At 34.5% G+C, this 72,089-nt stretch overlaps 2 protein-coding genes, 1 long non-coding RNA gene, 1 other non-coding gene and 1 pseudogene across 6 annotated transcripts; 4 read left to right on the top strand and 1 right to left on the bottom strand.

Annotated features, from left to right (window-relative positions):
* Nucleotides 1-12,909: 12,909 nt before the first annotated feature.
* LOC112777431 (heterogeneous nuclear ribonucleoprotein 1) lies at nucleotides 12,910-16,282 on the top strand. Its single transcript, XM_025821810.3, has 3 exons — nucleotides 12,910-12,938; nucleotides 13,042-13,562; nucleotides 14,711-16,282. Exons 2-3 carry the CDS (start codon nucleotides 13,341-13,343, stop codon nucleotides 15,893-15,895), a joined length of 1,407 nt encoding a protein of 468 aa, XP_025677595.1. The 5' UTR covers nucleotides 12,910-12,938; nucleotides 13,042-13,340; the 3' UTR covers nucleotides 15,896-16,282.
* A 1,530-nt stretch (nucleotides 16,283-17,812) lies between these two features.
* On the bottom strand, nucleotides 17,813-39,575 carry LOC112777430 (uncharacterized). 3 transcript variants are annotated; one of them, XM_025821807.3, is made up of 24 exons: nucleotides 39,138-39,575; nucleotides 24,936-25,153; nucleotides 24,639-24,744; nucleotides 24,420-24,521; nucleotides 24,237-24,296; nucleotides 24,028-24,106; nucleotides 23,752-23,899; nucleotides 23,320-23,446; nucleotides 23,034-23,214; nucleotides 22,769-22,797; nucleotides 22,408-22,556; nucleotides 22,148-22,250; nucleotides 21,952-22,047; nucleotides 21,765-21,817; nucleotides 21,561-21,684; nucleotides 20,962-21,024; nucleotides 19,902-19,961; nucleotides 19,657-19,818; nucleotides 19,426-19,499; nucleotides 19,244-19,337; nucleotides 18,948-19,084; nucleotides 18,771-18,851; nucleotides 18,531-18,636; nucleotides 17,813-18,090 (listed from the first exon to the last, which is right to left on the bottom strand). In XM_025821807.3, exons 1-24 carry the CDS (start codon nucleotides 39,309-39,311, stop codon nucleotides 18,019-18,021), a joined length of 2,598 nt encoding a protein of 865 aa, XP_025677592.1. In that variant the 5' UTR covers nucleotides 39,312-39,575; the 3' UTR covers nucleotides 17,813-18,018. The 3 variants fall into 3 exon arrangements, with proteins under 3 accessions (XP_025677592.1, XP_072083491.1, XP_072083492.1); XM_072227390.1 differs by lacking the exon at nucleotides 21,561-21,684 and having other exon boundaries at nucleotides 20,922-21,024; XM_072227391.1 differs by lacking the exons at nucleotides 23,034-23,214; nucleotides 24,936-25,153; nucleotides 39,138-39,575.
* On the top strand, nucleotides 39,575-45,064 carry LOC112777088 (uncharacterized). The gene is made up of 5 exons (XR_003190303.3): nucleotides 39,575-41,586; nucleotides 41,661-41,730; nucleotides 41,934-42,102; nucleotides 43,645-44,454; nucleotides 44,583-45,064. It is a non-coding gene; the product is annotated as an uncharacterized lncRNA (long non-coding RNA).
* Nucleotides 45,065-57,344: 12,280 nt separating this feature from the next.
* LOC112778768 (protein NLP7-like) lies at nucleotides 57,345-69,868 on the top strand (annotated as a pseudogene).
* Nucleotides 69,869-71,301: 1,433 nt separating this feature from the next.
* Nucleotides 71,302-71,404, top strand: LOC112781934 (U6 spliceosomal RNA). The gene has a single exon (XR_003192680.1). It is a non-coding gene; the product is annotated as a U6 spliceosomal RNA (small nuclear RNA).
* Nucleotides 71,405-72,089: the final 685 nt, after the last annotated feature.

Below are 72,089 nucleotides of genomic sequence, written 5' to 3'. Positions count from 1 at the left end.
GAATAAGGAAGTTGTTAGAAGCTTCCAAGGCAAGACCTTGTCGCAATTATCAACCTCTATACATTCAGATGTCCTTCTTGTTGCCGACATGGTAAACAAAATTTTTTCGATTCACATGCTGCCCATTCTTCACGTGGACATAATTCGTCAATGTAATTGGGTTGGACATGTGCTCAACTTCCTAATAAAAGGCATTAAAGAGCACATATTAGAAAAAAAATCTGTTAATGGCTGCCTCTATGACCTAATGATTGTATATTTTCACGAATCGACATATAAATATAGCTCGGTGGATGAAATTCCTGGACCACCGTGGGTCCAACACTATACCAAGGAGTTGCTGGTACAAAGAATAAAAGCTGAAATTAAAGATGAGATGGTAACTTAATTACAAAATTTCTTCTTATTTTTTGTGTATTTCTTATAAATATATTGTGTTAGGGAATCGTGAAAATGGCACAGCTGAAAAAATAACTAAAGAAAGTGAAAAAGAAGGGAAAAAAGAAGGAAGGAAAGAAGGAAAAGAAGGAAAAGAAGAAGAAGACTATTTCTTAAGAAAGTGAAAGTCTTGCTAATTTCGAGTCTGATTCTGAAGATGACTTGGAGGAGACACCAAAAAAAAAAGAAAGCAACCTAAAAGAACGGCAAAGAAGTAAGTATTTTTTCGGTGTATTTTTGAACATTTTATTATGTTTTCTTGCCTAATGATTGTTTCCTTTTCCAGGATGGAGTCCAGGAAAAGAAAGCACCTTACTGAGGATTCATCTTCCGAAAATGAAAGTGAATGGGTAAAATTTAGAAACTATAATTGAAAATACTGTGTTTTACTTTTTCGTCAAAAGTTTATTTATTAACAGAATTTTTTGAATGTATTGTCAAAAGTGAAGAAAGTGAGAAATTAAGAAAACAAAGATTTAAGAGAAAAAAATCACAAGCCTGCAAAAAAGTAAGTATTATTTTTTGGTTATTTTATCAATTTTATTATGTTTATTTGCCTAATAATTATTTGTTTTTTCAGGATGCAATTCCAAAAACAAGAAACAGATTATTGAGGATTCATCTTCTGAAAAAGAAAGTAAATCTGAGAATGAGTAAGATTCCAAAACTATCATTGTAATGCTATCTTTATTGTGTTCATTTGCCTGAGGATTGTTCGCTTTTATAGAACTAAATCAAAAAAAGAAAACAAGTTGTTGAGGACTCATCCTCACAAAAAGAAACTGATTCTGATAATGAATAAGATTCAAAAACTATCATTGTAAAATGCTACGCTTGCCAATTTTTGGTGTATTTTGGCAATTTTACTGTGTTTTTTTGCCTGATGATTGATTGCTTTTTCAAAATATAGCAAAAAACCACTGATATTCCAGAAACTGGGATTCACTCCATGGAAGCTCGCTATGATCCTTCACCAACGTAAGATTCATTGTCTGAAATTCTTTCTTTGCTAAATTTTCCTTAAACCTGATGTAATTACTCTAGTTTAACTGAATAAAATTTATTTTGTCCGTAGAATGCCACATGTAAATTTGGCAAGTGAAAATGATGCTATGTTTCTAACACAGACAAGCAATCAGAGCAGTGTAAATTAACCAATTGATAAAATATAATTGGGTTTTCTTGTCTCTTACTATTTCTTTCATTCTTGTGCTACCTTATTCTACTTCTAACTTCATATATTTTTTTTAGAAAAAAAGCCCTTTAAGATTTTATGCAAGAAATAAAAGGCAATAAATAAAAAGAAAAAACTACAACTATGTAAGTTCTCATGCAACAGAAGTTGTGTTTTTATTCAATGCTTGTGGTGTAGTTGTGATGTAATTTCGGTGTATTTCAGGTTCACAGAACAGGAAGAATCATTGAAGGAACTAGCTCCTGTGCAAGAAGCAATAATAAATGATAATCCTAAAAGACAAATCATTGTTCTTCCAAAACAAACTCATTCTGAATTAGAACCACTGGATATGTGAGTTTTCCAACTCACTTTCAATGTTCTATTTCATTGAGTAAACAATTTGCACCTAAATGTTTATGCCATATTAACTTTTTCACTTTTCTTTTCCTTAGAGTCCTATTTCAAGTATTTGCTCCTGCTTCAAGCCCCCAAACTCAACCAACTGCTGCAACTTCATTCGGAGAAGAAGATATAGAAGAAAGAAATACTAATGTGTAAGTATTATTTGAATTCTTTTTGTAATAGTTTTGGTTTATTTGGTTTGTATTTTAGTATATTTCTTATTAATTGAGGTGCAATTAGTGTTGTCCTCTTTTTGTTGTAACTAAGAAAAAGAATATTAATTTTGTCCATTTTGACGGACTTAGTTGATGCATTTGTGGTAACTAGCCCATAGAAATTTGTTGTAGTGCTTCTGCTGTCATTTTGTGCTTATTTTATTGAGTTGCATATCTTTTTAAATTTTAGTGTATTTGCTTTGTATTTCTGTGTATTTCATGTGAATTGAGTGTATTTCAAGTAAGGAGGCTACACTTTCTAAAGAGGATGAACCACAAGCTATCAAGGGAAAATCTTAAGATCAGCCCAATATTGGTGGAAGATTTGGAAGAGTTTGTGGAAGCTGTCATAGATACTGGGGTTACAACAGCTTTAAATTTTTCTAGAGAGAAAAGTCCCTCTCTAGAAAAAGTGCAGCCTACAATGAGTTTCCTCGACAAATTCAAAACTCCCGTGAAGCAGATGCAAATATCAGATGAAGTTAAAGAGAAATGCTTTCATTAGGTGACAAATATCAAGACTTAAGAAGATGAAAGCACTAATGAGTGGGAGACAATTTTTATACTGAAACATGAAAAACAATTGGAAATAAGAAAAATGCACTTTGAATCCTTAAAAGCTAAAACAGATGTCAAAAATCTGGTAATCCTAGAATAATGTTAATGACTTATCAGTCGTTATGCCATATATGTATTAAGTTTCGGTTTTTGGTATTCGTAGGTTGTCTCTGCAATGTGCTAAATTCTGAACACCAGAAAAATTGAAAGATTTCAGAAACTCATATATTGTCTACCCCCTGATATTATTGTAAGTTGTAATACATTAAAATTTTAGTGTATTTTTAAAATGTATTGTTTGCTGTAACTAATTCTTTCGGCGTTATACAAATTTTGCAGAATTATGCATTGTCGAGTCATGAGGGCAACTTTCTTCATCCAAAAACTAAGAAGCCCTTCCGGGTTGAAGACTATCAAGACCACTGATGAGCGGATATTTTATACGCTTTTTGATATCATTTTCATATAGTTTTTTGTTTTATTTAGGTTTTATTATGTTTTTATAGGTTTTAGTGTAAAATTCAAATTTTTGGATTCTACTATAAGTTGTTGTATTTTATGGTAATTTCAGGTATTTTCTGGCTGAAATCTGAGAGTTTTAACAAAGTCTGATTCAGAGGCAAGGAAAGCGTAGCAGATGCTGTCAGGATCGAACCTCCGTGCATTCAGGCAAACATTTCTGGATCTACAGATATCCAAATGGAGCGTTCTCAATGGCTATGGAAAGCCAACATCCAAGACTTTTCAGTAATATATAATATAGTCCATACTTGTCTTTGGAGATGAAGGCCCAAAACTGGCGTTCAATGCCAGCCATCTACCCCCTTCCTAGCATTGGACGCCCAAAAGGGAGCAGCTGGCGTCCAACGCCCAAAGGGGAGTCCAAAGTGGGCATTCAACACCCAAGAGCCCTACTAGCACGTGGAGACAGCCTTAGCTCAGCCCAAACACTCACCAAGTGGGCTTCAAAAGTGGATTTTCGCTCTACAAGCCTAAGCCTATCATATTTCTATAATCCCTAGTTATTAGATTAGTATATATAGACAAGAGTTCACCCATATTAAGGACTTTTGATCTTCGCCAACTTTATTCCATATTTTCGAATTGTATTGTTCTTATGTACAGTATGAGTCTCTAAATTTTCTAGGTTAAGGTAAGGAGCTCTGCTGAGTTTTATGGATTAATAAAGCACTACTGTTCTATTTCAATTCTTGTTTGATTCTATTCTAAGATGTATCTCCGTTCTTCAACCCTATGAATGAGTTGAACCATCACAAGTTATCTCTATTCTACATGGGTTTAGTGAGCGTCTTTCATCGGATATTACTGAACCACTAGCTTGATTATACATCTCTTAGACAGCTAATCCACAACTTCGTTGGAGACTTCTCGAGATATCAGTTCAGCCGAGGTATGGGGAGATTAGAGTCTTTGTGGTAGATGCTAGAACCAAGGCGCAAAATTCTCTGATCCAGAAGAATCGACCTTGTGTGTGACATTTTGAGTAGGATCATTAAAGGGATGAACTTCAAGAGCTTCACCCTCATTCAGACTGGATGCGCACTAAACCTGGTGTTCAGCCTAGAGGAAGATTAGCGGCCTCTCAACCAGCGTTGATCACATAAGGTGTGCTATAGAAGAAATCATTCACAGTTGAAGTAGATAGTAAGAAAGGATTGATCCAGTAGAATAAAGCACCTCCGAAGCCTTAACCATCTTCTTATCATTGAATCCACAATTACTGAGTAACGTTATCTTTATTTTACTTTTATGCGCTTAAACAACCAAACAACTTTTCTATCCTCCTGACTAAGATTTACAAGGTGTCCATAGATTGATTCAAGCCAACAATCCTCGTGAGATCGACCCTGACTCACCTCAGGTATTACTTGGACGACCCAGTGCACTTGCTGGTTCAGTTGTGCGAAGTTAAATTCCGCGCACCAACCACCTCTCAATTTTGGATAAGAAAAATCTTGCATCCCATCCGTTTGTAAGCTTTCATTTATAAAGTTTCTTAAATAATTAGGTGACAATTAAGCTAAAAAATTGTTCTCTCTGCCAAAACTTCAGATATTTGCTCCGATTTGCTATGTGGGGTATTGGTGATTATGGATAGCGGATATTCAAAAGAATAAATTTTATGTCCTCAACCCAATAAACAAAAAAGCTCCTACAAAAGAGAGAACAACAATTAATAAATTTGTAAGTTGTTTATTTGATACAAATTTCTATTCCCTCTATAAATTCTTTTGTTTCTGTCTGTTTGAAATAAGGTGCACTTGTAGTTCTATGAAAAAAGAAGAATAAATACTATAATACACCGAATTGCTTTTCGAATACACCGAAAAATATTCAAATAAAGATCAAAATTATACGTGCCTTGTTTTGGTTTTTAGGGCTTCATTGTTTCAAAAATGAGGGTGTTTGCTGGAGGAGAAGCTTTGGTAGACAAGGATGAGGGTGTCGAAGTATACATCAACATCAGTGGGCAGCAGACAAGGTATCAAATCTTTCTATTTAATAAATTTTATTGTGTTTTCTCTTACTCTATTATTTTATTGTGTTAATTTATTCTTGTATTTTGCTACTATTGTGCAATATATGTTATGAAATGACTGTAATTAATTGATCCAAAAAAGATCAAAAAAGAAAAATATTTGTGGAAGAATTGAAAATAGGTAATTATCTTTAAAAATAAATAACTCTCTATTACTAAATTAACGGACTTTAATAAAGAAATTTCTTTAAACTGTAGGATGAAGTTGATCATTTCAGAGTGGAATATGCTTCAACCATTCTATTTGACGAAATAAATTGACTCAGAGATAAAGTCATTGAAAAATGTGAAGCAACCAAACTATCTAAGCCATCTGCTTCACTACTGAGTCCTTACTATACATTGAAATCATCAGATACTGATAGTAGATAGTTTGATATTCTAAAGTGTATCTTTGTAATAATACTACATAATTTTCTTTGCAAAATTAAACTTCTATGAATCTGCTTGTATTGTATTGTAATGCTGTTAATCTGAATGAATCCAGGTTAAAAAATGCAGAAAAAGAAGAATAAATTCTGTACTATGCCGAATTGCTTTTCGAATACACAAAAAATCATTCAGATAAACACCAAATTCTCTAGGTTGAATTTCTATACTACTTAAGTATTGAATAGTCTGTGTACTGTATATTTAAAATAAATAAATCCCATCAAGTAATTGGAAAAACTAATTTCAAAACATTGTAAAAAATAACAAAACAAGAAAATTTAAACACTAAACCTCATTTTCATAAAAAAAAAAAAAAGAACATTACGCAAGTTAGACCGAAATTATGTCGGATAACATCGAAATATATTCATAAAAACACCGAAAATCTATCTTATTCTCTTGAATCTCTAAAGTTATAAAAAAGGTTCAACTGCAAAAAGTATATCATATATTAGCAAAACTATTAACATGCACAAACTCAATTCCCACTGTTTAAAGAACATGAGTTTTACCTCAGTTATAACCTTCTTTTTCTTTTTCTTTGCAACATTTGCAATTTGTTTTTCAGTGTTCGATCACAATCTATTTTTCAGACGTCCTCTTGTTTTCACCTGTGGAGGGCTTTGAACCTTGTTAATATCTTCCAACAAAGCATTTTTGTGAGCTAACAAACATTTTCCTTTGCTTTTGGCTTTGTATTCTTGCATCTCAACCATAGCATTGTCATATGTGCGGTGCAGAATTGTAGTCAACTCCTCATATTCTGATGTAAATTCACAAATATTTTGTGACCGAAATACCAAATCATCAAATATCCTACTTCTTGGCTCCAAAAGAGGCTCATCATGGCTGCTCTTGATATGTGTGTGCCTCCTCTTTACGTTCTTACTCCATCGTTCTGATATATATCTTAGTGACACCTTATCTACTTGCTCAAAGCTTAACGCGCTCAGAGAATGATGGCACAATATCCCTCTTGACTCGAATAATAAGCATTGGCATTTAACTTGAGATGACATCGTGTCGTACGTAACTGCAAACTTGTAGTATAGCCTAGAGCGGAATACGTTGATCTTATGATGCAATTCACCTTTCCTCTAAATTGTGCTTGGACTTTTTTGATTTTTTCGTGAGTATACACATGCTGAAATTGAGCTTCTATTGAGAATTTTGTTGCATAAGGTATGACGGTATGAAAATTTGCAGCATCCGATTTTCTCTCTCTCTGCTTTCTACTTCCTAGGCAACTATCGTACTATTTCACAATTTGGATAAGTAAATTGCGCGTAATAAACTTCTTAAAAAAAGCATGCATGCTCTCGCTCCTTTATATACTTCTTATCTTGGCCCAGAAGTGGTGATCGAGACAACCGGAATCCATAAATGATGATCTTTGAAAAGCTCTGAAAAAATTAGAAAAATATTAATTAGAACCGAAATACACCGAAAGACGTACAGTTTGATACCTCTACTGTAGAAGAAAAACATATAAATATCCACACACTAAAAGTAACATCACTTAATCCTAATAAAGACATCATTACCTGAAAGCCATTTGTTGTCCCCAATAGCATACTTTATCAAAAAATCATTCTAATTCCTATCAAATGATTCTTTTGTAAAAGAGTTCCAAACAACATGACTCATCTCGTGTTCAATTTCTTTGTGTCGCTTATAGTCATTTAATTTACTTGGAATCTTCTTCATGATATGCCAAATACACCATCGGTAAATTGTTGTGGGCATACAGGCCTCAATAGCCCTGTGCATCAATGCACATTGATCGGTAAGAATGCCTTTTGGAGCATTTCCTCCCATGCAACGAAGCCAATATTGAAATAACCATTTGAATGATTGAATATCCTCATTTTTCATCAAAGTATAACACAGAAGTGTTGGCTGACCGTGGTGATTCACCCCAATAAAAGAACCAAAAACCAGATTATACCTAAACACAACGACACAAACAAAATCATATATACACCAAAAACCTGTCTAAGTACACCGAAAGTAATATCAAAATACACATAAACCAGAACAGCATATTACCTGTTTGTATTGTAAGTGGTATCGAATGAAATAATATCTCCAAAATACTTACAAGCACCCTTGCTTCTTGCGTCGACCAAAAAAGCAATCTTAATTGATTGATCAACTTTAAGTTCAAGCTCAAAAAAAGAAATTATGTTTCTTCTCTTTCATTCTTAATAAGTATTTCCCAAAGTCTTTTTATCCTCTAGTTCTGAAATATTCTGCACTTCTCTCGTGATGTAATTTCTCACATCTTTTTCAACAAAACTTAATTCACAATGACCCCCTGTTGCTACGACAAACGATTGGTAAGTTTTGCTTGGTCTGATTCCAGCCTCGTCATTATTCTCTATTGTACGTCGTACAAACATGCTTAATTGTCTGTGTTGTTTAAGCATCTTTACTTGATTTGGATAGTACGGATATGAATGATACAACACAACCTTCGAAATGATCCAAACACCAATATCCTTCAATATATGCATATAAATTCTTACAGGACAATTAAATCCAGCTGAGGGATTGGTCTTCTTAGTTGGAGATATGTCTGATTTCCGTTTTCCCTCTCTGATACATTTAATCAATTGGATCTTAATTTCATTTTCCTTCTCATTTGTGCTCTGAATTTTCGTATAAAAACCTGCAAGTTTAGAGTAATCTTTATAGAATTTTCCAACTTCTTCCAGCATGTTAAAATTCATCTCGATCTTTGGAACAAGTTGCTCATCAACATCGCACAAAAACTGAAAATATACCGAAAATCGTGCAAAATAAACCATATTAAAAACTAAAATACACTGAAACGGGAGGAAACATATTCATCAAAATAATAGAATCAAGTTCAGAACTGGTACGTTACAATCAAACAAAAACAAAATGATTCAACTTCAGAATCATAAACTACTAACAAACTACATTAACTAGATTCAAACCACACCTTACTACTTGATTCGATTCAAAACAATAATACAATTCGCCCTGGTTCAATTGAAAGTCTGAACCTACAAATACAAAGAAAGATTTTCAAAACACACCGAAAGAGTTCCAAAATACATCAATTTATAATCAAAATACATCGAAACGAGGAAAAAAAATAAATTCATCAAAATAATAGAATCAGATTAAGAATTGGTATGTTACATTAAATTCAAACAATCAAACATGAACAACAATTTTCACAAAGAAAAACATCATTATTCACCTACACAACCATAAACTAGTAACGCAAACATTAAACTAGAATCGAACCATACCTCAGCCGTTTCATTCAATTCAAAACAATAATCCACTTTGCTCTAATTCAATTGACAGTCTGAGCTTGAATCATTCATATTTTTGACAACGAAATAAATGTTCAAACCTGATTTCACAGTTTGATTTCAAAAACTTGAACGAAGAGCATTGAACTTGAATGAAGAGAACGAAGAGAACATAGAGAAGGAGGAGAAACGCAGAGAATGTAGAGATGGAACGGAATGTAGAGACACAGAAAATGTTGAGAAAATTTAAAAAAGAAAACGAAATCCGCATGAAAAAGGAAGTTATATATTGGCACAATGGATGAAAATATTGTTAGAGAAAGTGGCGCATGAGTTAAATTAGGTCAAACCAACTTATTTGGACTTGTTTGTTTAAATCAGGGCAATTTAGACAAATAAAATTATTGAAGAAAACTTTTACGCAAATACAACATTGGCAATTTACAGAAGCAAATGCAACAACGCAACTGTATATAATCTGCTACACCCTGTAGCGGAACTCAATTGCATGTAATCCACTACAGGGTATCGCGAATTACATTGAGGGCTGCATTATTCATAAACCGCTACACCCTGTAGTGGTTTATGATCAAATGGCGTTTGTGCGTAATCCGCTACACCCTGTAGCGAATTATGAGTATAGTGGTGATTATATATACCGCGTGAGGCTGTAGCGAAAATCATTTGAAGTATTTTGGAAAGAAAGTTAGAGAGAGAAAGTAGAGAGAAGGGAGAGAAAATTCATATTCTTGAGTAGTTTTGAAAGAATGGAGGATGAACGGCGGTTGTACCAGCTCGACGGCGTTGCTCACGTAGCCGAAACCATCGATGAAGAGGTAAGTGTCTCTATTTCCATTCAATATTTTAATAAATGTATATTTTATTCATTAATTAGATAGATAGAGACTTAGTCTAGCTTTTGGTTTGAAAATGAAATTTTGAAATTTAAACTTTGACATTTAACATTTAATAGTCAAGGTAGAGAGGTAAACTTTGAAATTTTGAAATTTTGATTGGCATCAAGTAGACAGGGTCTTCCCACAGCTAGGGGGCGTATAGCATTTGCCTGAGCCAACGCTCAACATAGAGTATCTTCATAGTAAGGCGGGCAGGGGTGGAGATAGATGGTTCCCCACTTACTATAGGACATGGCATCAGCATTGGGACGAGCGAGTTCGCTCTGTGTTGAGTGTCCAGAGAGTTCCTGATCCTGGTCCATCCGCTGAGTACCTGGACTGGTGGCACCGTGTTGCACATAGGATTCTGTCACCAGGGATTGCTTTTGCCGACCCCAGGCCGACCCAGGTTCCGGATGATGCTATACTCAGAGGGTCGTCGCAGGCGCCGACTAGAGTTCCAGCATCCGATATGCCGGATAACAGACGTGTGGAGCGGAGACGATGCATCGGTACACATGCCACTGATTGCGAGTGGCGCTGGCTCGACGACATGATGCAGGAGGAGCAGGTTGGTGGTGATGACGAAGGCCAAGCAGATCATCGCCTTCGTCGATCTACTGCTAGATGACGGGCTGCTCGTGGTGGACGAGCACCTCCCGTCCACCATGATGACGAGGCTGGATCGTCCCGTCGGCACCCTACAGACACTCATGTTGGTGGCACCACGGAGGCTAGTATGGGTAGTACACCTTTTACTCACGTATTTAGCTCTCAGGTACTACATGAGTGTAGCACACAGCTGTTAGCCGATCTTGCTACCACTTCTTTCACCATGGATTTGGACGATCAGTTGGGTGGCCAGTTCTATGCGGATTTTGCTGAGATCATACGGGGTGACAACGTTCATTAGTACCAGAGCCCGATTCCAGGCAGCCCTTCCGACCCTCTGGAGTATAGGCCACAGCCAGTGGATGTGCCGTCCCAGGTTCCTGAGACCCAGCTCCCGGTCGACCTGAACGAGCCCGCAGGCAGCCCGTACGACACTTGGTTCAGCATGGGGGAGACGCCACCATCTGCATTTGGAGTTGGGCCACAGCAGGCTCCACTGGGAGATCGGCGAGCGGCTAGGGTTAGGCGTCCGACTCGATGTGGCACAGGCTTGCACCTACTTGGTCCATTCGGGGGCGACCATGATGTTGATGGTGACCAGCAGTAGCGCCTATTGTCTTATTTTCGACCGTTATCCTTGTATAAATTATGACTTATTTATTTTCTGTTAGGGTTACCGATTTGTGACAGTTATATCTGTATGAGTTATGTAGTTAACTTATTCTGTGTTATTGTTAATACTTGGTGGCTATTATTTTTGTACGACTTATTACGAATGACGATTACATTTTGTATCAATTCGTGCATTTTGCATCATGGGTTGTTACTATTAACATAATCACCACTATACTCATAATCCGCTACAGGGTATAGCGGTTTATGAATAATGCAGCCCTCAACGTAATCCGCGATACCCTGTAGCGATTACGTGCAATTGAGTTCCGCTACAGGGTGTAGCAGATTATATACAGTTGCATTTGTTGCATTTGCGTCTGAAAATTGCCAATGTTGTATTTGCGTAAAGGTTTCCTTCAATCATTTTATTTGTGTAAATTGCCCTTTAAATCACTTGTATGTAGAGATTAATTGTTGTGCAAAATTCTATTAATCTCCACCCATCCCTATTAATTAGTAGGGACATGTTTCCATCTCTATGAAGATTTTGCGAATCCTTATTAACCTTCTCGTTGCGGGTAATCTCTGTATATCTTAAATTTTAGATTCTAAATTATAAATTTATTAATTCTAAATCTTAAATCATAAATTTAAATTCTGAAATTAGCTAATGTTGATTAATTAAGAGTTAATTTTTAACACTTTCTATTAGTTTTTTGAGTGAATACCTTACTCGATCCCTGACAATTACCTCGAAAGGACAACAAGGCCCCCAAGAAGAAAAAACACTCAATTTGGCCCTAATATTTTTTTGGGACTGATTAGCCCCTGTGCCAAAAAAAAATAACATTGACTTTTCTTTGGCATAGGGGCCTCGTCCTTTCGAGGTAATTGTCAGGAGTCAAATTGGGTTTTTTTTTTTTTTTCGAAGACCTCATTGTCTTTCGAAGTAATTGTCAGAGGCTATTTCGAGTTTTTCTCTAGTTTTTCATTAATGAAAGAACCATACTTCTTATTAAAGATTTAAATTTAATATCATTAATACAAAAAGATACTTCCTATTATGTACAAAAAGATACTTTCTACTAGCTCTTGACCATCAAAATATCTAAAATAAAATATTTATAAAATTAATATTAATAATTTTTAAATCACAAAAAATTCAAAAAGCACTAAATAATTTAATATATTATTCTAAACCGTTAATAAAATATCTCTAAACAATTAATTATAAATAACTTTTATACTGATTTCTAAAGTACTAACTTTGAATAATTATTCTTATATTTCTAGGTAAATAACAGAAAATATAATTCCTATATTTTTTAAATAATTAATAAATAATTATTTTTATATTTTTAATTAATTAAGTCTATATAATTATTATTTTATTAATATCTACTAACTAATTATATCAAAAATTCTATTCTAAATTTAATAAAATAATATCATAACAAAATTAATTAAAAACAAAAAAGTAGTTTAGATAACTTACTTGAAATTTTACTTGAGAGGAGATGATAGAATAAAGATGAAAATGAGAAGAAGAGAGTTCGTCGAACATAAAAAAGTAAAAAAATGAGTGAGACTACTTGATTTTTACGGCGATATGAAATTTACTGTGCTAGTGGCAAACTCTCCATTTTTCATGAAATTCGCCGATACAATGGACTAACTTCATCAAATTAAGCAAGTTGATGTAGTGGGCGAACTTGCTCCAACATTCAAAAAAAAAAGTTTTCGGTAAATAAAAATAATTTTTTTTTTTATTTTATTTCAGAAAATTTTTCTAAAGTTAAAAAAAAATTAAGACTTAATATTAAAGTTTTTTTTTTTTCCTGGACAGAATATTAAAGTGTTTAAACGTGGCATAAAGAAGACAAAAACCTTTTCAAGTCGCTCGTTTGTAACAGCGTTTCTGTGTGTTTCACACTCAAGACTGAACGACACAAAAACAACACTAACTCATCAGCTGAGCCACACCCTCCCTCTACCCTCTCTCTTCCCTCCCGAACCCAAAAATCCCTTCTTCCCTCTCCACAAACCCTCCCTTCTTCCTTCCAGGTTCCAACTCGTATATTACGGTTTCGTATATACACACAAAGAGATAGAGAGAGAGAGGGGGAAAGGAAGAAAGGAAAAGGAATGGATTCAGATCAGGGGAAGCTATTCATCGGGGGCATTTCTTGGGACACCAACGAGGACAAGCTGAAAGACCATTTCTGCAACTATGGTGACGTCACCAACGCCTCCGTTATGAGGGATAAGAACACCGGCAAGCCCAGAGGCTTCGGCTTCGTTGAATTCGCCGATCCCTCTGTTCTCGACAGGGTCCTCCAAGATAAGCACGTCATCGATGGTAGAACGGTAACGGTTAAAAACCCTCATTTCCCCTCTTTTCTTCTCTCTTCTTATTTTTTTGACATTTTCTTGCCATAACCCCCTTTGACCCCTTTGTTCCTCGGTCTAGGTTGGGTTTCCGTCATTTTATTCTATGGAAAAAATTAGGGTATCAGTGGTTATTTAAGTGTTACAATTTTGATAGTGTCTTTGTTGCTTCTGAATTGCTGGTTTTATTGGAATCCAGTTAGTTGTGGATTTTGTATCTTAGTTTGAGTTGCTTTTATTTTAGGGTTTCTATTGGCTTTTTTTGCAGTATTTGCTTTCTGGGATTTTCTGAATTTTCATTTTGAATGACCTGTGAATTGTTTTTTCTTTTTGGCCTTGACATGTTCCTAATTTTTTTGTTCATGGTTTGGTCATTATCTTAATTTTAGATACGCTTTACTGAGAACACTATTATTGGTGTTATGTACTTCTGTTGTGCAGGAAAAAGGAGAAATCATACTTATGGTTTTTTATTTAAAGAAGGAAATTAATACTAGTTCTTTAGTTGGATGCACATTAAACTGCTAATTTGTAATATCATTTACAATCGTCAACTGATATAGTTGAGGCTAGTGGTGCTTGTTTATGCTTATGCCTGATGAGACTAATGTTGAGATGTGAGATTTGAAATCCAGTTCGGTTTCTCTAGAAAAAGAATTAAATGTCTTATGAGTTGTGCGATTCTATGACCCATTTCCTTCAACAAAATGCTTGTGCTTATGGTCGTTTGCTCTTATTGAATAGCATGCCATTGATTGACTATTCTTGATTTGTCTGATGTTCTGAATTTCTAGAAACATGAGTTGTAACCCAGACTAAAGAAAAAGAATTAAATGTCTTTTGAGTTGTGCGATTCTATGATCCATTTCCTTCAACAAAATGCTTCTGCTTATGGTCATTTGCTCTTATTGAATAGCATGCCATTGATTGACTATTCTTGATTTGTCTGATATTCTGAATTTCTAGAAACATGAGTTGTAACCCAGCCTAAAGGATTATTTTTGAATTTCAATAATAAATGTAGAGAACAGGTCAATTTGTGATACTTATTTTTTTTTTCTTTTCCATAATCAATATATAGGCCTTTCTAGTGACTGATTTTATAATCTTGTAATTCTCATATTCAGGTTGATGCTAAGAGGGCCTTATCAAGAGAGGATCAACAAATTTCTGTCACTTCCAGAGGTGGAAATTCCCACTCTGGTTGGAATTCTGGTGGAAATGGTGGAAATATGAGGACGAAAAAGATATTTGTTGGAGGGTTACCTCCCACACTGACTGAGGAAAAATTTCGTCAGTATTTTGAGTCGTATGGTCATGTAACTGACGTAGTAGTTATGTTCGACCAGAATACTGGACGACCACGTGGATTTGGTTTTATTTCTTTTGACACTGAAGAGGCAGTTGATAGAGTTTTGCACAAGACCTTTCATGATTTATATGGTAAGCAAGTAGAAGTGAAGCGTGCACTTCCAAAAGATGCCAATCCCGGTGCAAGTGGCCGTGGTGGCGGTGGTGGCGGCGGTGCTGGAGGCTATCAGGGTTATGGGTCATCTGGTGGCAACCAGAATGCTTATGATGGCCGTATGGATTCTAATAGGTATATGCAACCTCAAAGCACTGCAGGTGGTTTTCCACCTTACGGTTCTGCTGGCTATAGTGCGCCTGGATATGGCTATGGTCCAGCTAATAATGGCATGGGTTATGGTGCATACGGAAGTTATGGTGGTGCTGCTGCTGGGTATGGTGGAGCAGCTGGGGCAGCATACGGGAATCCAAATGTTGCTAATGCTGCTTATGCCGGTGGTCCACCAGGTGGTCCAAGGACTTCATGGCCAGCTCAGGCTGCTTCTGGTTATGGGTCTATGGGCTATGGGAACACAGCTGCATGGGGTGCACCAAGTGGTGGTGCTGGCTCTGTCGGTGGTGGCCCTGGTTCAGCAACTGCAGGTCAATCCCCCAGTGGAGCTGCTGGATATGGGAATCAAGGATATGGATATGGCGGGTACGGTGGGTATAGTGGAAGTGATAGTTCTTATGGGAACCCCGGTGGATATGGTGCTGTTGGAGGGCGTACTGGGAGTACCCCGAATAGCAATGCCAGCGGTGCTGGTGGGAGTGAACTACAAGGTAGTGGTGGCAGCGGCAGCTATATGGGCGGTGGCTATGGGGAGGCTAATGGAAATTCAGGTTATGGAAATGCTGGTTGGAGATCTGAACAAGCTCAAGGTTCTGGAAACTATGGGACTTCTCAGGGGGCTCATGGTGGGCAAGTTGGTTATGGTGCTGGATATGGTGGTGCTCAGTCTTGATGAGCCGAATAGGAGTAATTTTGACAGTAAAATCACTTACTGGATCTTGGACTTCGACTTGTGGATCTGTGGCATTTAATATTAAATTGTGACCTAATGAATTTTTCCTAGCAGTAAAGGAGTGACTCAAGCTCGATATCGATACACAACGGGATTGGTTGAATTGCTTGAATCCCATTGGTTTTCACTTTGCAGTATCTGCTTTCATAGTTTATAATAAGTAGTATGGTTGAAGAGATACTAGTAGCTACTTCCTATTTAGTTGTTTTTGTGTGTAGCTTTAAATTGCGTGCTTGTGAGATTAGTTGATTTTCATCAGTTCTTGTAGTAGTTGTTCAACTATAGTATTATATTTCACCTAATATGATGGTTTGATGCATTTATCTATATATGCGTTGCCATTCTGTTTGCTTTTCCATTTTTTCTTTCCTCAATTTGCTCTTTCTGGATGCTTTTCTGTTGTAGGAAAAATTATTGTGTAGACTGTAGCCACATGCTTTAATTGTTGCAACAAGCAGAAATAAGGTGTAGTTTTCTAATAACAGTTTGAGACCTGGGTTGGTCACTTAATAGTGGGTAGCAGTAATAGTAGTGGTAGTGTGATAGTAAAAGCTTTGACAATGGCATAATCATTTTCCCCCTGTATTTGCAATTGTGTTGTACAGGAGTGATGCACCAGTCCTGAAGTGGAGCCAAGTGTCCACTCATGGCTAACGAATGAGCGTCATTCAGTCCTATTGTGTGCTGGAGAGGTGTTGTATTTGCGTTTCTGAGAGGTGCACAAGTGTTCATGGCTAAGGAACGAACATTGTTCGGTTATGTTGTGTGTTCTGGGAAGTGCATCATCAAATTTGAAGGTTCATGGCTTTTCAAGTGATGAAATCTCAGATCCTTCAATCTGGTTAGTGTTGAGTAACAGAAATTGTGTGGGAAATGATTAGGGACAAAGTAGTTGACTTCGAGGGGTTAGATTTTTTTTGGCTGAATTTTAGTGTCCAGTACTCCAATTTATGCAATGAAGAATGCTATGATTGAATTACCTATTAATTGTTGTAGGCAAGGCTTCTCTAGTAAATTTTCTTCTTTTGTCTTGCATTCCTTTCCTACCAGTTGTGGTTTTATTTAGGTTTAGGTCTTCTTTCACTGCTTAGCATATGTTTGTGAGTGTGAGTTGGGATTCCATGGCTGACTCATCTTATAAGGGTTGATTTTGACTAGCTTGTGCATTAAAAATCCTAATATATGTTATATATGAGAAAAATCCAACATTTTATACAATATTGATGTGTTGGATGTTTGCATAATCAGATCTTTAAATAATTCATTCATTTATCGAATATATGCTCAATATATTTAGTTTTCTTGATAGAAGCTTGTTTGACTTTTCTACAGTAGCACCTTCATCATGATTGATGAGGCTTTCACCCCAAAGCTTGTCTGGTATTTAGTTGTCTCCTTTTAGATTCCTTAGTTCATCATGATCCAATAATGGATGTTGTATGTTGGCGATAAAAATTCTTCATGCATTCACTTGCTTATTTTCATTTTCGTTGTGTTTAGATATTAGTCTCTCCATTCCATGTTAATTTTCGTTTCGAAAATTTGGTAAATTCATAAAACGATATATGTGTTCTTTTATTATTATTATTATTCTGAGGAATTATACATGATCAGAACACACCAAAGGTTTAGATTCATATCCATTCAGGTACGTTAATACTGGAGGTAGAGCGTGGCAATAGACCAATATGTAGCTTCTTTGGTTATTTTGTTAAACTGAGAAAAGAGTCTTTCAAAAAGGATATGGTCATTGATATTATGTAATTATCTAACAATAATATATTTATTATTTAATTTTATTTTATTTTTTTATCCGTCACAGAAAGTCCACATGGTACAAGTACTAAGAAGACCGAATAAAATGAAATCTTTATTTTTGGTAATATAAAATGCAAAGCATAGTTCTTTTATTTTTTCAGAGATAACCAGTCTCCCCTTTGCAAGCAACAAACCAGCAAAGAAGGTAAACCAATATCATAAATATATCTTTTGCCGTTTGTCATACAGAAGGTTCATTGCAACATCGTGCAATAAAGTACGTTATTTTGGATTATGACTTGTTCTCAACATGGAGAGGGCCAGCTTCTGTACGGATCCTTGAGTGTAGTAGTGTTGTTAGGCCGTGAGAAAACCATCTAATAATACATAAATGAAATCCAGTTAATTTCACATGATCCAACTGTTAAAAAATGTTAAAATCATGATTAATGCTGCTCATTAATCCTTATTAATGAACTCTGTTGTTAGTTAAGTATTATATTTAGGAGTGGTCTAAATTTCAGCCGTATTATTATTACTTTGTTATGGAAGACACAATCTATTTGTTCTTTTTATATTTTGGATTTTTTTTTTTTTTGGTGACTATATTTTGGATTTATGTTAGGTTTGTTCTGCTCTTACTCCTTTTGCTATTAACATCAAGTAGGCATCAAGACACCTATGGTGTATGGTTCAAAGAATGTTCTTATAATTCTGGAAATTGTTTTTCATTAGAAGTCCTATTTCGAAATATTTTCCCAATACAAAATTTTGAAGAATATGAAAAATTTTCAATGCCGGTTTATTTGTGCCGTACCTGATAATTCTCGAGTGTTCGCGACTTAAAACCTGCAGCACAATAATCAAAATAGTATTTCCATGCCTTGATGAACTTTTCATCGAACCCAAGAGCCAAAATTTCACTAACAACAGAAAGACAATTTTCAAATAAATTTGTAAGTGTAAGTAGGAATGGGAGATGTAAAAAGGAAATACGTTCAATTAGCAACTTAAATTTAGTACAACAAAGTATGTTCCTGTGAAATTAATTACATACCTCTGCTTTTCCATGAAGTTCTTACTCCACCACCTTAATGTTTGGTGAAAATGAATTCCTATATTCTCAGTATGTTCCACACTACATTCAACAAAGTTCATTTCTTCATTAAGAAAAGAGAATAATGAAGAGATATGCTCTTGGTTATTAGATTCTGCAGTAACATATAAATTGTACCATAGTTTTGATGTAGCTACCATGGCTGATATTACCCTACGCAGGGAGGGTAGGCATCCACCTGGAAAAATATATTCCTTAATGAAGCCAGGACAACGCCTATACTCATCGTAACGATCATCCGAGACAGATGAAAACTATGAAATAAGATAACCATCGTTATAAGTTAGCACCAATTTAAATACCAAATTTTGTAACAATAGTAGTAACTCCTTTTTTGGGAGAGTAGTAAGTATATACATCCTTGCAAATACTCTAGAACTTATTATAATCTAAACATTGCAAAAATGTTATACCTGAAGAACGAAAAGTCCATCATCTGCCAATACTGATTCGCAACAACCAAAGAACTCTTCCATATATTCATGACCAACTGCTTCTATCATTTCACTGGATTACCCTTAAACATGTTATGCAATACATTGGACAATAATTTACCATATGTAGTTCTGCAGAGTTAAAAATAAAATTTGCTCACCAAGATATAATCCTATCATATTTGAATATATTCGGTAGTTGGCGATAATCACATAGAAGAAATTTGATATGGTCCTGAAATTATGAATTTATAACATTTGACAAGGGTGATACTCATGCAATGAACTAAATTATAAAAAGAAAGAACTAAACATGCATATTTAGTGTCTATCCTGGACATAGAAGACTATTAAAAAATTGATAAAATAATAAATATTAGCTTGTCATATACCTCAAGTCCAACATCTCTTGCTCTTCTTTTTGCAAATTTTAGTTGCTCCTCAGACAAAGTGATACCAGTGTATTTACAACCAGTTTGTTTGACAATTTCAATAGCTAAACCTCCCCATCCACATCCGATCTCAAGAATTTCATGTTTCTTGTCTATTCTAGCCTTCATTTATTAATAAAAATTATTAGGCCCTTTACAATGTAGAAAGTAAAACAAGATCCTAAAGTGATTTTAAAGTCACTCACTTTTTCAATGAGAAGAGATAGTTTTCTCATTTGTGCAGTTTTCAAATCCTCATCTTCATTCTATGTGGAAAGAGACAAAGAAAGAAAAATGTGAACAAGAGCTAAAGCAAAAATTATAAAAGAAGTATATATATTTTTAGGGTTAAATATGATTTTGGTCCCTAATCTAGAGGCCAAAAATTTATTTCATTTTTGGCTTTTTTTCGCTACAAAATGGTCCCGAAGATTTCAGTTTGTTTTAAAATCCTCTTTTTTATCAAATTTTTTATTTTTATTCAAAAAATACCCCGAACTAAAAAAAATGTTGAATAAGGGGGAAAGGGAGAAGGGGAGAAAGGGGGAAGGGATTCGAGGGGGGAGAGTTGGGGGAAGGGGGAAGGGCCACTGCCGCTGCTCCTCTGGGCTCGGCAGAGGTGCTCGATGGCGGTGGGTTCTGGTTCGAGGCAAGAACGGGGGAAGGCTTTGGTGGTGAGCCGAGGGAGGAGAAGTGGTTACGCTGTGACGGTGGCGCTAGGGTAGCGTGAAGAGAGAAGAAGAAAAGGATTGCGGCACTGTGATGGCAGTTTCGGGTGGCTCGCCGGCTTCTGCTTCTGCTTCAATTCTTCTTCTACTTCTGCTTCTATTATATTGTTGATTTTTAATTATTGTTGCTTCTGGTTGCTTCTGCTTCTGATTGTACATTGTTTCATTGTTGTTGTTGTTGTTCTACTCCTGCTTCTGTTTCTGCTCCTGCTTTTGCTTGATTACATTGTTGTTGTTGTTGTCATGCTTCTGCTTCTGCTTGATTACATTGTTGATTTATTATTGTTGTTACTTCTGGTTTTGTTTCTGCTTGTGCTTGTGCTTTTGCTTGTACTTAATTTTGGGGAAGAAGGGGAAAGGGCATTTTGGTCTGAAGGACGGTTTTAAAATTAAGTTAAACCTTCGGGACTATTTTGTAGCAAAAAAAAGGTCGGGAACGAAATAAATTTTCGGCCTCTACGTTAGGGATCAAAATCATACTTAATCCTATATGTTTACAAGAAATATGGACTCGAGTATCAAAAAGTTGCTGCCTTGCCTTGAACACTGCACATGAATATTGCATTGTTTCACCCAAGAATAGTGCAAACAATTCATTGCTCTAAGAAACAAAAAACAAACACTTTGAGATATATTATCAAGAAATAAAAATAAATAAATAAATAAAAGAAATATAATTAATAATTCAACTAAAACTTCTTTGTAAAGCAATGATTATAGCTTAGCTGGCATGAAAAGTTACACTTTTGGTTCTTTTCTATTCTAGTTACAGAAAGTTGAATAAAAATCCAAAATATAGGGGTATATATAACCCCTCAGTTCATGTAAGCAGTAGAATATCTAGTTTGACATATCTTTTATGCTTAAGTCAGATGATATAAGATTGATGTACTGTTGTCTTTGTTATCTCTTATGCTTCATGTAGTTAGGATTCAATAAGTGCATTTATTGAGTTTCTTTGTTTAGTACTAAGTACATTCTTTTTGTTGTACTCTGACAAACAATTTGGTCTCACTCTATGATTTTATTAGTTTCTTTGTAATGATAAAAAAAACTTCATATTGATGAAAATTTATCACAATTTGTTTAGAATAATATCATTGACACTTGTAACTTTGGTAATTAATGATCTTTTACCAGATCGTAGTGTTTAGAGATGTTGCGACGAGCTTGTGAGAGAGTATTTTTCCTTAAATAATGCTTAATGGAGAATTTTGCAGATGATAAAATAGCTGTAGGGAGAATTGGTATCCACCAACCCCTGAAGTCAAAAATGGGGCAAAAAAGTTTGAAAAAGGAAAAATACAATTTCAATGCATATACATATCATGATAAACTTACCTATTCTTCAATTTTGAGTTTGATGCATTTGAATCTCTGCTTGCTAAGATAATCTATATATAAAGTATACAAATACATGAAAGTAAATAATAATAATAATAATAATAATAATAATAATAATAATAATAATAATAATAATAATAATAATAGTAGGTTGTGTTAATTAGATCCTAATGATTCTGCTTACCAAAATAAGATTCAAAAGACCTTCATCTTTATCAACAAGGGAGAAGTCTCCATTAATATATGCATCTGCAAGGCCTAAATCAGCTTGTGTCATAACCTGACAAATACATTAAAAATGTTAATTGTTTTAGTTTCATGCCAACAAGTGGAAATGAAAATCAATAACTTTATTTCCTGCATCAATAAAAAACACACACCTTCCAATAAAATTGGGGACTGTGGATTCTCATTACACACTTTAGAGAGCACTTCATATCGGTTCCTTCGAAGGTAAATATTGTTCCTCCCTCCTCCAATAAACTGTAAACTCCTCAAGGCAAGATAGACGTGTGATTCAAGAAAAAGAATAAAGTCAATGCTATAATCTTCAAGAGAATATCATTATTTTGCACGAATATAATACTTCTAACGTGAGAGTGTGAAAGAGGCAGCTACACACTAATAAAAGTGAACTTACGTTAAACAACCGGTATTGACATAGGAACTTAGAAATCTCATCACATAAAAACGTGCACTAAGTTCTTTCCAGGAAGGTACCATGCGTTTGGGGTTTGTTTGGAAGGAACAACATCTTCCAAGAACTGCATTTGCAGCAATTATGCCAGACTGCAATTTGTTTCATATTGGTTAGTCTTTTCATTCCTTTTCAACTTATCATTTGGATAGAAAATAGATTCACATAAAAAGTTTGCAATTTCTATTAGCCATTATTGATATAAAAAAAGGCTCGATTGTCTCATGCATGTATAAGAAAGTATTACTTTTAAACAAAAAACATTTCAATCTTGTTTTCATTATAATAAAGTTTCTTTAACTACCTTTAATCCATCTTCATGAAATCCACAACCTGAAAAGCACAAATATTTGATTATGTCACATGTATATTTAATTTAATGCATATCAAAATGTCTCAAAATAGTAAAGGTGGTTATTGAAAAAGAAAACGTGATTTGATATACATAATAACTTCATCTATCTAGAGTTTTATGTTAGCATTTCTGTGTATAAGTAATTTTAATGTTTATAATTTAACTAGGGCTTATCTTGTAATTAAATGGCCAAAACCAGGTCAAATTAAAGTACCTTGGTAAGCGCCGCAAAACCAAATTCCTCTTTTTCCTTGAATTTTTTCAAGCTCATGTGAAGCTTTGAATGCAGCAACTGATGGAACTGGATGTTTAGTTGACCACTTAAGAAGGGTATTTTTTGGTGTATGATTTGGATTTAAAGTTATAAGAAAGGGTAATCTTGTTTCACCAAGATTCTGCAAATTAGAATATAAAATCAACTAACAAGTTTTACTCATAGTTCACTTGTCTTCTAGTAGATTTAAGTTACGAAAAAATGCATTATATGAATTGTTACCAACCTGAAGAATGTTGAGCCAAAATGTCACACAAACTTTGTTATTATTGTTACATCCAAGAAAATTCCATGCACTCCATGCTGATGGGTTTTGAGGCATTAAATTTTTGTCATGGTGAAGAAAAGTATCACTGCCAATAGAAATCAAAGAATTGTTGTACATGTGGACTTATATTATTTGTACATGAAAAGTAAAGATCAATCTTTTCCTTGTAACATGTTTTGTAAAGTATTATTCATTTAACAAACATGGAGACTCTTAAGCAAGAAAAAAAAGGCTTCTAGTTTTATAAAACTTGATTTTCAACTCTATCTTACAAAGAGAAAATATCATCATCATATCTTTTGATGAAATTAATCACTTTTCAAACGTAACTAGTTAAGATGAACGAATAATAGCCAAGATAAGAGATAGAAATGTTAAGATGAATCTTACCTATATGCATATTGAAAAGCACCTAGAATTCTTCGCTCATCATATGTCGCTTCCTCTCCTAATAATCTCAAAGTGCCAGGTGCATGTGTTGCGATTATGCAGCAATCATACATTTCTTTGGAACCATTTTTGCAGTGCACAAGACATCCTAAAAATTTCTCAGATTGTTGCTTGATCAACATCATTCAATCACACATGATGTTTGAAAAAAAAGAAAAAGAAAACGTGCATGACTAAAAATCATGAGTATAACAAGGGAATAAACACATGACTTACTATTTTCTGTTGCTGAAACCAACTCCACCTCACAATTTGTTATTGCTTGACCACCTCTTGTAACAAGCTCTTCTTTGACCTAGTTATTATAACAAATAATTAATGTTAAAATCTTCATTTATAGCTTAAACTAAAATATATATGGTATAAGTTACACGAAGAGATACTACCATCAAGCTTAACATTATAAATTAATTACTATATGGCACCTTCTTAATATAAGTGTGTGAGCGACGTTTAACAGTTAGCCATTGCGGTCTTCCAAAGAGCTGCAAGGAGAAGAAGAGGTTCAAGTGAATCAAGCAGTCCTTTATTTTTTGTTATTTGGATATTTGAAACTGGATCATTCATCATTATATAAATCTGAGATAGATTTTCTCCTTACTAGCTACCTGAAGATGATGGTGATTGCGAAAGAAGGAGAAAACTGAGAAAGTAGAAAAGCTCATAACTCCTTCAAAAGAGCAGGGCCATATAGAACCACAAATTGGAATCTACATTCATTAATTTCATATTGTAACAAATTAATAAGCATACACTAATTATGCCACTACCAAAGTAATGTTTATAGAAATAAAAAAAGTCTTATAAGATACAAATGAACTACTCACAAGATATGCTTTTACAAATAATTCAGAATAACCCCTAGTCTTTATAAATTGCTCCAAGGTCTCATTGCGCTCCATGTCCAGATTGTTATCAAGCATATCAAGATAGCTGCATTTTTTATTGCAAAATGAAACAACAAACTCAATTTATTAGGATATAATCACTCATGAACTAGCTAATTAGCATTATTTTTCTCAATTTTAGACATTCATAACCTGTTTAACTTCAGTTATGACTAGTATTATTTTTACAAGTTCAATGTGGTATAGTCATTGTTATCCTCATGTAGTACTACTTGCCTTGTAACATCATCTTGGAACTTGATAATTTCCCTAAGCATTTGCCAGAAGTGAGGGTTGATCACATTCTTCTTCTGTGCAAACAAGCCAGACAAACCGTTTCTGCTGCCCCATTCACAGCTGCGACCGCCACCAAGACTAATGGCAAATGACATGTCTGATAATTTCATGTCAACTCCAAGATTCTCAAACAACTCCATCATGTTAGGATATGATACCTATTTAATTATCAATGTTACATTTTCTAATTGTACTTTCAAGTGAGAAAAATGCATTAGTAACTAACATTTTAACAGGTGAAAACATTTTTCAACCACTTGTTAGAGACAAATACAGGGCCACAACAATTAAAAAAAAAAACAGCATATATACATATATGATATCTCACATAAAAAAAGACTTATGAACCCCTGGAGGCTCTCATCATTTGCATATTTGTTGGATTTATTATTGATATTATGTTTTAATTTGTGTTGTCCATTTAGAGATGTATAATAAGAAAAATAAGCAAAGTTTTTTAATGGCCGTGCCAAAATAGTTTTATAAAAATAAAATTGTATTTTTGTTGTATTACTATACTTATTTAATACATGTATTTTTATGAGTGTTGACAAATAAATATTATAAGAAATAATTTGAAAAAGGAGCCACACAATAATTAAATTCAAAGCTTATCTAATAAAGAGGGAAAGAGTAATTTTAATGGGATATTCTTTGGATATCAGTTTTAATTTTTATAGTAACTGAACTAATTTAAAATTGAAATTTACGTTGTCTATTATTTTTAAAATGATATTGGTATCAGTAAAAAGATATTATATCATTTTAAAAAAAAAATTAGTAAAATATTATCATTTATATATTTATTAAATGAATATTGTAACTTTGTTATATAACGTTAAATTGAAATGAAACTACATATTAAAGTAATAAATTTTATATTAAATTTTAAATTAATTTGTATGATATATAGTCTCATCACAAATACTTATATGATATTATGTGAGATCTAAAATAAAATAAAATTAAAATTAAGAATTGGTGATGCTCATGTGATATATGTGTGTGTTACGTTTAACGGGTTCATTATAATTTAGGAGAATAAATTTTATTACTCTTTCCAATATTTAAAAGGTCAAAAGCAAACAAAAGATAAACAATTCTTTAATACATATTAACTTAATTATTAATTTATATTCTAATAAATTAAACTTTTTATGTTAATGTGTTGAAAATCTAACAAAGTTCTATTTTCTATATTTAATTATTTATTATCTAACAAACTTTGCATGTGCTTTTTTTTCTCCTTTGGAATATTGGCTTTAAAATAGGTAACATAATTTTGGTCGGAATTTAATTTACTTTACTATACCTATTATTTTGTTTGGATATTTTAACAAAGGAATCATTTCAACTTTCTTCCCTATATATATTGTGCCTTAGTTTTATATATCTTTGCGGTTTAATCTGTTTTAGTTTTATCTGTTCTATTCTCTGTTTTGTTGTAGCTATATTTCTCTGTTCTCTGATTTCATACTTATTATTTCTTTAACGATTTTGGCAACTTGCAAGTTTTTAAGATTTTTTTGTAATATGCTCTAGCTATATACTTTTTCCCTATTTTATGAATATGCTTTTCCATTGTTTCATTTTATTTGAGGAAAATGTTTTTGGTAGAAAAAAAATAATCTGCAAAAATATTCTTAATGAATAATTTAGATTGTATTCGTATTGAATTTGTTAAAAATACTAGTTTTGACTCAAAATTAAATGTATTTATAGACCGACTCGAATATAATTTAGTTAGACCAATTTTATAATGATTGGTTTTTTTAAACAAATTGATGAATATTTTTTTTAGATTTTGTCACATGGCCACATTTACAATCCACTCAAACAAAAAGTCTACACTCAATTACTGAATTTTTTATTTTAATAAATAAATTAAATATAATAATTATCAAAATAAATAATTTAAAAAATATTTATCGAAATAAATATCATTCTCTTATTCTGTTTACACTGTAAACGAGATAATTTTGTATGTATCTCGTTTAGAGTATAAACGAGATATATGTAATTATTCAATTTTCATATATATGCATTAATAAATAATTAAATATAATTTTTTAAAATAATAAAAAATATTAATACTTTTAATTTGACCAAATTCTTACAAATGGAATGTTTCAAATAATAGAAAAGGTAAACCGTCTATTTTAAAATAACAAGAAAGATGGACTGTCCATTTATCATGTTAACACATTTACTTTAAAAGTGAATAAGTGCACCGTTAAATTGGCTACTATTAAAACGGTTACCTTGAATTGGCTCAATCATCCAACTAATAAATCCATCTCTATTGAGTTCTGTCTGAAATAAGGTTATTTAAATTATATTTCAAATTTTCATGTACTCTCGTGTAACAAATGAAATTTTCATGTACTCCCATACAATAAACAAAATTTTAAATTTTTAAACGAAATAATTAACTATAATTTTTGAAATTTCAAATTTTAAATTTATAAAATTTCGTTTGTTGCACGAGAGTACATAAAAATTTGAAATATAATTTAGAAAGAACTCAATGGAGATAGATTGATTGGTTGGATGATTCCATTAAGAATGAATCCAAGATAACCGTATTAATAGTGGACAGTTTAACGGTGCACTTATAAACATGTTAACGTGTGTTAACGTGCTCATTTTAAATGAACCATCCATTTTCTCTCTCATTTAAAATGAACGGTTTATCTTTTCTATTGTTTGAAACATTCTATTTATAAGAGTTTGGTCAAAATTAAAAGCATTAATATTTTTTATTATTTTCAAAAATTATATTTAATTATTTATTAATGCATATATCTCATTTACAAATACAATGTAAACGAGATAACATCTATCTCGTTTATACAACTACATATATCTCGTTTATTGTGTAACGAGATAAAAGAATATTTATTTCACTAAATATTTTTTAAATTATTTATTTCGATAATTATTATATTTAATTTATTTATTAAAATAAAAATCCCTCAATTACTACTCACTATCTAACAACATTACCCATGTCCTCTACAATTTTATTTTCTATCTTTTCATATGCATAAATTCTGAAAAAGTTAAGACTAAAAAAATAAAAAAGAATTCTAAAAAAATTTTAAAGACATAAAAATATTAATAACAAAGGAGATTAATTTAAAAAATTAAATTATTTTTGTTCGTATAATAATAATAATAATAATAATAATAATAATAATAATAGGTCTCGAATATGAAATATAAGTCTTACGATGTTACATGTTAAGTTGGGATAAATAAAATTTTATTTAACGTGGTAAAAATACGATGATTTGGATTTATGAAATTAGAATGTGAAATTTCTTTTTAAACAGATTAATTTGTTTTGTAATTGAAATTTGTTTTATGATAAAATTTGTAATGATTTATTTGTTCAGTTGGTAAAATTCATAATTTTACTTCATTTTTTGTTGTAATTCGAATAAATAAAAAGCTAAACAGAAAAAAAAATAATTAAACAAGTTAATTTAGTAACATATTATTCTTTAATTAGATATTATATATATATATATATGTTACGATGGGTAACCGGAGATTAACGGGCTAGATTCGTTGGGTTGGCCCAATCGTCTGAGGGTGAAGCTTCCGAACAAGTTTGCGTTTGGGAGTCTCCGTCCGACTCGTATGTATGAGAGAATGGGGGGTGGTACTTGCAAAGACACTCCGATGCCTAAGTCAGCAAGGGTCTGGGCAAGTTTAGAGAGTATTGGAACTGAGGGGTGTCAGTGTATTTATAGTGGTGTACCAATAACCACCGTTGGAGTGGTTCCACCTTTTAAAGGGAAAAACCGTCCCTTTATCTTAGGGAAGTTGAGATATGGCTCCTGGGAGTGGGTGAGAGATTTTGGGGGTAGTTACTTATTTGAATTGGTGTTATCTGCCAGCTACTCTTTACTCCCGACTTCCTTATGCCAAGTCGTGATCAGATCCGACTTCTAGAGAGAAGGTCGGTGTCGAACGGGGGACTAACCTTTTTGGGTTGGGCCTTTATCTTGGACCTGGGCCTTAGCGTTGGGTCAGGGTATGAACAGTGCCCCTACTCGGGTACGATCTCTTTTCTTTAAGAGTTTGGACTCGAGTATTTCAACTCGGGTTTATGGCTGACATGATGAAGAACCGACGTGGTTTTTCGAAACCGACGTGATTCAAAATTTTCCAACAGTCGCGTCCATTAGGAATTTGCGTATTTACACATGGGAAGCAGTTACATTGGTAACGGCACATTTCTTTAATGACTACTCTTGACTTTTACCATTATGCCCCTGATGTGTTTATAAATACTTTCCCTCTCTTTCTTTGTTTCGTTTCTGAAAACTTTTGCACTTACACTCTCCATTCGCAAGAGACTTCTTCTGTTCGCAGAAAACTTCTTCTGTTCGCAGAAAACTTCTTCTTTCTTCGAGTTACTGCTGCCTCTACATTTCTTCAAGCGAAGGTTAGTTCTTCTTCTCTTCTTTTTTCCTTGTAAGTGCTTCTGTTTGCATGTTTTTTAGTGAGGAGTATTAACCATAGGCTTTAGTGACTCTGTTTTGTTGAGGGTCTGACCCTAAGCCCCTTAGAGACCCTGTTTTTGATCCATTTTCCTTTTTCCTTTGTAGGTTTCGCCATCCTTTAGGAAACGATGTCTTCTCTAGAGTCCCTTGCACAGTGGGTGGATGTCACCGTTCTGGGAGAAAGCCATTTAGTGGATATCGACTATATTATCGATCTCCGTACTCACCATAGAATCTTTGTTCTTGATGAGGATGAGCCAAGATACGAATTGGTTGCCCTGGGTTCAGAAGACCGGGTTTGTTTTGGGAGGGCCTCTGACGAGGACCCTCATTTCTTTTTTATGTATGAGAGCTTTTTCACCCACCTGGGAGTTTTTCTACCTTTTTCTGCTTTTGAGATTTCTGTCCTGTATCACTGCCGTGTCGCTCCTACTCAACTTCATCCCAACTCTTAGGGTTTCTTAAAGGTTTACCAGCTTGTCAGTTAAGCCTTAGACTTTTCTGACCTCTTTGAAAATTTTCTTTTATCTCTTTCATATGACCAAGCCTTTTAGTGGGCAAAATAATAAACAACAGTGGTATCTTTCGGGGCTATTCAAGGCCGGAGAGTTTTCAACCTTTTTGATGAATCCTTCCATGATTTCAAAAATTTCTTCTTTAAAGTTCAAGCTGTAGAGGGTCACCACCCCTTTTTCCTAGATGAAAATTCTGCTCCTTGCTTCCCTTTATACTGGTTGGAGGCTTCTCCTATGGAGAAGTATGGTTTGGACGATTTAGATGAGGTCGAGGAGGCTGTCGTGGGGTTCCTCCGAGAAGTTTGGAGGAGGGCCCCTTATTTGGATACAAAGAAATTTCTCCAAGGGTCTCCGAATTTTTTTCGGACCCAAATAGGTAGATATGATTGTTTTTTTATTTGCTCCGACTTGTTTTAATCATTTCTGACTCTGAAATTCCGATTTCCTTGTAAATTGATTCTTTGCCTTCTTCTTTTTCAGAAATGGTGAAGAAAGCTTCTGTCTCTTCTTATCAAAAAGTTCAAGATGCCAAGAAAAGATCTCGGGCGCGGGTGGATGCGGCAAGGGCTACTGGTACTCTTCCTCCTCTTCCTCCTCCTCACAATTTGGGGACTTCCTCCCGTCCTCTCATGGTATCCTCTTCTTCTACTTCCTCTCTTCCTTCTCCTCCCCCTCCGCCTTGATCTTCCCCTGAGCCCGAGAAGAAGAAGCGAAAGACTTTTGGCTCTTCTTCCGGGGTTACGTTCGATGGTCCCCAATTTGTCCGGAACCATATTTTTCCCCATTCATCGATTAATATGGATGATACTATGGTTCGGAACCATCTGAATGTTATAGTTCAGGGGAGCATCTGGGTAGTTGGGGTGTGTACGAAACTCCTAGATATTTTTGAACATACTCCCCTTAGCTCTTTGGGTTCTGCCCGAAAGGTTGAGGAGCTTGAGGGGAGAATTTTCTTATACCAGGAAGAGGAGAAGAAGTTAAAGGAGGAGGTTACCAAGTTAAAGGAGGAGAAGGATCGGGTTCGGGTTCGGGAGAAGAAATTGATGGGCCAGTGTGCCATGGCAGAGAGCCTCAAGGAGAAGGCAGAGAAGAATTACATTAGGCTCTTTGGGGAGAATCTGGATCTGAAGAAGGAGCTTTCTGGGTGTCAGGACGCTTTTTAGGACTTGGAGGTCGATCGCTGAGGGTGCAGAGGAGGCATGGAGGATTTTTAAGGAACAAGTCGGAGTTATTGCTCCCGACTTGGACTTCTCTTCATTAGATTCTGACAAGATCGTAGTGGACGGTGCCATTGTCTTCCCTCCCATACCTGCGACTGACTCTGAGCTGAAGACGAGGGGACAAAAGATGGTGATGTCTCTTCTTCGGGGAGACGTGCCGAGTTCCTCTTCTGTTCCTCCCCCTCCTGGTGCTGCTCCGACTTCTCTTCCCGTTTCTGGTGGTGATGACCCTTCTCTTGGTGGTGATCTTCCTCCTAATTAACAGATTGTGGCTATATGGGGGCCCGGCCTGTGCGTCCCCTGTTTTTTAAACAATTTTTATATTTTGTTTCTTTGTGGTGGCAGTTTGACATTTCTTGGATTTTTGTGGCCGTAAACAAAATATTTAAAAATACCCTTTTTTGGATAAGGGTTTAGGCTATATTTGTTGCGTGCATGCTTTCTGTTTAGGTTATTTTTTGCGAAAAAACCCTTTTCAATCTTTTTGCCTTGAAAATCTTTTATCTTGGCTGGCTGTCTTTTGTTCTAAGTTATTTTGAATTTTCCTACAGGACTTAGGACAGCCTCTGCTTTTGGCCTTTTGATGGATTTTCTTATCTCTTTTTGGTATTCCCTGCACTCAATTTTTCTTTTATTGAGCTTTTATAACTTAGGTTATTTTTGCGATGCATTTCATTTCATCTCGGGTTTCCCGACTTGTGAGTCGGTTATTTTCCGAGTTTTTTCATGGTCTACTTTTATAACCTCTTTACGCCGACTTGTACCTCGTCGTTTCATCCTGACGACCATCTAGGTCGGTTCATGGGATTTTCACGCTTTGTCGAGCTTAAGTCGGCGCGTTTCGTGGAAAGAGTGAAAATAACGTAAAAAGGAATTTTATAAAGAGATATGGAAAAGATCTTTATTTATTTGCAAAGGTACTTTTTGCTACTAAGGGTTTTTGCCAATTTGCAGCCCCTTAGCCTCCACTTTGATGCCTCGTTAAAAACTCCCCTTCAGGAAAACCCTTTCCTTGGGAAAAAACCATGAAGTTGGGAAAAGAGTACATCAGGGAATGGAGTTCTCATTTAACTATAGTACCATTTCATATTACAAGCATGCCACGACCTAGGTAGCTCGGCGCCGTTTAAGTCGGACACCTTATAGTAGCCTTTTCCTAAGACCTCACTAATTTTGTATGGTCCCTTCCAATTAGCATCGAGCTTTCCCTCCCCAGATTTATTGACTCCGATATCATTTCTAATCAAAACCAAGTCGTCTGGGGTGAAACTTCTTCGAATGACTATTATATCTATTTGCCATCCTTTTGTTTCAACGCTGCTTCTCTTATCTGCGCTTGTTCTCAGACTTCAGGGAGTAATTCCAGTTCTTCTTTGTGCCCCTGTATATTTTCGACCTCATCGTAGAAGTTCACCCTTGGACTTTGCTCGCTGATTTCAACTGGTATCATGGCTTCTACGCCATAAGCAAGTCAGAAGGGTGTTTTCCCTGTGGCAGACTGATGTGTAGTCCGATAAGCCCAAAGTACTTGTGGGAGTTCTTCAGCCCAGGCTCCCTTTGCCTCTTGTAACCTTTTCTTCAACCCTGCCAATATGACTTTGTTAGCTGCCTCGGCTTGCCCATTTGCTTGTGGATGTTCTACCGAGGTGAACTGGTGCTTGATCTTCATACTGGTTACTAGGTTTCTGAAGGTTGAGTCGGTGAACTGTGTTCCATTATCAGTGGTGATGGAATGAGGTACTCCATACCTTGTGACAATATTTTTGTAGAGAAACTTCTGACTTCTCTGGGCGGTGATGGTGGCCAATGGTTCTACTTTTATCCACTTCGTGAAGTAGTCTACCCCTACTATTAGGTATTTTACTTGTCCAGGTGCTTGGGGGAATGGTCCTAACAAGTCCAATCCCCATTTTGCGAAAGGCCATGGAGAAGTTATACTAATGAGCTCTTCGGGGGGAGTGATGTGGAAGTTTGAATACATTTGACATGGTTGGCATTTCTTTATGAATTCTATGGCGTCCCTTTGCAAGGTTGGCCAGTAGAACCCAGCTCGGATGACTTTCCTAGCCAGGGACCTTGCTCTGAGGTGATTTTCGCAGATACCATTATGGACTTCTTCTAAGAATTCTGTCGTCCTTGAGGTTGGAACGCACTTTAATAATGGCGTTGATATCCCCCTTTTATAGAGGATATTTTTCACCAAAGTGTAGTTTTGTGCTTCCCTCCGAATTTTCTTGGCTTCTTTTTCCTCTTTGGGTAGAATGTCGAATTTTAAGTATTCGACTAAAGGATTCATCCATCCGAGGTCTAATCCGGAGACTTCAAGGATGTCTTGTTTGGCCTCTGTTTTTGCTAGAGAGGGTTCTTGGAGAGTTTCTTGGATCAGGCTTCTATTATCCCCCCTGGCTTGGTACTTGCTAGCTTGGAGAGGGCGTCTGCTCTACTGTTGAGATCCCGGGTTATATGCTTGACCTCGGTTTCTGCAAAGCGCCTGAGATGCTCCAAGGTTTTATCCAAGTATCTCTTGATGTTGGGGTCTTTAGCCTGATACTCTCCATTTATTTGGGATGTCACCACCTGAGAGTCGCTGAATATCACTATTTTCATTGCACCGACCTCTTCTACGAGTTTTAATCCTGCAATCAAGGCTTCATATTCTGCCTGGTTGTTAGAAGCTGGGAATTTAAACTTGAGGGAGACTTCTATTTGCGTCCCCCCTTTGTCGACCAGTATTATGCCTGCACCGCTTCCTATTTTGTTTGAGGATCCGTCTACGTATAATTCCCATGTAGTGGATTCTTCCTCTTGATCTCCTGCATATTCTGCTACGAAGTCGGTGAGGCACTAGGCTTTTATTGTTGCCCGAGTTTCATACTTTAAGTCGAACTCGGATAGATCTATTGCCCATTGAACCATCCTACCCACAATGTCCATCTTCTGGAGGATTTGCTTCATGGGTTGGTTCGTTCGGACTCTTATTGTGTGAGCTTGAAAATAAGGTCGTAACCTTCGAGAGGCTACTATTAAGGCATACGCAAACTTTCAAGTTTTTGATACCTTAATTCGGGGCCTTGTAGAAATTTGCTGGTGAAGTATACAAGATGCTACCCAACCTCATCTTCCCGTATTAGAGTTGATGCCACAGCTTTGTCTGCTACGGACAAATACAGGACGATTCTTCCTCGATTTTAGGTCGGGTCAGAATGGGAGGTTGGCTTAAAAATTTTTTGAACTCCTAGAATTCTCCTTCGCACTCAAGAGTCCATTCGAACTGGCATCCCTTTCTTAGTAGAGAAAAGAGTGGTAGAGATCTTAATGCTGATCCCGCCAAGAATCTGGAGAGGGCGGCAAGTCGGCCGTTTAGCTGCTGGACCTCTTTTAAACAAGTCAGGCTTTTCATTTCTAGGACTGCCTTACACTTGTCGGGATTAGCTTTGATTCCTCTTTGTGTAAGCATGAATCCTAGAAATTTTCCAACCTCCACTGCGAAGGTACATTTTGTGGGATTCAACCTCATCCCATGTAACCTTATGGTGTTGAAGACTTGTGAGAGGTCAGTCTCATTCTTGGTTTTTACTAGCATGTCGTCTACATAGACTTCCATCAATCCCCCAAGGTGAGGTGAAAACGCCTTATTCATCAACCTTTGATATGTGGCTCCAGCGTTTTTTAGACCAAAGGGCATAACCACATAGCAATAGTTTGCTCTAGGCGTGATGAATGATGCTTTTTTCTTGATCCCGCCTATACATCGGGATTTGATTATATCCTGAGTATGCGTCCATAAACGACAAGTATTGATACCCTGAGCTGGAGTCCACTAGAGTATCAATGCTTGGAAGTGGATATGGGTCTTTGGGACACGCCTTGCTCAGGTCGGTATAATCGACACACATCCTCCACTTGCCGTTTTATTTTTTGACTAGCACCACATTTGCCAACCACGCCGGATATTTGACTTCTTTAACGAACCCAGCTTCTAGGAGTGCTTGCACTTGTTCTTCTACCACTTGAGCCCTTTCAGGTCCGAGCTTCCGTCTTCTTTGTTGAACAGGTCGCGATCCAGGGTAAACTGATAATTTGTGGGACATGAGTTCGGGATCTATCCCTGGCATGTCGGAGGCTTTCCAGGCAAAGAGGTCGGAATTTTGTTGTAGGAGCTTTATAAGCTTCTTCTTCAACTCTTCTTTCAAGTCAGTTCCTATATTGGTATTTTTTCCTTCCTCTTTTCCAACCTGTACCTCCTCAGTCTTTCCCACAGGTTGTGGCTGCAATTCTTCCTTAGCTCTGACTCCTCCGAGCTCAATGGTGTGCACCTCCTTTTCTTTCTCTCTCAGGTTCAGGCTTTCATTGTAGCATTTTCTTGCTAATTTCTGGTCTCCTCTGATGGTTGTTATTCCCTCTGGCGTTGAAAATTTCATGCAAAGGTGAGGAGTGGATACCACTGCTCCGATCCGATTTAGGGTAGTTCTACCAATTAAGGCATTATAGGCTGACCCCACATCGATGACTATGAAGTCGATGCTTAGAGTTTTGGATTTTTCCCCCTTTTCTGAAAGTCATGTGAAGGGGTACATATCCCAGTGGTTTTATTGGCGTATCTCCTAGGCCATATAGGGTGTCAGGGTAAGCTCTTAATTCCGTTTCCTCTAATCCCGGCTTATCGAATGTTGGTTTGAAAAGAATGTCGACCGAGCTCCCCTGATCTACCAGGGTTCTATGAAGATGGCATTGGTAAGGATCATGGTTATCACTACCAGATCGTCATGTCCAGGTATGATTCCTTGTCCATCTTCTTTGGTAAATGAGATAGTAGGGAGGTCGGCAGCCTGGCCCCCGACCTGGTAGACTTCCTTCAAATGCCTATTGCCAGCCGACTTTGTGAGGCCGCCTCCCCCGAATCCCCTGATATCATATGTATATGTCTTTCTGGGGTTTGTGGGGGTGGATCTCTTCGGTCCTCGTCGTCTCGCTTCCTTTTCCCATGATGGTCAGTCATTTCCACGAGATATCTGTCAAGTCGACCTTCTCTGGCCAACTTTTCTATCACGTTTTTAAGGTCGTAACAATCATTTGTTAGGTGACCGTATATCTTATGGTACTCACAATAGTCGCCGCGACTTCTCCCCTTTTTATTTTTTATGGGTCTAGGGGGTGGTAGCCTTTCAGTATGGCAGATTTCCCTATAGACATCAACTAGGAAAACTCTTAGAGGAGTATAAGAGTGATATCTCCTAGGCCTTTCGGGGCCGACTTCCTCTTTTTTCTTGGGCTCTCTTTCTTTCTCTTTTGATGAGTGAGAGTGCCCAGGTCGCCAACTCGGCTCTCGTAGTCTGGCATTTTTCTCCATGTTGATGTACTTCTCAGCTCTCTCTTGTACATCGCTCAGGGAGGTCGGGTGTATTTTTGATATGGACTGAGAGAAGGGACCTTCTCGAAGTCCATTTACTAGCCCCATGATTACTGCCTCCGTGGACAGGTCTTGAATCTCCAGGCACGCTTTATTGAACCTTTCCATATAGTCCTGTAAAGGTTTTCCGACCTCCTGTTTGACTCCCAAGAGGCTCGTCGCGTGCTTCACTTTGTCTTTCTGGATGGAGAACCGCATCAGGAACTTTCGCGAGAGGTCATCGAAGCTAGTGACCGACCTTGGAGGAAGGCTGTCAAACCACTTCATCGCTGCTTTTGACAAGGTGGACAGGAAAGCTTTGCAATGAGTAGCATTAGAAGCGTCAGCCAGATACATCCGACTTTTGAAGTTGCTTAGATGATGCTTCGGGTCCGTGATTCCGTCATAGAGGTCCATATCAGGGCTTTTGAAGTTCCTCGAAACTTTTTCCCTCATTATGTCCTCACTGAATGGGTCTTCTCCTCCAAAGGAGGAATCTTCTCGGTCGTTACGGGAGCTTCAATTTTTGAGAGTGGACTCCAGCCTTAAGAGTTTTTCTTCTAGCTCCTTTCGTCGCTCTATCTCATTCCTCAAGTTCCTCTCCGCCTCTCGCTGTCGTTCTAACTCCTGTTCCAGCTGCTGCAAACGTCCTTGCTGGCCGAGGAACAGTCCCATGAAGTCGGTTGCATGGGGTTGTCCTTCTTTTCCGGACTCGTGCCCTTCAGAAGAATTTGCCTTTGGGTCCTTTAACCCCGAGGTGCCTTCTCTGTTCCGGTTGGTCGCGCCTTGGTGAGTGGCTATGTCTGCGTCATTGTTTCCAACGTCCAGATTCTCTTGCTCAGAATCAGACGCCGTGTGGCCATCTTCAGGTGAATTGTCTGCCATTCTTGAATGATCCCTCGGGTCCCTGACAACGGCACCAATGTTACGATGGGTAACCGGAGATTAACGGGCTAGACTCATTGGGTTGGCCCAATCGTCTGAGGGTGAAGCCTCCGAGTAGGTTTGCGTTTGGGAGCCTCCGTCCGACTCGTATGTGTGAGAGAATGGGGTTGGTACCTGCAAAGACATTCTGATGCCTAAGTCAGCAAAGGTCTGTGCAAGTTTAGAGAGTATTGGAACTTCGAGACACTTGAGGGGTGTCAGTGTATTTATAGTGGTGTACCAATAACCACCGTTGGAGTGGTTCCATCTTTTAAGGGGAATAACAGTCCCTTTATCTTAAGGAAGTTGAGATATGGCTCCTGGAAGTGGGTGAGAGATTTTGGAGGACAGTTACTTATTTGAATTAGTGTTATATGTCAGCTACTCTTTACTCCTGACTTCCTTATGCCAAGTCAGATCCCCGACTTCCTTATGCCAAGTCGTGATCAGATCCGACTTCTAGAGAGAAGGTCGGTGTCAAACGGGAGACCAACTTTTTTGGGTTGGGCCTTTATCAAGACTTGCGTTTTAGCGTTGGGTTAGGATATGAACAATATATATATATATCGTATAAAAATGATATGAATATCATTAAAAAATATTTAATATTATAAACAGGGTGTCACGTATTACGATGTTAAGGTGTCAATAGATCTGTGAAAATGTGATACGATCGCCACAGTAACTGCAGCCACGGTGTTAGGGTGTCAATAATTATGATTATTTTTATCCTCAATAATAACCTATTTACTTTTTATTATTTGTGAATCGATCTCTTTATTTTCATTAATTTTTTTGACTATCTGATCCTGAAGATACTTTTGTTTACCGAAGAAAGCTCGTTGATTTGAGAAGATATTAAGTTTATGATTCAAAGGCTGGTCAAAAGATTCATATAATGATGTAATGATTTATGATTTGATAACATAACTAATTTACAGCTTTGTATCATATATATGATATATATTTTGTGTGTATTTACACAAGATGAACCAAATTTATTTATCTATTTATTTATAAATAATATCCCGATTTAAATTAATCTCGAAAAATTTTTTTGTTGAATACTTTAATCTTCAATAAATTTTAAAATATCTCTACAATAAAAAATATAAAAATATTAGAGGATCAATATTTTTTATTAATATTAGTTAACACTTTAAATTAATATTTTATTTTTAAATTATTAAATTTAAAATTTAAAATTTAGTTTTTAGTGTTTAGAATTAATTAAATATTGACAAAAAATAATAAATTTTATTCATCGTATATATAGTATTGTTTAAAAAAATATTCACACTTTAACGTTTCCCAACGATTTTATTGACATATTAATTTGGACACTAATTCTAATATCATTTTTTGATTTGTGCGTGTCATGCTAATTTTACTTGTATTATTCTAATTTTATTGGATGGCAATAAAACAGTAGCTAAGAACTAACCAAGTAATTAAAATAATTTCTTTGAGAATGGTTCAGCATTCATTCAAATTCAGGCATAATAACAATAATGTAAAAGTAGTTGGAATTGAAGATGGGGGGAGGGAGGGAGAGGCAATGAAAATTGAGCACTTACCCGGTTGAAGATCATAAAATCAAGATCCAAATCAAGACCCTCAACATTCACAATTTTTGCATGACCTCCCAAATAATCTTCTTTTTCGTAAAGAGTCACATTCACTCCCTCTTTGGCCAACACATATGCTGAAACCAATCCACTTATTCCACCACCCACCACTGCCACTCTCATCTTTAATAATACTATATTATTCAACTATTGTTTTATGAAAAAAACTTGCATGAACGCCCAGTATATATAGTGGAGCAATTTGCATACGTGTATTTTAATTAATTTGAGACTAAATATTAAAATGATAAATCTTATTTTTAGTTGTAAATCACTATGTATAATATAAAATTTAATAGAATTCAAAATAAAATTAACCTTAAAACTAGCATAAAAAAAATAATCTAATTAGCTTTTAAATTACTTTGATGAATGCTGACTTTTTCTTTTCTTTTTTTGTATCAGATGAATGTTTTATTTAGAACTAAAAAGAACATTTTAAAAAATTTATTAGAAGAATAAAATATTTTTCAATAATACAAGCGAGTAAATGGCATAAGCTAATTTATTCAATTAAGTTTCTATGAAGAGAAGGTAGGAAAAATAATTTACTAAATTAATAACATAGGTTATGACATCTTGATTGGATGTTAATCATGTTATCTCAAGATTTACAATCTTAATACATTTATTTATTTATTTATTTATTTAAAGGAGAGTATATAACCATATATGAATATGATAAGGGAGATATGGGTCCCACTTAAGGGTTGAGGTCCTCAACAGCTGGATTAGGCTGTCATCACGTTTCCAAAGGGATAGAGGGATGAGCAATTCAAACTGCTGCAAAAGCATGCCATCAGTGAAAACCAAAAGCACAGTTAATCCATCTTCTCAGTGCTGCAAAGTGCAAAGCCATTCAAACTGCTGATTTGGTTTGCCTTTGTTCTTACAAGAACTCCATTCAGCTTTCTCTTCTTGGAATTGATCCTCTTCTTGCTATCACACTTCCTTCTCGCTGCAATCTCAGGATTCCTGCTGGTTGGAATGGATGTTAATATTATTCTGTTTGGATGCGATACTCTTTCCGTTCTTAATTAATTATCATCTGAATTTTACGTTTATATTATGCCAAAATTTAATATATTTAGACATATATTATATTTTTAGTATACTAAAATAATAAAATAAAAATGACAATTGATTAAGAACCGAATGAATATACAATAAATTTTTGTTAAGAATATAAAAATATATAAAAAAATTGATAGAGAGAATATAAACATTTATTTTTGTATTCTTGACAAATTAATAAAATAAATTTTTGTTAAGAATTTTTGAAAATTTTATTATAAATTAATTTCAAGTTTAATTATTTATTTATAACTTCAATTTCAGAAATTTTTTTTACCAAAGATAATTAAAGTAAGTTTTGATTAATTGAGTTTGGAATAAATTAAGATTCTTATTCAAATTTTATAATTATTGAAGTATTTTCTATATTTAATTTATAAAGTTTAGTAATGGTAAAATAATAAGAATTTTATATGATTTGGTTTAAATAATTGAGATTTTGAAATTTAATATTTTCAATTTTTACAGACAAAGAAAATTAATTATATTATCTCTAATTTTAAATTAAAATACTTAACTGGAAGTTAATTAACAAATTGATAATTAAATAATATTTTGAAAATAAGCTTAAAGGATTAAATTAGATTTTTAATTAATACTCTATACTTCTAATTTTATTAAAATTACCTAAACTACCCTAATTAACCCTAATATCCCCAAATTTAACTCTAATCCTAATTTTATCTAATCCCTACCCACACCCACTTCTCACCGTCACTCACTCACCCTCACCCCTCACTCACAGAAACCTCAACAAGAAAAGAAAAGGGGGGAAACAGAAAAGGGAAATGAGAGGGAAGAGAAGAGGGAGACCGTGAGAGAGGGAGAACGCCAGGGGAGGAGGAGCTGTCGCGCCACCACCGTCGTCTCACCTGCGGCATCACCACCATCCATCACGCCGCCACCACACTGCGTCGCCGCCGAAAACAGAGACACGAAGGAGAGGAGGCCGCGGGTCACTCTCCTCGAAGCTTTTGTCGTCACCGTGCAGAGCCGCCGCCACCGTCATCATCGCGGGCTGCTACTGCTGCGCGGGTGATCGTCGCCGCCTTTGGGTCCATCGCCACCGGGGAGAACCATAGTTGTCGCCGAAGCTCCAGTCGTCGTCAGAAGCTGCTGCCGACGCCGATCTGCATGCGCCGTCACCGTTGAGATCCTCCGCCGTCGTTGACGACCCAGCCGCCACCGATCTGGTCCGAGAGAGAGGAGATGTGAACAGAAGAGAAGGCGGGGAGCCACCGCCGCTGCTGCTGAGTCACCGAAGTTTCTGGACTGAGCTTCCGCCCCTTAAAATCCGCTGCCGTCGCCGAAAAAAGCACTGCCGGTAAGGTTTTAAGCTTTGGGTTTCGTTTCTCTTGAGATTCCAGAAGCTTTATTGTCGTTGCATGTTTGTTACAGTTGTCGTCGTCGGAATTCGTTGCCACCACCACCATTAGAGGCGAACCCAGTTATTTTCTCGCTGCCGGAGGTATTACCGTCACTGCTCTGGTTCAATTTTGTATTGCTATCGCTGCTGTTGACTTGCCCCAATTCAAGTTTAGTGTCACTGCCTTAGTTTTAGCCTTTCTCTTGACTCTGTTTCACTTTTATACTCTGAACTGCCTTGGTCTCATTTATCTTTTGTTATGGTTTTAATTCCATTCTAGTTTTGGTGTCACTTTGAATTTTCAGAGTTGTTTATGCGTTTGATTCCATCAAATTCGAATCTATTGTTGTTGTTGTGAGCGAAATCGGAGTTGGTGATGCTGCCATCGTCCCTGTTGTGTTGGAATCGCCACTGCTTCTGTGAGTTTAAACTAAGCGGGACTGTTGTGTTAAATTATGCGATTGCGACATCGAGGTAGGGGTTCTTCTTAAAATCTATTTTACCTTACAGAGTTGTTATAAATAGATATTAATGTGAGAAACATATGTCTGTGATTATGATTGTCTTATAAATGTGGTTGTTTGCTGGACTGAATGACTGATTGCTTGATTGCTTGAGTAGTTTGTGATTGCTGAAAAGAAATTAGTTTGAAAGGTTATTTAGTTGATTATTATGAAAAATGGCTTTCTTGGTTTTGAAGCTATTTTTGATAATGTAAACGAATCGGCTTTGGAAATGATTTGGAATATGAAACTGAATTAATTTTGGAAACGGGTTAATTTTGAATTAGTCTGACTTTATAAATGATTTAGTATTTGAGCTGGATTGATTTTCAAAAGAGATTTATTATTGGCATTAATTCGCTTTGAAAATAATTTGATATTGGAATTGGTTGAATTTTGGAAAATGGTTGAGAAAAGGTTTGAGAAATGTTTGGATGGGACCCGAAAAGGGTGGCAGAATCCGAGTTTTAGAAGAGGTGCTGCCGAAATTTTATAAAATTAGAAGTTTCATTTGAAGTAGTTATTTTAAAAAGGGTTAATTTTAAGCATTATTATTATATGATTTAAGATTACTTCAATTATCAAAGGAAGAGTTATGTTTTGGATTGAAAATTGTTAGTGAACGGAATGGAAAGAAGGACGATGAGGATTTTCTTTGAAACATGATTTTGAATGAATTTGAAAATAAGATATGGATTGATGAATGATGATGATGTTGAGAATGACTTAAACATTGATGAATGTTGAATGAATTATTTATATGGCTTATGAAATTGAATTATCTGAGATACAAGGTTCCCTGGATAAAGTACCGTGGCTTGCCACCACGTGTACCAGGTTGAAAACTCGATACTCTGTTGACCCTACGACGTAAGTGTGACCGGGCACTATATAAATTCCCGGGAATGTTACCCCCATTGAGCAATATTGATTATTTGAGAAAAAGCTATGCATAGACTCTTGGGGATGCACGTCGGGGGACAGTCTAAGGACAATTCAGACTTGTCGGGTTGGCTGGATAACCGACAGATGAGCCTCATCAGCCATAGGACAGGCATGCATCATATGCATTTGTATACTTTGCTTGGGTTTGAACTTGTTTTGGTTTGCCTAATTGTTAAACTGTTCTTAACTGCTACTTGAACTATTTGCTGTAACTGCTACCTACTTGTGCTTTCCTTGTCTGTCTTGCCTGTGTTTGTCCTGGCGTGCTACATTTGAGAATGAATTTTGGTGCTAAATTAATGATTGTGTTGTTTGATTGCGTGGTTGGTTTCTGATTGAGATTTTCTTATAAGAAAGGAAATGTTTCGGATTTCTGAAAGATTAAACATTGTCTCTTCGAAAAGGTTTTGAACGATTACCTATTGATTTTTAAAAGATTCATAAGGCAAAGATAATCACTAAGTTTGGAAAATAATTTTCTTATTAGATATCTTCTTATGACAACTTTGAAACTCTGTGGTGAGACCGTGTGGTTAGGTTCTCACCCCCTACAGCTTTACCTTTTCAGGAACCAGATGAAGAGGCATTAAGAAGAGTTATACTGCGTTTGGTTTATATGCTGTTGTGTTAATTAGATTATTTTCTTCCCTCGTCTTTGCTATTACAAGTTTGTAAGAGGGATAGGAGTTGTATGTTTTATATGTATATTATATTATGAGATATTATGTAAGGAGTTTTGTATATGAATGTATGCTTGCTTGTATTTTTTTAAGATAAAGTATTTATTTCCGGGTTTCAAAGAAATCTGCAATACAATGTCGAGTCACAGGCTCCTACTTTAATATTTAGTATGTAAAGTAGTCGTAATACTTCTTGCTATCAGGGTAGCGCAGCCGGAAACGTGACTTCTGATAGTGAGGTGTTACAGTTTAAACCTAATTTACCACGTTAACCTAAATTACCATACCCCCAAATTGACTGATGGTGGACCATCTCTCCCAACCCCCCTTATCCGCATCCAGCGCCAAATAGAATCCTTTGTTGCCGTCTCCGCCGTCAAGAGAAAGTCAACGCCGGTAGACCACCAGACCACAACGTCGAGAGTACGGTCCGATAGTTGCCGTGAAGCCGCTTGGTCTGTTGCATGTGCTCATCGGAGGTGCCTCGAAGATGCATCTGACTGTCCGGCCTTGTACAAGACGCAGCAACCCAGCATGGACTCTCCACAAGCCGCGGCTGGATTCATAGGGCTATGTGGGTTCGCTAGAAACTCCGTGGCTTTCTGGATTCGCTCCTGCCACCAAGCGCCACTCGTTCACTGGCGGATAAGCCCAAGTAGAAGCGTGTCTTCCCTTGGGCACCACTGCAACACTACGAGGTTAGTGGATATTTGAGATCTAAATTAGGTGCTTGTATAGGTTTCTAATTCTGAGTATTATATTTTTGACCCTGCGCTTCCCATGAGAGATAAAGCCATTATACGCAACTATATTGCACCCACCATAGGTGTTATCGTTGACGTGGATGCACATTGAGCCATAGCCATAGCCTTCCAACACCATAGGATCAAGGTGAACAGCCCTCAAAGGTCACTGGTAACGTGAACAACCACTCTCATTGACAAATAGTTTTTAAAATCCGTCGGAGTAAGGTGTACGTGTTTCCGTTGGAGGCGAGTGGACCAAATTACGTTGATGGATCAATCAATTTGTGAAGAAGCATCGTACGACACTACATGTGATATGAGTGATCATCCTAATTCCACCGACGTTAATGTCCCATCCCTGAGTGAAGATGACACACAACGTGTGGACATTGTAATTTGTGTGTTAGTAGTACATTTGATTATGTCTATTTGCAACTTTTTTTTTTAATCTTTGAGTTATTAACAGTAATAAGCTTTGTTGAAAGGATTGTGATTTCATTTGTTTAATTACAATTGGTTTGGATATTTTTTCTTTCAATTATGCTAGAATGATTCTTTTTTTTCTACATTTGATGTGGTTTATTATTCTTTTTGTGCACCAGTTTGAATTGATGTTAGCAACTTTGATAAATTTTTGTTTCATAGATATGAAAATGGATAGTGTTGTATTATATGAGTTTAGTTTTAGTTGTTTATTATTTGGTGTTATCAATAGATAAGTGGTTGTTGGAAGAGTTTTGTTGAGTGTCGAAGGATTGATGGTTATCTTTGTTGGTGATATGTCCTCGGTTATCGGTTTCATGAAATTAGACACAACCTTCGAAAGACACATTCGCATAAGACACCTCCAGCTAAAGACGCATCCAACATAGGATGCCTCCAAAGAAGTCATTGGAAGAAGACACTTTCCTCGGAAGACACATCCTTAGGTTAACAAAATCCGAAAGAAATATTGGCAAAAGACACTTCCATCATAAGACACATCTGTGAAAGGACACACCTGCCAACATTACACGACTAACATAGACACATAATATAGAAGACACATCCACATGAGGATGCCTCCAAAGAAGTCACGGGAGGAAGAAACTTCCCTCGGAAGACACATCCTTAGTTAAACAAATCTCTAATGTCACATCGGCAAAAGACACTTCCATCATAAGCCACATCTGTGAGAAGACACACCTGCCAACATTACACGACTAACATATACACAAAACATATACACATAATGCAGAAGACACATCCATATGAAGACATTTCAATCAGAAAATAGTTCCATTTTCAGTCACCTACGAACAATACAAGACTAACAACACATGAATAACATATGTAGAAACATCCAGGATCAACATACTGGAACCTCAATAAGATTAGTCACTAGAAATAAAAATACTTCAAAACGCATAAGGTGTTGAGCCTGTGCACAAAATTACTACAAATCAGAGTATAAAAGACAAGATTCACATCCACATTACATGCATTATCGTTGAATTAACCAATAAAGTTTGTCAAAAGACACAATCACTTTGTGTACAACAAGGAAAATAAATAGTCTCAATAGTATATAACACATAATGTGTGGATATCCCCGCCCTAGGTAAACAAGGAAGTAACATGAAGCCTTTAGACTTTATCTTCCCATGTTTAGCTCCTTTTGATGGTCTTTTTCTTCGGCTTTTCTGCAGCTCGCTGAAGCATGCTCTTGGTGTCAGGTGCTGTGAATGGTGTCCTAACCTCGTTACGTTTGTTCCTGGGTTGGTTGCGGCGCACAGGAGGTCGAGCACGACTGTCAAGGGCATTCAAAGCATCTCTAATGGCTAAATTTTTGTGACATTAGGATGATGTCAAACATTATTTCCAACCTATATAACTTAATGGTGTCCTGCATGTGAAAGTCACTGTCAAATGGATATAAATGTGCAACAAAAGAATGCCAGTTCATTTGTATATTATATAAAGGAACACCAGTAAATAGACTAATCACAAAATACCACGTGAGGGTGTCACATTTGTTACAACCTTGAAATTTTGTAGGTGAATTCAAATAGACACACGTTCAAACAATTAGAACAAGGACCAAGCTTCATGTTTTGTATTTTCTGTACCTAGATAAACACACGTTAACCAATAACAAGCCAAGGAGTAATTTAACTATCAAATTCTGTTAATCAAAGAATAAAAAAAATACTGAAGACACAACTATCGTATATGCGTGCACACTTTTCTAATTATATGAAGGTTTACTTTCATGACAATCAAATTATTCAAAACCAGCTAAATGAGGACAACTAGAAACCAGCTATATATATATATATATAATAGAATCAATTTTGAGTAGGTAAAACCTTTTAGGAATATTCCTTAAAAGCTAAATTTGATCACAAGACACACCAATTTAAAATTGAAAATGCATCATTGTATTTGTCACTCCTTGGATCATAAACCAAACAATTATATAAAAAAAAACTCATCGTAAAATTCAATGTATTTATGACTCCGATTTTGACCACATCAATTGATTAACAAGATTTTATGATCCATGTTGTTAATATTTATTTTTTAGGTTTCTTAAAATGATACTCTAAGCAGTAATTGAACACACAGGTCATAAACCAATTTTTTTCCTAAGCCACTTAATTAACCTATATGTATAGTAAAATAATCAATCTGAGTACGGAAAAATCTTTTTGGAACATTCCATATAAACTAAATTCGATCACAAGACGCAACAATTTTAAATTGATTTGACTCCTTTACAATGGTCGCTCATTGGCCCGTAAAGCAATCAATTATTTAAAAATCTCGATATAAACCTAAGTGTAAATTAAAAAAAAATTAAGCATAGGAATTACTTCACAGAATTCAATCATCCATGTTGTAACCATTTATTTTTTCAATTCAATTAGGCTTCATTAGCAAATACTCTAAGTAGTAACTGAATATACTTGTCTTAAACCTATACTCTTCATAAACCAAAACATAATCCATTACAAACAAATTAAAACAATCCAACTAATTATTTTTTGTTTACTCAACAACAATCAACTATGTATATTCAATTTAAAAATCAAGCAACAAACCAAATTTTTTTAAGACACATCCAAGGTAACATTCAGTGAGTACTTCTAATTTTTTACTCATCATCACAAGACATTATTCCTACTCTACAGAATTAGCACCGGACATATCCAAAAACAAATTATACATTGACTCATTTCAAAACCTTTTACAACTGTATATAAACTTAAGTGTAAATTAAAAAAAAAAAAGAATTAAGAACAAAAATTACTTCACAGGATTCAATTATCCATGTTGTAACCATTTATTTTTTCAATTAGGCTTCGTTAGCAAGTACTATAAGTAGTAACTAAATATATTTTTCTTAAATCTATACTTTTCATAAACCAAAACACAACCCATTACAAACAAATTAAAACGATCTAACTAATTTTTTACAACAATCAACTATGCATATTCAACTTAAAGATCAAGCAACAAACCAAAAATTTTTTTAAGACACATACAAGGTAATATTCAGTTACTGGGAGTACTTCTAATGTTTTACTCATCATCACAAGACATGGCTCCTACTCTACAGGAATCAGCACTGGATATATCCAAAAACAAATTATACGTTGACACATTTCGAAACCTTCTACAACAGGACAAATTATACATTGACTAATAATAAAAAGACACAAAAGATATATTCAATTTTTTCCCTATAAAAACACAAATAGAAGAATCATCGTGTATTTATCTATCTCATAAGAAATGTTTATAACCACCAACTCTGTATGGCATGGCGACTAGGTGGCGAGGTTGTAAGCGGTGATGGCTTGGATTCCACGAGCAGAACAGGGGCCGCGCTCTCCGCGCTAGGATGGGTCTTCAACTCCTCCGTGCACTGTGGCGAAGAAAGATGAGATGTAGAGAACCGGCGGTGCAGAGATGGTCTCCAATAGTGACGTGAGTTGTTGAGTCAATGCGTTTTCGTGGCGCAGTTGTGACCTCGAAGCGCGCTGTTTGGGTCAACGACCGGCGTTCTAGCAGTGCTAACCTTGGTTGACGGCGGCGTGACCACGTGCAGGAGGGAATGAACGGCGTCGAAGGGGAAGAGGTTGGGAAAAGAGACTGAAAATTTTGGACAATGGTACGAGATACGTTCGGCGATGATTATTAGGAATAGGGTTGCGTGAAAGGGTTGGGATATTGGGTTTCTCTGTCAAGTTTCTACTCACCTGATGCACGGTTACCGTTTCCTTACTTTTTCAAAAAAATTTTCATCGACCCCACATTAAACCTAATTAAGCCATATAAATTTATTTTAATTTTTTTTAATTTGTGTTGGTAATAATTGGCAGACTCTCTCTTGGTAACGTATACTTTTCCTTACAATATAGAAATATCATGTAAAAATTCTCATTCTCTTGATAAGCAAGTGATATACACCTCTTTATCACTTATTCTCTTTATCACCTACCATTTTGCTGCATGTTTGAAGTCATTAATATTTTTTCCAAAATCAATTTCAGTTTCCTAACATCTCTCAATAACATTATTATCTATTAAAATGTAATAATTCTCTGCAAAAATTATAGAAGTTAAATTAAAAATTTTTAACAACTTCTACTATATAATTTATATTTTACATATAAACTATTAAAAAATAAAAAATAAAATATAAAATATAAACAAAAATTAAAAAATAAATTTTTAAAAATAATTATGAACTCGTCATATTAAAATCAATAAATAAGCATACATATGAATATTAAATAAAAATATTAAAATAATTAAAATCATGACCTATTAGTACACATATGAGATAATTTGAAGAATATAATAAGATGTATAGTTTAAAATTTGATAATATTGATTATAAAAATTTATTAATTATAGACATTATATACATGAAATTATGAAAATTATGAGTACAAAATTATAGATGTTATTAATATGAAATTATGGATGTTATGTGTATAAATTTATGGATGTTATGAGTAAATGTATCAATTAAATAAACTAATTTAAGAATTTGATGTTTTTTAAATTCAATTATGATAAAATTTAAAAACATCTGTGTTAATTTTATAGTTACTTAAGCAATAACTGAAAAATGATATGTGTATAGATATAATATCTAATAAACATAAATTTAATTTTTAGATGTTAGTTGTATGTAATTATGGATGTTATGTATATAAACGTATGAATGTTATGTGTATGAACTTACTTAGTAAAATATAATTATAAATGCACATAAAAACACAAAAAAAAAATTTAATCAGTTTATTACCATACCTCATCAAAACTAGTGGAGTTTTTCATATATTCTCGAAAATTGATTGACAACAACCTCGTCGAGTGAGTCCATCTATTATATGTTCAAATTCTTCAGCACTTTCTACCATAAGTACTGTATTAAGGTAGAATTCAAATGACATACTATTTGTAATGACAAAGATGATTTCTTGTGTTTGCAATGGTATCAGAATTGTGAATTTTGAATGAAAATAATTGAATTAACGGAAACAAAATCTTATTAGAGTAGCTTTCAGATTTTGTATCTCTCCATTGAATGATGATAAATGACTTAACAAAAACAGAAAATTAATTACAATAAAAAACGATAATAATAATAATAATAATAAAACAAAAAAGCGTTTATGATAATAATCAATTACAATTATTGAATTTATGTGATATTATCGTATCTCCATTAGGCGAAAGAGCAGAATAAGAATCAATTACAATGATAAATCATAACCGTTATTAATTATCATTATTAATCTTTATTATATTTTTAAATATAAAAATTAATTTATAAAAGAGAATATTAAGTATTGATTACAAGAATGTCTAATAGTAAGGAATATGATATTATAATTAATATCATTAATAAATGGAGTTGATAAAAATATGATAAGTGGAATGATAAGAGAGTGGACTAAAAAATAAAACTGTTATTAAATGATGTAAATGAAGTATATTATAGAAAGTTTTGGCTAATTATGGCTGAAACTTTTTGGTTACCAAATTTTTTCGAATTTCATATTAATAACATCCATAATTTTGTACTCATAATTTTCATTATTTCATACATATGATGTCTATAATTAATAAATTTTTATAATCAATATTATCAAATTTTAAACTATACGTCTTATTGTATTCTTCAAATTATCTCATATGTGTACTAATAGGTCATGATTTTAATTATTTTAATATTTTTATTTAATATTCGTATGTATGCTTATTTATTGATTTTAATATGACGAGTTCATAATTATTTTTAAAAATTTATTTTTTAATGTTTGTTTATATTTTATATTTTATTTTTTATTTTTTAATAGTTTATATGTAAAATATAAATTATATAGTAGAAGTTGTTAAAAATTTTTAATTTAACTTCTATAATTTTTGCAGAGAATTATTGCATTTTAATAGATAATAATGTAATTGAGAGATGTTAGGAATTTGATTTGGGAGAAACTGAAATTGATTTTGGAAAGAACATTAATGACTTCAAACATGCAGCAAAATGGTAGGTGATAAGGAGAATAAGTGATAAGGAGGTGTATATCACTTGCTTATCAAGAGAATGAGAATTTTTACGTGATATTTTTATATTGTAATTATTCTTTGGCTACCTAGCATTCCTCTATGAAATTATGGATGTTATTTGTATGAATTTATAGATGTTATGAGTAAATTTATCAATTAAATAAACTAATTTAAGAATTTGACGTTTTTTAAATTCAATTATGATAAAATTTAAAAACATCTGTGTTAATTTTATAATTACTTAAGCAATAACTAAAAAATGATATGTGTATGGATAAAATATCTAATAAACATAAATTTAATTTTTAGATGTTAGTTGGATGTAATTATGGATGTTATGTATATAAACGTATGAATGTTATGTGTATGAACTTAGTTAGTAAAATATAATTATAAATGCACATAAAAACACACAAAAAAAATTTTAATCAGTTTATTACCATACCTCATCAAAACTAGTGGAGTTTTTCATATTCTCGAAAATTGATTGACTGATAACAACCTCGTCGAGTGAGTCCATCTGTTATATGTTCAAATTCTTCAGCACTTTCTACCATAGGTATTGTATTAAGGTAGAATTCAAATGACATACTATTTGTAATGACAGAGATGATTTCTTGTAAAATTCATTAACCTATTCTAATTGTGTTTGCAATGGTATCAGAATTGTGAATTTTGAATGAAAATAATTGAATTAACGGAAACAAAATCTTATTAGAGTAGCTTTCAGATTTTGTATCTCTCCATTGAATGATGATAAATGACTTAACAAAAACAGAAAATTAATTACAATAAAAAACGATAATAATAATAATAATAAAACAAAAAAGCGTTTATGATAATAATCAATTACAATTATTGAATTTATGTGATATTATCGTATCTCCATTAGGCGAAAGAGTAGAATAAGAATCAATTACAATGATAAATCATAACCGTTATTAATTATCATTATTAATCTTTATTATATTTTTAAATATAAAAATTAAATTATAAAAGAGAATATTAAGTATTGATTACAGGAATGTCTAATAGTAAGGAATATGATATTATAATTAATATCATTAATAAATGGAGTTGATAAAAATATGATAAGTGGAATGATAAGAGAGTGGACTAAAAAATAAAACTGTTATTAAATGATGTAAATGAAGTATATTATAGAAAGTTTTGGCTAATTATGGCTAATTTTTGGTTACCAAACTTTTTCCTTATAAAAATGCATTGCATATACGTTGATAGATGTAATTAGTGTGGGTTACAAATAGTAATTTCTATAAAATATATTTATTTATTTATTTAATTTAAAATTAGTTATTTCATGAATAGTATTATAAGAAATACTAAAGATCAATTTTATTTATTAATATTAGTCAACATTTTGGGTGAATATCTTATTTGTAGCTATTAGATTCAAAGTTTAAAATTTAAATTTTTAAATTTAATACTTAGAGTTTAGAATATTAATCGAATATTATCGAAAATAATAAATTTTATTGATTATATAATATTGTTCTAATATTATTGTAATTTCGATTGAAACAAATAATAATAATAATAATAATAATAATAATAATAATAATAATAATAATAATAATAATAATACTTAACATATTTTTTGTGAGTTTATATTTAATTATAAAAAAATTGTTTATTGAGTGAGATTAAAAAAAAAAGTTCTAACCACATTGCATTGGATTAGCACTGTAACAATATACTTATAGGAGCGTAAGATTAATTATTATATGTTGTATAAGATGACAGAAAATGTCATAAAAGTATAATAAAATTTTTTGTTTTGAGTTTATTTCAAGGAAAATAGTTAATATAATTTTATATTTTTGATTTGGACAAAAAAAAGTATATATATATATATATATATATATATATATATATATATATATATATATATATATACTTTTTTTGAGATTGTGCTCTATTACTTGTTTGTATGTTTTCTTTGCAAGGTATGGTTCTTTGTTGTGTTTGTAGTCTATAACACCCTATCACACAGAGTCTTATGTTTAAGTCATAAGAAAGAGGTAGGAAGGTATTACGACCTTTAGAAATAAAATTTAGTACGTATAGTAGTGTGAAAAATATTTATAACTAGGAGCCTTTGAAGAAAAATGGGTAAATCAAAACCGGTAAATCGAAAAGCGCAACATCGGTAACGTAAACGAAACAGATATAGGGTAAGCTAACATGAGAAGATATACAAGAGAGTGCCAACAATACAAATTAAGGCTCAAGACTCAGTTTGCGAAGATAACCGGTCCGAGCATATAAGGGTATACATACATATATAGAGGAACTACCCAAAATAACCCAAAAGACAATATACAGAACATGTTTCTCCAAAATAACCTCTAAGAGGAGTTAATACAAAATACATATATATATATATATATACAGTGGGGAATATAAGTATCTAAACAAGTACATAGAACTAAAATAAAATCCCGAGAGCTAAGGATCTTCGCCAAAAATAGAAGTCTCCAGCATGCCTCAGCGAGGAACCTCACGTCCTGCATCTGAAAACCACAAAATTCACATGGGTGAGAACCGGAGGTTCTCAGCATGGTAACAGTGCCCAAATATCTAACATGTAATGTCTTGGGAAAGCCGAAGGCAATCCTAGAACTTCCAGTTATAATCAAAACGTATAAATATACTAAACCATGAGAAATGTAAAAGTAGGCAATTAACTTAAGGGTCTTCAATCTAACTAATTAGGCAATTAGCAAGTAATAATGCAATCAATTAGGCATTCCAAACAAATTACATATAATGCATATGATGCATGCCTATCCTAGTGGCAGATGAGTCTCATCTGTCGGTTATAAAGCCAACCCGACAAGTCCTGGTAGCTAACCATTGAACTGTCCCTCTGTCGTGCATCCCCAACTCGAGTCATCAACAACATATTCATAAATTTATATCTAACACCCTCACTGGTGTATATTCACGGGGGCGAGCTCCTCCGAAACTTTCACAGTGTCCGGTCACATTTACGACATAGGGTCAGCAGAGTATCGAGTCTTCACCTGGAGCACATGGTGACTAGCCACTGCTTCAACCCAGAAAAACTCGTATCTCAGATAGGTGGAGTGCAAAAAATTACAATAATCAACAATTCAGCATATATGCATTCAATCACAGTCATACTTTAACATTCATCTCAGCCACCCGGCTTATAAATTATAATTCATAACCAGCCATAACCATTATAATATTCCCTTTCTTCATCCACAAGTTACCCCCTTCCCTAGCTTCCTCTCAATCACTAGGTGTTTTACATTAATTTAAGATTTAAAAGATGAAAACGGAGGTTTATAAGCCTAAAACAGCGTCTCGGAAGGTCGCAAGCTTGTTGGGAATGTGAAAGACTTGAAAACAAAAGTTTTAGAAAAGAACAGGGTCGTGTGCGTACGCACAGGGGTGTGCGTGCGCACGCCCAGAAGTATTTTTAAAAAGTGTGCATGCGCACAGGCTTGTGCATACGCACAGAAAGTGAAATCTCCATTGTTGAGTGCGCGCACAAGGTGTGCTAGCGTCACCAACATAATGTCATTCCCAACGTGTGCGTACGCACAGTTTGCAAAGACCCTATGGTTTGTGTGCACGCATAGGGTGTGCTGGCACTCCCAGCCGTAGCCACTTCCCTGCGTGTGCGTACGCACAAGTGTGTGCGTGCGCACAGGTCCAGAATTCCACAGGGTGTGTGTGCGCACACAAACCAGAAATCACAAATTCTGCAGAATTTGCAGAATTCAGATTTCAGGCCCAAACTTTCAATAATCATATCTCCTTCTATAGAATTCAGATTTCAACCAAATTTAAACCATTTTAAAGCTTATGAAATTATCTTTCTTTTGATATAAAAAGCATTAAATTCCAAAAATAATAGCTTGAGATATGATTCGTTGAAGTTCAACAAAATTTCATTTTTACCATTTTCGTAAACCTCAACTTTTCCAAAACATTCACTTCCCAATTTCATTCAAAATCAACCAAAACTCAACCATTCCAACATCATTTTCGAACCTCATTCAACCCTTAACCCACCAATTCTTCCATATTTAACCAAGCTCAATTCAATAATTCACTTCAAAATCATCCTTCCCTATCTCAATTTCCAAACAAACATCCAATTTCATCAATCATCATACATATGCACATATCAATATCACACTCCCAAGCATACTTACCAATGAGGCACCAATCTCACCAATCTCACATACAACTTCACATGCCTTACCAATAATTATCACCATTCACAATCATTCTATCATTATCCACATATTTTCAACTTAATCCGCATCACATTCCACAATCCACTAAACACATGCATAACAACACAATTTATCACAATCAGTCAACAACATCAATAATTCAAATCCTATCTTAGGGTCTCTAGCTTAAATTTTCACACCACATTACATTTTAGATACAGGAAATCGAAACCATACCTTGGCCGATTCCCGTCTAACCTGGAACACTTTAAATTTCACTTTCTCCTTAACTTCCAATGTCTCAGAGCTCCCAAAATCAGATTTCCAAGCACAAAGCTCCTTTTCAAACTCTCCATGATATCAATCAAGCTTCACTATGCACATACACACTTCCTAAGCCACAATTATCATACCCAAACACAATAACTTAATACCCAATAGCACAAATTCAGAATTCTCACTAGGGTTTGAGATCTCTTACCTTACTCAAGGACCAAGGAAGCAAGAACAAGCCTTCCCTTCAAGTTAATTAGATCCTATAACACAAAGGAGCTCACAATTTCAACATTTTTGCCCAAGAAATTCGAAATCAAGGGCGGTAAATTTGAAGAAGAAGCTGTGTCTTACCTCAAGAATATTTGTATGAGTTTTGTAGAGCTCGATACTGTGGTCGCGTGGCCGCCAACGGTGCGTCAATCGGAGCTCCACATCAAAAATTATGATCAATGGAAGATTGAGGTGAATTGGAACAAGGGTTTCATGTTTTTTCCCGCTTCCCTCTTCTATTCGGTGTGTGTGTTTAGAGGGAAGAGAGTGTGCTAAACTCTTTAACGAATGAGGGCTTGGCTTGGGCCCTTGGGCCCAATATGGGTCCGGTTGGTTCGATTTGGTCCGTTCGGCTCAATCTTAGGTCGATTTCTTTCAAATTGGTGTCAAAATTCTTGTTTTAATTTCCTCTATCATATTAAGTCATAAAAATCTCATTTCTCATTTTCAAGAATAAATTCTAATTTGTAGGTTAATTATATATTAATTATCCGAGTTTTACATAGCTTTTAAACCTTTATTCTATATTTTTTTATATTTCTTAAAACAAAATTGTTATTTCCTAAAGATACTTCAAAATTGTACGTTGTCTATTTTCGTGTCACAAATTCGGATTAAACGAACATAAATTTTAATATGTTATTTTTTTTTACTTTTACTATTAGTATGTGACTAATTTTTATTACATAATATGTGTACTCATTAAAATAATTTATTTAATAATAAGAAGAATAATAATTAAGAGTTTGTATTGTAAATAAATATATATTAATTTTGTTCTTATTTTATTTTATTAATATATTTATATTATATTTTGAATATTTATAGATATTTAAAAAAATATTGAGAACAAATTTTTTAGAAAGGTCAGGATCATCTATTTTAGCAATTCTTCAATTTCTATTATTTGAACACAATCTTTAATTAAGATTGTTTAACATTTATGTTACTATTATTAAAACCTATGTGACTGGTTTTTACTACATAATACGTGTAATCATTCAATTTCTATGTTATTTTGGTTGAAACAATTTTTATTATTATTATTTAACATATGATTTCCTTTTATTCTATATTTAATTATAAAAGTTTTATTTATTGAGTGAAATTAAAAAAAATGTTATAACTATGTTATATTGAACTAATACTGCAATAATATGCATGTAGGATTAATTAGTATTGAAAGCACTTCAATTAAAATAAGAAAAGAAAGAAAGTATTATATGTTATAAGATGACTAGGAATGTCATGGAAATATTACAAGATCTTTTATTTTGAGTTTATTTTAAAGAATGTAGATAATATAATGTTATGTTCTTAAATTTGAAATATATATATTATTTTGTTAATAATTGATAAAAAATGTCAATGCTTAATTTCAATTGTTATTTTGATACAAATTAAAAAAAAAGTAAAACCATTAGAAGAAAAGTAACAATGAAAGGAGACAAAGAGCTACTAATTAGTTGAGAAGACTAAAAATAGTGAGAAATGGACAAAAAAATGTATTATAAAATGTGAATCTTTATCTTTTTTAACTTTTTTTTTTCTGTGTATTCTTTGTACTCTTTATGTACTCTTTATCTGTTGTCTTTTTTTTTTATATTTAATACATATCTATCCTTTCATATTGAATTTTAGAACAGTTATTGTTTTTTACTATATATAATTATTTTTTATTTTAATTTATTTTGTATCATATTTCAAGACTATGTCTCCAAAAAGAATGAAAATAAAAGAATGAAAATAGAAATAATATTTCTTGATTAATCACTCTAAACTCATTCTTAACATATTAGTTTATTATACACATATCATCTCTAAAAATTATAATCTTTTGTAATATGGTATCTTAGTTAGCTAAAACTTTTAGCAGGTATTAAAGTTAATATCATTGGAATATATAAAAAATTTTTAATTATAATTAATTAACATGTCATAATAATTATATTATTTTTTAGATTTATATAAAATCACTTATTAAATATTAATTAATTTTTTAAATTTAAGTTGTTATTGAACAGATGTCATGGAAGCTAGATATAATATAATAGATAAATCCAGTATAATAAATAACTTCACTTGTATGTCTCTATATTTATTTATGCAGCCTAGATTTAAGATGGAAACTTCTAAAGAGGTGTTTACGGAAAGCTGTGGAAAATCAACCAGTAGTTGCAAATATTATTGCAACACTTGAATTTGCATTGCTAAAAACTGTAAGTATAATTTTGTATTTATATAAAATTTATTCTATACTCTTACGATACTAATCTTTATTAGACAGATAATCGTAAGGAGCCACTAATTAGCCGAAAAGAGTAAAAATAGAGAGAAATGGACAAAAAAAAAATATTGTAGAACATAAGTCTTTATCTTTTTTAATTTTTTTTTTGTGTAGTTTCTATATACTCTCTATCTATTGTCTTTTTTTTTTTCTTATATTTGATATATGTTCATACTTTCATATTGAATTTTAGAATGGTTATTGTTTTTACTATGTATAATTATTTTTCTTTTTGACTTATTCCATCTTATATTTCAAGATTATGACTTCAAAAAGAGAATGAAAATTGTACCGAAATCAAGAATATCTGTTAAGGTAATGATTTTACAACAAGTAAGGTTACACATCCAAGTTTTCTTATGAATCAAGTCTAATCAAATTAAATAATAAAATTTGGAGTAATGCTATTCATAATTGATTTTTGTTAATGTTAGACCAAATTAGTTGAATTTAGTTAATAAAAAACTTAGATATGTAACATTATTCTTTTAAATTATAATTTTATCCTATAACTGAATGATTTAAAAAATTTTGGGTAAAATTATTATTTTGTTTTTCTTAGTAATATTTTGAGAGAAATAAGGATAGATAGACTAATTATCAATAGCCTATTAATTTTATTCTCAACATGTTACAAAATATTCAAGAATACACGAGCAAGTATTGACTTCATTTAAACAAGGACGGTGTTGAGCTACAAAGAATGAAATGGTTGTGATTCTTTCGGTGTTTGATAGCTAGCTGGAGGTGCAAGGAGATTGGGTGCTTTGTCTACAGTGTTCTATGTATTTATGTTTGTTTGTTTGCTCCACTTTAATGTGTTGAGCTTTTTCTATTAAAAAAAATAAAATAAAGCGTCAAAAGAGACGAGGCATTAAGATAAACGCAGTAGAAATTTATGTTTAAATAAAGTAAAATTTAATATTCAATTAAATGCCTAATTAATTGTAATTAAATTAAAATATTTAAACATATTTAAAAAAATATATTTTAAAATTGTTGATATTGTTATTTTGTTAGAGACATAATTATTAGTATACATATTACAATATAAAACTTTTGTAGTACAATATATTAGTATTAATATTAGTATAGATGTATTATTATCAGCACTCTGGGTTTTGGAGATTTTTTTCATAATAATGAGATACTGAAATTGATGACAAACTCGACATATTTTTATCAAATAATATAAATTACTGATAATAATATTGATACTTCTTGATGATGATGATGATAATAATAATAATTTTTCAAATATACCCAACTATATAACATTATTCTTCCAAAATAACATGAAGGAGATTGAGAGTTATTATTTTAAAAAAGATGAGTGATACATAAACGGAGATGATGACTATGTATTAGAGTTTTTTCTTCCACCTAGGATCACAGACTTTAACGAACAGAAGGCTTTGTTGGGATCCACTTTGACAATAATGAAACAACATTTCCAGAGCCTTAAGATTGCTTCTGGTGTTGAACTTGAACAGAATGCTTTGGTTGAAACTATTGAAGCAACAATTGAAGGAGTTCATCTGAGGTTTGAATCTATTCCAGTTAGACAGGACGCTTCACCAAATGTGAGGGAGGAATTGGCACAAGATCCATCGTTGCAGAAAATAATGATGGAGGGAGTATTGGTGATCAGATACCCTCCTTAGAAACTAAAAACACAAATAAGCCATCAGAGAGGAAACGTGGGAAAACTGAGAAATCAATAAGTCTTGAAGTTCTGCAAAGAGCCTTGGTGGTATGTTCATGCTCTGAAATATAACCTGGCCTTGTGTTAATTTGTTATATAAATATAAATAGAGTAAACTATCATTTCTACTCATAAAAGTTGAAAACGCTGACATATCTACCCATAAAAAACAGAAATTACCATTTGTATCCATAAAAAATGGTTTTTACAAGCAAAATTATCCAAACCCTAAAAAATTAAATAAAATTTCTAAACTACCCTTCTCTCCACCACTACCACTATCATCTCCTCCCCCTTTTCTCTCTCTCTCAATGTTTCGCTAGAGCAAGTCTTGCAGGCTTCGATGGTGTAACCAGCTCTCCACACTCGTAGAGCATCGGGCCTTCACCCTCGAAGAGGACGACACCATAATCAGAGCTCACGCTCGGTTCGGCAACAAGTGGGCCACCATAGCCCCACTCCTTTCTGCCAGAACCGACAATGCCATTAAGAACCGCTGGAACTCCACCCTCAAACGCAAGTGCGCCTCCATGGGCCCCATCGACGATCCTCACTTCGCGCAGCCACTCAAACGCTTCGTCAGAACCAGCGTCGCCGTACCCGTGTCAACGGTGGTGGTGAGATACTCGTTGCTGACGGTGATGGCGAAGACGGAGGTGGCGGGCCGTGGCCCAACTCATCCATGCCCTTCACCACTTTGAGTTTCCTGTTTTTATTTTCTTCTCGATCCTTTCCATAACTCAATCTTCAACCTCCTTAGGCAAAGACCCGAACTTTAGCTTCAGCTCCTGCTGCATAACAAAAGCATCAACTATAGTGTTGCTGTTATTGCTTATATTAGTAGTAGTAGTAACAGCAGTTTCGACTGGAAACCCTAATCTCCTGAGATTGTCGATTCCAATATTGGAGTTGGGAATTGGGGTTAGGGTTTGGGGTACACCAGGAGGAGGGACAAATGGATTATGAGTCAACTCGAAGAGATTTTGCAGGTAAGAGAGAGTGTGGGGGCAAGGAATCTGAAGAAGGTTCTGTTGTTGTTGATGATGGTGAAGCCCTTTTTCTGGGTTGAGAATTTGAATAAGCAGAAGAGAGAGAGAGAGAGAGAGAGAGAGAGAGAGAGAGAGAGAGAGAGAGAGAGAGAGAGAATCAAAACACAGAAGGAAAGCGAGAAAAAGAGAAAGAGGAAGGAGTTGGCATAGTTGACGGATTATGGCGGCGGCGACGAGCTCAGAAAATGGAAGGAGAGAGAGAGGATGGGTTAGTGGTGGTGGTGGCAATGGTAGGAAAAAGATGAGAACATTGAGAGAGAAAGAGAGAGAGGAGAGGGGGGAGGGGAGGAGATGATAGTGGTAGTGGTAGAGAGAATAGTAGTTTAGGAATTTTATTTAATTTTTTAGGGTTTGGATAATTTTGCTTGTAAAAACTATTTTTTTATGGGTACAAATGGTAATTTTTGTTTTCTATGGGTAGATATATCAGCGTTTTCAACTTTTATGGATAGAAATGGTAGTTTACTCATATAAATATAGATCTTTTTGCTTTGCAGTTTGCCCCCACTACAATGAAGCGCATCTGCAGGCAGCATGGGATATCCCATTGGCCATCTCGAAAGATCAACAAAGTTAACCTTTCCCTGTCCAAGCTCAAGCGTATTATTGAATCAGTCCAAGGTGTCGAAGGAGCATTCGCTTTGAATCCTCTGAGCACAAGTCCTCTTCCCTTTCCTGAGCATTCTACTCCAAACAAGTTCATCCAGCAAGCCTCGCCAACCGAACCTCAAATAAGAGAAAATGAATTAGATGCCTCTAAAGTTTTAAAAACAACAAAAATTGCCAGAGCAAAGTGTCTCGAGAAAATGGTTAATGATAAAGGAGGTAGGGAAGGAAACAAAGGGGCCTAGAGCAAAGAGTTGCTCTAGTGCAGATAGCACAAATCCAACTTCTCATGGTAGCCCTCCTATCGAAAGCTCGCCCGTAAAAGATATATTCATTACATCAAACAATGATCAATGTGTTGGTCTAAGGTCACCAGAGGCAACAATGCAGCTGCCGAATAATACACTGAGTTACCCAACGACTTGTGCTATTCCTGATATGGTGGCAACAAAACTTCAAGAGCCATTCGGAGGAATGCTAGTAAAAGATGCCGGAAGTTCTAAAGAATTCTGTAGCTGAGGCAATTGTGGAGGACATGGCCCCGGAACCTTGCCGGACTAATCCTCCATTTTCTGGGTTGGCTCTGACGAAGCCCAAATGCACGGGTTTGGATTTTCACACTAAAAGTAGAATTTGTCCGTTGCAAGTATAGTCCAAACCCAATAATTGAACATCAATCAAATAATAAATTCAATACAAAATAACCGAGAGTAATTCAACCTCGGGTCATCTTCCCTAGGAGTTGCAATGAAATGTACAATTATTGACTATGAGAGAGAGCATGGGGAATTGGGAAAGCAAGAGAGCAAGAAATGTAAATGGCAAGAAAGGAAATGATCATGCAAGGAATGTAAATGGCAACTCTTCACAAGGATTGGGGAATTTAGGTTTTCTATCCTAGTTATGGACCATAAACATGGCAATTGTGTGGAATCAATCCAAATTAGTCAATCCCCCTTGAGAATTAGTCAAAAGGCCATAATTGATCTCAATCCATAAGTTCTAGTCAACTCACTAATTACTTAGTGAAAGACTAGCGTCAATGGAAACCAAACTAATTAGCCATTTTCACACTATGCGGAATGGACATCCACAACTCAATTCCACCCAAACACCCAATTTCTCAACTAAGAGTGTGAAAACTAAACATGCATGAAATTAAACACCAAAGCAATAAAAGTCAAAAGCAATTAAATGCAAGGAAAGGAAACTTAAATTGCAAGAAAATCTCTTAGCAAGCAATTGAGAGCTAAGATTACCTATCATAGCCATTGACCACAAACACATGATGATTATGAAGAATTAATCCTACTTAGTCAACCTTACATTGAAGATAAGTCAAATAGGCATAGTTAGTTTCAATCCCTAAGTCCTATGTCAACACTAATGGGTCACATAGAGTCAAGGGAAACCAAATCAACTAACTACTCTAATATATCAAACAAGAATGGACATCAATGACTCAAGGATCACCAAAGTCATCAATTTCAAGCCAAGAGTTAAGAAAAACTAAGTAAAGACTAAGCCAAGTATTTTATCAAACACTTAGTGTGCATGAAAATAAAATAACATTAAATTGCAATAAAATAAATTCCTAACTACCAAAAGCAAGAAAATCATAACAACAACTAAAGAAAGCAATAAATGAACATGAAACATAAATTGCATTAATTGAAAGTAAAATTAACATAGAGTATTCATAACATAAAAAAGGCAAAAGAAAGGAAATTACAAGAAAAATAAAGAAGAGAAAGATAAGAAAAGCATGAAAACATAAAGGAAACTACATTAAAACAATAATTGAAGACAGAAATTAAAGAGAAATTAACTAAACCTAACCTAATTCTAGAGAGAGGGGGGAGCTTCTCTCTCTAGAAACTAAGAGAAAAACATGTAAAAGCTAAACCTAATTGCCCCCCTTTATTCCTCTTCACTTTGGCCTCAAATAGCTTCAGAAAATGAGTTGGACTGGGTTTTAGAGGCCCAAAAATCGCCCCCAACGATTTGCATTAATGACCTCACGTGCATGCATGCGTGCGTACGCACGACCTACTGTGCATATGCACGGTTGCGCAGAATTCCTATCGTGCATATGCACGACATTTGGTGCGTACGCATCCTTGCATGAAGTCACCGTTGTGCGTACGCACGTATCACTGTGCGTACGCATCTTTGCAGCAGCTTCCAAAACTCATTTTCTTCACGATTTCTCCCCTTTTTGATGCTCTTTCGTCATTTCTTCAGCCCAAACTTGCCTTGAAAACCTGAAATCACTTAACAAATATATCAAGGCACAAAATGGGTTAAAGTGAATGAAAATTGACCAAATTAAGCATAAAAGAGCATGTTTTCACTTTCAAGCACAATTTTGGGAGACATCTCAAAAGGATGCTATTTAGATGAATAAATGTGGACTTATGTGATAAAATCCACTCAAAGAAGAATGAAAGGGTAAACATTTTACTTAATGCAACTATACTAAATGCTATCTATATATATCTACAATATGCTTCCTATTGAGTTTGGTAAAAACAAACAAGGGAATCCCAATCAATCCATAGTACAAACTTAGGGCCACGACAAGAAAATATAGCAATATAATCAATGTCCAAAGATTTGATTTGAAATTTCTAAAATTCATTTCAATAACTTGCAAGAAGACACAGGATAAGCAATGGAAACATAGAGTCGAGTAATTGAACCATCACTAGGTGTGTATACACTCTAATCACTCGGTGTCTAGGGTCAATTCCCTCAAATTTCCTCTAATCATGTTTTTCAAAGATTTGCAAGTCGTCTAACAATCAACTAATATTTGATGCATGAATGCAAATATCATGAAGACTTTTGAGGGTTGTAATAGGGCTTAGGTAAGGGTAGGATCAATATGGTTAAGTGAGTAAATAGATTGGATCTTTGATTAGCTCAAGCATCCCACCTAATCCTATATATCATCCTATATACATAACAAAACAATCTTAACTACCCATTTATCCCTTTCTCACATTCACTCATGCATCTTTTTTTTTCAATTCATCCACATATGCATCTCTTATTTACATTCTTATTTTCTTTTCTCTTTTTTTTTTTATATTGACAAAGAGGTGATGCATATGCTTCTAAGTAATGAATGCATGAGTGTTTTTCCACTTCTCCAAATATTTTCAATGAACACCCAATGCACTAACTATCAATATTTTCCACAAATTTCTCCCCACACTTGATTAGCACACATACTCAAACCCAAGCTAATCAAAGATACAATCAATGGACATAATGATTTTTCTCTTAGGGTGAATGATGTGCTTATAATGAGAACAAAGGGGAATTAAAGGCTCAAAAAGTGGTTTACAAAGATAGATGCAAGGGTTGGCCATATGGGTTAGTGAGCTATACAAAGATGGCCTCAATAATACTAAATGCAATCCAAAACAACAAATATAGGACATATAGACTAAAGCAAATCTAAGATCACAATCATAAAAGGAGTTTATAACACACAAGAACAAAATTTGTGATTGAAAATATGCAACCACACACTTTAAGCCCAAATCTCACTTGGTATTTGTTCAAGCTCTTTTCTATGCTCCCTAAAAAGATACTTCAAGCAAGTTCAAAAACAAGTTTTCAAATCTAATCAATGGAATGCCCAAAAAAGATTTCTTGAAAATTCTTTGTTGTTTTACCAAAACTTATTCAATCTAACATGCAACATGCAAGTATTTACTATCATATAACTATAAGCATTAAAGAGATATATACAAATAAACTAAACCAAACAAAATGCAAACAGGAACAAAAATTGTAAAAATTGAAGAAAAAGGAACAAAAAGGAATGTTGCAAAGTATCTAAGAAAAGAGATTTTACCTTCCTTGAAGTTAACGATCCTTTCCACACTTAAATAATGCACGGTCCTCCGTGCATGCACATGATCCGATGGATGAAAGGCTTTGAGGCTCCACCTTCAGCGGGTGGGCTCCGGGGGCTCCGGGTTGCTATGTAAACAAATAAACAACAATTGAGGAGAAGTAAGTTGTGTGGTATGATGAAAAGCAATGTGTGTATTCTAAATGTGCGCGGTTTAAAACACAACACATTGGTCAATTAAAAATAGGAACCACACAATCTAAAGAAATAGCATGTTCCTCAATCAAGTAGTCCTAGGTTGCAAGTAATAAATAAGCAAAACTTAAGGCACAAACAACCTAAGTAACCACAACTAAAGTGAATTGAGTATATAAGACATTGGTTATTGAAATTGTGCAAGTGAAAGCGCATAGTGAATAGAAAATGGCACAATCAACAACAACCAATTCAATGATGAAAAGAGACTACTTATTCACCCTTAGGAATAAGGAAATAATCACATGTATAAGGTGCTTGTTACAAAAAGTAACAAGTCTTGATAAGAATCAAGTCAAGTCAACTAAAAAAAATGCAAAGGATTAACAAGGAACAAATACCTTGTTATGTGATTATATTCACTTAAGAACCATGATGACTAAGTAGTTCAACTCAATTCACTAAAGTAAAAGTGCACAATTCATAATACCAAACAAGGATAAAGTCTAATGCATATGGTAGCTACAACATATGAATTAAACTCACAATTCATCTAGGCAATTAAATAAAGACATGATGCTCAGTGCACATATTCATTAGATCAAAATTCAAGTAAGAAGCAACTCAATAATCATCAAGCAAACACTTGCAATTTATTCAATTAACAAGTATCTAAACAAAAACTAATGTAATTACTAAAGTAAAAATAAGATGCAATGAAAAGCAACTAGAATAAGTAGAAAAGAGGGCAAAATCAAGGGAAGAGAGGGGTGGAGGGGAAGAGAAGAGAAGACGTAGAGAGAAGAGAAGAAAAGAAGTAAAGTGTGAGAAAATAGGGGTGTGCGCACACACAGGGTAGTGTGCGTACGCACATAAGGCTGAAAAGGGGGTTATGCGCGCGCACAGCAAGGTGCGGGCACTGTGGACAGAATGATCATAAGGGCCTGTGCGCACGCACAAAGGCGTGTGCGGTCGCACAGGAGGGGAAAAGAGGAGGGGGAGGGGGTGTTCCCACGCACAAGGGGTGCGTGTGCTGCGAGCAGAGGAGTTGCTGAGGGTTGTGCGTGCGCATGTTGATGTGCGCACGCACAGGTAAGTTTTTTTTTTTTTTTTGAAATATGAAACGTCAAAATGGCCAGCTTTTGCGCCTTCTGTGCGTACGCACACAGGTCCGTGCGCACGCACAGAGGCAAAATGAGGGAGGTTGCAGACGCACAAGGTATGCTAACGCTCCCAGCAGAAAGTGCATAAGCTGGTGTGCACGCGCACAGGTGGGTGCGCGCGCACAGAACACGAAAATGGGGTTGTGTGCGTACGCACAGGTGTGTGTGTACGCACATGCTCTGTTTTTCTCAAAAAAATTTTAGTTCTCTAAGGCACTAAACTTGACACCCAAATTAGCTTTTCAACCCCAAAACATATTATTCATCAAAAACACATATTCTAAACTAAAATCTAAGCAAATTAAACTTGAAATTAAACTAAGCTAAGCTATCTACAGGAGACAAAATGCAATAAATTAAAACTATGTACAAAGAGAGAGTTAGAAAGGTGTTACCAAACACTTTTATTTAATGTCTTTAAGTTAGACAATTGGGAGAGCCCTTGCTATGGTGGCTTGTGTTCATCATGGAGCTTCCAACAATGCTAGAATCTCTACAATTCCCAATTGATTGCACCGAGATTGGATGGAGTCTCCAACAAGCTATTAGCTCCCAACAAGAAAAAAAAAAAAGCAAACAAGAAAGGCATATTTACAATAGCAAATAAGAAGCAAGATATTCACATACTAACATATTTACAAAAGCCAAAAATAAGCAATCAACCAAAAAGCAAGTTATTTACAATATTCACATATATACAATAGCAAAAAACATACACCATTGCAACTCCCCGGCAACGGCGCCAAATTTGACGAAGCCCAAATGCACGGGTTTGGATTTTCACACTAAAAGTAGAATTTGTCCGTTGCAAGTATAGTCTAAACCCAACAATTGAACATCAATCAAATAATAAATTCAATACAAAATAACCGAGAGTAATTCAACCTCGGGTTGTCTTTCCTAAGAGTTGCAATGAAATGTACAATTATTGGCTATGAGAGAGAGCATGGGGAATTGGGAAAGCAAGAGAGCAAGAAATGTAAATGGCAAGAAAGTAAATGATCATGCAAGGAATGTAAATGGCAACTCTTGGCAAGGATTGGGGAATTTAGGTTTTCTATCCTAGTTATGGACCACAAACATGGCAATTGTGTGGAATCAATCCAAATTAGTCAATCCTCCTTGAGAATTAGTCAAAAGGGCATAATTGATCTCAATCCATAAGTTCTAGTCAACTCACTAATTACTTAGTGAAAGACTAGTGTCAATGGAAATCAAACCAATTAGCCATTCTCACACTATGCAAAATGGACATCCTCAACTCAATTCCACCCAAACACCCAATTTCTCAACTAAGAGTGTGAAAACTAAACATGCAAGAAATTAAACATCAAAACAATAAAAGTCAAAAGCAATTAAATGCAAGGAAAGAAAACTTAAATTGCAAGAAAACCTCTTGGCAAGCAATTGAGAGCTAAGATTACATATCCTAGCCATTGACTACAAACACATGATGATTATGAAGAGTTAATCCTACTTAGTCAACCTTACATCGAAGATAAATCAAATAGGCATAGTTAATTTCAATCTCTAAGTCCTATGTCAACACTAATGGGTCACATAGAGTCAAGAAAAACAAAATCAACTAACTACTCTAATATATCAAACAAGAATGGACATCAATGACTCAAGGATCACCAAAGTCATCAATTTCAAGCCAAGAGTTAAGAAAAACTAAGTAAAGACTAAGCCAAACATTTTATCAAACACTTGGTGTGCATGAAAATAAATTAACATTAAATTGCAATAAAATAAATTCCTAACTACCAAAAGCAAGAAAATCATAACAACAACTAAAGAAAGCAATAAATGAACATGAAACATAAATTGCATTAATTGAAAGTAAAATTAACATAGAGTATTCATAACATAAAAATGGCAAAAGAAAGGAAATTACAAGAAAAATAAAGAAGAGAAAGACAAGAAAAACATGAAAACATAAAGAAAACTACATTAAAACAATAATTAAAGACAGAAATTAAAGAGAAATTAACTAAACCTAACCTAATTCTAGAGAGAGGGGGGAGCTTCTCTCTCTAGAAACTAAGATAAAAGCATGTAAAAGCTAAAACTAATTGCCCCCATTCATTCCTCTTCACTTTGACCTCAAATAGCTTCAGAAAATGAGTTGGACTGGGTTTTGGAGGCCCAAAAATCGCCCCAGCGATTTGCATTAATGACCTCACGTGTATGCATGTGTGCGTACGCACGACCTACTGTGCGTATGCACGGTTGCGCAGAATTCCCATCGTGCGTACGCACGACATTTGGTGCGTACGCATCCTTGCATGAAGTCACCGTTGTGCGTACGCACGCATCACTGTGCGTACGCATCCTTGCAGCAGCTTCCAAAACTCATTTTCTTCATGATTTCTCTCCTTTTTGATGCTCTTTCTTCATTTCTTCAACCCAAACTTGCCTTGAAAACCTGAAATCACTTAACAAATACATCAAGGCACCAAATGGGATTAAAATGAATTAAAATTGAACAAATTAAGCACAAAAGAACATGTTTTCACTTTCAAGCACAATTTAGGGAGACATCTCAAAAGCATGCTATTTAGATGAATAAATGTGGATTTATGTGATAAAATCCACTCAAATCAAACCAAAATATATTGTAAGATATGGACTCATCACGCTCCCAAGCAATGCATGGAGACAGTGACACCTTTTGCATCTAGAAAAGAAATGAAGACTGTCACTATTAAGGCAACATATAGAGAAGATATCATAAGGTTTAGGGTTTCTTTGAATTGTGGAATTGTGGAACTGAAAGAACAAGTTGCCAAAAGGTTGAAACTAGAAATAGGTACTTTTGATATCAAGTACCTTGATGATGATCATGAATGGGTTTTGATTGCATGTGATGCAGATCTACAAGAGTGCATAGATGTTTCAAGATCATCAGCAAGTAACATAATAAGAGTTTTGGTGCATGAAATAACTTCCAATCTTGGAAGCTCACGAGAGAGCTCAGGGGAGTGAGTAGTAGCTGTATATAGCTCAAGTTTGTACTCAAATGTTTAGGATCTTGTGATCTTAGGAAGGTAGGACAAAAAAGAAAAAAAAAAGGGAGATTTTGTTAAGATGATCTCAATTTGTAAGAAACTTAGATGAAAGGATTAGCAATCCTTGGTATGTATGACCCCAAGTGTAAGTTACCATTTATTTATCATAAGATAAAGGTAGGATTCTTTGGTAACACATTTATTATGGTTAACTTTTTTACATAAAGTTTCATATCGGTATTCATTTTGTTCCAGAAAGTGATTACTCAAACTAATTTTACCGATACCTTATTTTTCTTTTTTCGTTTAAATGTCATTGTAAAGAAGTAAGATTCCTCTCGGTCAATATATCTAAATATGATTATTGATTAGACAAACAATAATTCAAGATTATATTGAATATAATAGATAGAAAGAAATTTAAAGAGTAATTATATTTTGTGGTTGGTTCTTCAAATTTAGATGTGAAAGTGACTTCAAAATCCATACCCAATGAAATCTGTTTCGTTTTCATAGATCTTTCCTTGATAGTTATTTGTTGCTAAGATAGTAATAACAAGAGTAATGTAAGGTACAAAATGAATCAATTATTAAATGAAACAAAATTTTCCATCCACGAACAAAATAATTGCATTACATCATAAATGACAATATTTGGCTTCTATTTCAAATAGTGGGAGCCTTATCCACTTACGGAGGAGAGAGGAGTAGATGGCTTGGGTGTTTTCCTCCTTGTCTTCCTTTTTGTTGTCATTATAAATATTTTTCACTGATTATGACTTTAACAAAATGATTGGTATGCAACAGAGCCACAGCTCACATCGGCAGCTACATCAACTGTTCTAACATGCGTGTTTATATTTGATATTTTGATAAAAAAACAAAATGAAAAGAAGAAAGAAAGATATTCAGTCTCTTATGCGGATATACACACATACACGCATTTTGTGTTTATAATATTGTTAATAACTTAATAATAAAATTCTTTTTCAATTCTAATTAGTATTTTTTTCAAAATTAATTAATTAATTAAATCACTTAGTCAAAAGTCAAAACGCTTTTAATTTATGACATAATTGCAACAAATTAAACACCTTATAGCATGAGTCAGATTTTGATTGTTTCTGGTGAGACATATTGACAGTGGTGTACATTTGCAAATAATTGATTATTTTATTATGTGAAAAATTTTATATTTGATTATATTTATAGGATAATTTGAAGTTGCTTATGTTGGTTGTTGGAGGACAATTTCTATTAATTATAACCTTTTCATTCTATTTACTAGTTACTAATTTGTCTTGTTCATTCATAAAAAAATGAGAGCAGTAGGAATAATAGAAGGATAACCTGAAATGGCTATGCATGCAACCACCAACAAGGCAGAACCACCGAAATGAACACAGAAACCACACAACTAGTTGTATCCCCTCCTTCATTTTTCATAAAGCGAGGTTGAGAACTTGTTGATATTCTTCAGCTGCTCTCAATGGCAAACAAGTCTCACATCGCCCAAGTTTTGAGAAACCAATAATTTATATATAAGAGGCGAATGCAAAGGCTCGTCCCTTCGGGGACATCCGATAAAATTGGAACGATACAGAGAAGATTAGCATGGCCCCTGCGCAAGGATGACACGCACAAATCGAGAAATGGTCCAAATTTTTTTGGCTCCCGTGTTCCGGTTCTCCTTCTTTCTTTCGTTTTCATTGCGCAAAGTTATCTGGCTCTACACTTTATTGTCAATGGATGGCGGAATTATTTTGAACGACACTGTTTCTGCTTTGGCGAAAAAATATAAAAGAAAATTTTTTGGGTCTGTCAGAACACCGTGAGATCATCTTGACCACGGTCGTGACAAGAACGATCATCCACCGTGAGATCATCCACTGTTTTGTGAATGCTGACAATGTAAGACTAAGCTTACCCTTCCGAAATTCAGAAAATCTTAAAATTTAACCACATTAGATACAGGCAAGGCAAGATTTTGTTTCTCCGTAATCTGCTGTTTGTTGCCTGATTAAAATGCATGCCGCTCAAATTAAAAATGTGTGTTGAACCCTGCTGATGCTTCTCTCTAACACTATGCCTGATATGTACATGTGTTTAGTTCTCAAGTCTCAAATGACTTGGGCACATAGAAGTATGGTTAAGGAACAGCATTGGTAAGTTATGTTTCCTCTTTAGCTCTTCCAAAGTGCTTCTTGTTATTAAAACTGATCTGTCATTTGTACATAGCTCAACTTGAGTAAAGGGATATATATCAATGCAAGTTTCAAATCATCAAATGGCTGCAAGCGACTTGGAATGAGCAAAACCTTGTGTGAAGAACAAGTCAAAAGAGTTTATGAC

The sequence above is a fragment of the Arachis hypogaea genome, chromosome 19, assembly GCF_003086295.3.
Source record: "Arachis hypogaea cultivar Tifrunner chromosome 19, arahy.Tifrunner.gnm2.J5K5, whole genome shotgun sequence".
Classification (NCBI taxonomy): domain Eukaryota; kingdom Viridiplantae; phylum Streptophyta; class Magnoliopsida; order Fabales; family Fabaceae; genus Arachis; species Arachis hypogaea.
This window is presented reverse-complemented; position numbering and strand designations above follow the sequence as displayed.

Excerpts from the sequence above, each read along its gene's own strand:
- LOC112777431 (XM_025821810.3), top strand. The coding sequence starts at position 13,341 with ATGGATTCAGATCAGGGGAAGCTATTCATCGGGGGCATTTCTTGGGAC. Across the intron at positions 13,563-14,710 it reads ACGTCATCGATGGTAGAACG|GTTGATGCTAAGAGGGCCTT; the intron begins GTAACGGTTAAA and ends TCTCATATTCAG.
- LOC112777430 (XM_025821807.3), bottom strand. The coding sequence starts at position 39,311 with ATGAGAGTGGCAGTGGTGGGTGGTGGAATAAGTGGATTGGTTTCAGCA. Across the intron at positions 25,154-39,137 it reads ATTTTATGATCTTCAACCGG|GTATCATATCCTAACATGAT; the intron begins GTAAGTGCTCAA and ends ATAATTAAATAG. Across the intron at positions 18,852-18,947 it reads GTAGCTACATCAAAACTATG|TGTGGAACATACTGAGAATA; the intron begins GTACAATTTATA and ends TGTTGAATGTAG.